At 44.2% G+C, this 72089-nt stretch overlaps 3 protein-coding genes and 3 non-coding genes across 6 annotated transcripts in view; all 6 read left to right on the top strand.

Moving 5' to 3' along the window:
• Positions 1–4309, top strand: part of LOC142784594 (uncharacterized) — a 21561-nt gene extending 17252 nt beyond the window's left edge. Inside the window, exon 3 of the mRNA XM_075883016.1 lies at positions 4121–4309. Within this exon, the coding sequence (XP_075739131.1) occupies positions 4121–4213 (93 nt within the window). The 3' untranslated portion in view covers positions 4214–4309. The remainder of the gene's footprint in view (positions 1–4120) is intronic.
• Positions 4310–22536: 18227 nt separating this feature from the next.
• Positions 22537–31696, top strand: LOC142784742 (uncharacterized). The gene is made up of 2 exons (XM_075883241.1): positions 22537–23123; positions 31693–31696. The coding sequence occupies exons 1-2, from the start codon at positions 22537–22539 to the stop codon at positions 31694–31696; spliced, it is 591 nt and encodes a 196-aa protein (XP_075739356.1).
• Positions 31697–37891: 6195 nt separating this feature from the next.
• LOC119182147 (uncharacterized) lies at positions 37892–57869 on the top strand. Its single transcript, XM_075883015.1, has 5 exons — positions 37892–38166; positions 38998–39137; positions 47255–47322; positions 49713–49793; positions 57665–57869. The coding sequence occupies exons 1-5, from the start codon at positions 38047–38049 to the stop codon at positions 57799–57801; spliced, it is 546 nt and encodes a 181-aa protein (XP_075739130.1). The 5' UTR covers positions 37892–38046; the 3' UTR covers positions 57802–57869.
• Positions 57870–62580: 4711 nt separating this feature from the next.
• Positions 62581–62653, top strand: TRNAT-CGU (transfer RNA threonine (anticodon CGU)). The gene has a single exon. It is a non-coding gene; the product is annotated as a tRNA-Thr (tRNA).
• A 382-nt stretch (positions 62654–63035) lies between these two features.
• Positions 63036–63108, top strand: TRNAT-CGU (transfer RNA threonine (anticodon CGU)). Its single transcript has one exon. It is a non-coding gene; the product is annotated as a tRNA-Thr (tRNA).
• Positions 63109–63490: 382 nt separating this feature from the next.
• On the top strand, positions 63491–63563 carry TRNAT-CGU (transfer RNA threonine (anticodon CGU)). Its single transcript has one exon. It is a non-coding gene; the product is annotated as a tRNA-Thr (tRNA).
• The last annotated feature ends 8526 nt before the right edge of the window (positions 63564–72089 follow it).

Below are 72089 nucleotides of genomic sequence, written 5' to 3'. Positions count from 1 at the left end.
TTAGAGGAACAAGTACAGGCAGTGCAAAGGGCCCGCGAAGTGGCTGAAAGGCTATGTATGGTTTTTCGGCCCCAACGTGGGAGCGGCCCGCTTCGGGCTAGGACACAAGCACTGCCTATTGAACCTTAATTAGGCTCTTTCATCTATGCATATCCAACGTACCTTAGGAATCAGCGCCATGCGAAGTATACGTATTGAAAGTGACTGTGTTGTAATTTTTTAATCGAGCGAAGTGTTATAAAATCACGCTAAATATTTGTACAAATAATGTACGTGCAGACATATGTTAAATAGTCGCATTTTCGCGGTTGCGTAGTGATACTATTAGCAACATGGGTATTCGCAACACCAAAAGCAGTTAGCTGATATGTAGGGGCTGTGCCAGTCAGGACGGTGGCTCTGGACACTGCCAGATAAATGAGCTTCAGTGGACAGCGCTTCACTACAATTGTCGTTAACTAAACATGACGGCTGTATAACATGAGCTCGTATGCACTGCTTAAAAGATTGGATAGCCAGAACTTCAACCACAATTAAGGTTTCACGAACAATATGGTGCACTTGAAAAGCAGTTCACACGCGTGGCTTGGCTCTGCGGTACTATACTTGATTGCCGCGCCGCGCCTAATGTTGGGGTTTGGTTCTGATGAGACCATGATATTTATTTTACGCGTTCGTTGGGTCAACGCTGCTAATGCCAGCTTTTAGAGGCAGAGCGCCTTAGTGCCGACCGTGGCGTCAATCACGGCCTACAAAACCAAACCAAAACTGACCGCTTGTTTCACAAAGAACAAAAGCATACTAGTAAACAATCGAGTTTATGTGTAATTGTATCAACTATACAGCAATAAAGTACACGATCACCACCGTCATCTGTATGTCGGCCATCCATGCGTCCATCCGTCCGCCAGTGCGTGTTGCCGTGCATGCATCCGTGTATTTGTCTACTTGTCCATCCGTCCCTATGTCCGTCCTTTACATTCGTAGTTCTCTTCACCATAGGCATTACGGATCTTATGACTTATCGCTTCGCCCGCTCGTTGTCATACACTTCACGAAACTGCTCAGACTTTTCTTAATTCTGTCGAGTTAAAATTGCCATGTCGGTTAGCGCCATTTTGGGTTGAAACAGACTACCAATCACCTTGAGTGCATTGCGCTTAACTACAGTTGCGCTATAACACGAATTATTACGGCTGTATCCTAAGAGTACAAATATTTAGTACTTTGTAAAATAAGATAGCCATCACTACATTTTTGATTCACGCTTCACGAACATTAGAGTCTACTCCAAAGCAGTTGCGAAATTTGGAGTGGTTCTGTGTAAGAATACTTGGTTGCCAGGCAGGATGCTGGGGTTTGAATACTGCTGGGACCATGGCATTTATTATCTGGATTCGTCGGTTCAATGCTGCTGATGTCAGCTTTTTTTCACCACTCACGCGTGAAAATTGCGCCTGTCTGTTCTCGGCTTTCCTGAGTTGATATGAACTGTCAACTACTTGAGAACCAGACCCACAAAAAAGTGGTACATACCCACCGCGGGTAAGGGCCACTGTTTGGCGGAAAGTGTTCGACAACGTACACGACGAGATTGTCATATAATTCTTGTCATGACTAGGAGGTCATATTAGTCAAAACATCTTACCCTCGCTTAATAGTAGGGTTTATCCCAATTTAAGGGGATGATCACGAGAGCACCCAGATGTAGGCTGCCAGATAGATAGATAGATAGATAGATAGATAGATAGATAGATAGATAGATAGATAGATAGATAGATAGATAGATAGATAGATAGATAGATAGACGCCAAAAGTGCTTGTAGTGCGGAACAAAATGCGCATAGTAATATTACTTATACCTAGGATCTAAGTCACAAAACCACGATATCACTACGGTGGATGCTGTAGACGTTCAGTATGGCGTAAAGGTAGCGCAAATTAAGATGAGGACAACAAAGTGAACTCCACAAGCGCTTCTCCACAAGCGCTTCTCAGGGAGCGTTCGTGATCATTTTTGACCTTATTGAAAAAGTAAGTGATGCCACCTAAGCAAAGAGCGTAGCCTGTTGTGTGGAGGGGGAGACTGCAAGAGGTGTGTGTTTTGGTTTTTGCCTCCCCCACGATGCACACGCGTAGGTTTGGTCGAGTGTGAAACTTAGATGATGTATAGTTTCTGTTCAAGCAATAAAGCTTTAAGTTCTGAGTAAGCGCTTGTGGTGTTCCGTTTCTTGTCCTCGTCTTTTTCAACGCTACTTTTACGCCGTAAGGCCCTAACCACATGCACGTGATTTCCTCACGACCGCGACAAACAACAGCGACGTGCGACAAGATTTGCTGTCACGGAGACACATTTGTTACCGCTGCTTGTCGCATCGAGCGCTTTACTAGTAAAGATAGATGGTCGGCCGGAAGCCAGCATGGTGATTTCCGGGCACAGGGTGGTGACCCTGGACCTCGCATTGGTTGTGATTTGCTCTCGATGCTTGTTATCCGCTAGTAGTTCAAGTGATGCAAGCTGTCGATTACCTTTTTAACATTCTCAGCTCGCTCGGAGAATGAGAGAGCGGCCATATTTTGTAATGAATTTTGTTATCGAAGGTGTTATTTTATCTCTTGATGGCAGCTTTTGACAATTTTATCACTTGCTACAATGCGAAATCTTCGTGTAAATTGCGTCGTAGCCATCCTAGCATACGCTTCTGGGCCGCCTACTGTGATTAAATAAAAAATTGCTAATAAAGAAGGTCATGAAAAGGTTTTTGTGGCTTTGTTATGTCACAGAAGACAGTAATAAACTAGCATGTTGTCATCAAGCAACATTTAAACTTGTAATTTGCAAGTTTGCCTTGCACAATTGTGATTGCAACCATAAATTTGCAATTTATGAGTAATCACGTCATAGTTTTCATTCAAGCAACAATAACACTTTGTCGGGACATGCGGTTGCAGTCATTGAGATGTGACGGACGGTGCGATGGTGCAAGTTTGCCGCTGGCGCTTCTCGCCGCCCTTTGTCGCTGTCGCTATAAAAACGATTGCATGCGGTTAGGGCCCAATGAAGCAGTACCAACTCACTCGCCTGTCCGTTTTGGTGCACAGACAACCAGAAATTTTCACCATCTGGTGTTTCTGAACGTGCACTGGCATCGCGGAGTGCATGGGCCTCTACCGGTTTGCCTCGATAAAACTCCAACCCCCGGAGCCCATTTTCAACGCATAATCTTTGGGTCAGCAGCGGAATACCATAACCGCTACCTTACCTCGGTGCACTATAAATTATTAGTGTCGCTACAGGAAAGGGAACATCAGTCTAAACGCCATACAATGGTCTCCGTGGTACAGGGTGGCTGTTGAATCTGGCAAGGTGGGCATTAGAAACAAAAACTTTCCAGTCAAATCACTTTTTAGGATACCACCAGAGAGGCCTCCAAAACTCTGAGTTCGTATTACTGAAAAAAAAAGAAACAGGACATTCTGGTTGAGCATAGCAGAAATCTACACTTAACTCCCCCGTATAATATAGCTTAGTTGTTATAGTATGACTTCGCTATGTTAATCACATTAACGCATGATAAATCTCTTATGACGATGTCCACAGATTTATGGGGGTGGAATATGTGTTCCCGTGTATATCTTCAAATAGCCTCAGGAGACTAAATCAATCATCAGTCCACTCGCATTGGAAAGTCAGAATATTACTGCAGGATTTGGTATGCAGTACCTCATATATTTTTGCAATGGTTGTATATTTATTATTTTACCATCTTTCACATTTGACGTTTTAGATATGAATAATTGAAGTTATAATGCTAACAGATAATGTTATTGAATACATTCAATGTAAAAATCACTATCTAGATATCTTGAAGTCAATTACACGGTCAGGGTATATGGGAGGTCATTTCTGGAGGCGTGGTCCTGTATTGTACATCGAACATGGTGTCACTGTTGAAGTCAATTGGTAAAAAGATGGCTTTGAAGCCACGCTACAAAAGTGCAAGTCCACACAAAAAAGAACACAATCTCAAACCTACTCATATTGCTTTGAGCTCTGGTCGCATTCATAATATACATTCATTTGCAGCCTCAGTAACTTTGCGACTTTCTTCTTTTACAGACGGCGCCTACGACAATCACTATTGAGCTTCAAATACGGAACGGTGGAGTGACGGTTGGGTGTCAGTCATTTAAAGTGAATGTGGCCGCTTGATTTTGCCAAGACGAGAAACGCTATAAGGAGAAGCAGCTTCATTGAAACCGATTAGGCAGCTGATTGATCTCTTTTGAATAAAACTGAACAAATAACTGTCCAAGTGTTTGTCACATTATTACAAATGACTGTGTAGGATCCATTAAGGATTAGCAATAGGCTGCAGTTACTACCTGTCGCAATATATATATATATATATACATATGTTATCATGAATACGAGTTAGAGAACTCGTGCCTAACAAAATCTGAGCTGATGCCCCGCCGCGGTGGTCTAGTGGCTAAGGCACTCGGCTGCTGACCCGCAGGGCGCGGGTTCGAATTCCGGCTGCGGCGGCTGCATTTCCGATGGAGGCGGAATTGTTGTAGGCCCGTGTGCTCAGATTTGGGTGCACGTTAAAGAACCCCAGGTGGTCTACATTTCCGGAGCCCTCCACTACGGCGTCTCTCATAATCATAGAGTGGTTTTGGGACGTTAAATCCCACATATCAATCAATCAATCAATCAAAATCCGAGCTGACAGCTAAGATAGATCAGACATTTGATTTCTTAACACTATTGATTATGTTACGTGATTTTTACTTAGCTTACTATACAATGCGAGGGTGCTCAAACTAATGGGTATGCAGAATGTTTGTGAATTTTTTAATTCTTCATATTCAAGCTGATTAATAAGGCGAGAAATCTCAGGTAGCACTTCATACAGTTGCCTAGAACAAGGCAATGTGCAATATAAAAAGCCGAGTTCCTCAAAAGCATGCTTTTACCAGTATAATTTAATGAAAGACATCAGCAGTCATGCATTTTACCATAAAGCTATAGCTAGGTATTCAAAGCTTTTTGAAAGAGGTTCTAACAGTCGCCGCGAGAGAAAAACGGTTATAATAACCTGTTTTTCTTGCACAAACGATTCTCCGTAGCTCAAGAGATCCGATATTACCTGATCCGCATCAGAAGCTTTGCCTCTGCATTCCCTATAAGGCTTTTGTGACTTTCTCTATCATTACTGGTGGCATGTAATCTGGAGTACTGCTAGCTCTTACATAAGGTCGTGGTTGTTCCGGCTACTGCACAGAAGCTGTAAAATTCTTCTGTTACTTTACCTATACCATCCATATCGGCCTTAATGTTGCCTTCCTTGTTCCTTTGTGCATATATGAGCTTGTTTTGTTTTGTCGCTTAGAAGATCTTGGCTCATACCCACAAAGAGGATTGACCACACTGTACCTTATAATGTTTATGGTAATACAATGCTTGTTTAAGATAGCGCAATCAGATAAGAGCAAGATGAATAATCACCTTCATAAATCGATAGTGAAAAGAGCAAAAAGATTTCACAAACCAGAACATAAAAAATTGAAAAAAAGAAGAGGGACAAAGAATTGGATTCATCTGGGCAGTAACAGTAGAAGAGTATCCTTTCAGTTGCCTGAATGAATCTATGTAGCGCTGAGAGAATAGCACTGCAGCCCACACCCAACTGACTGGCTCCAAACGATAAAATGGCGGATGTATTAACTGCCAATCCAAGAATATGAGTCGGCCTCGCAAGAATTATTCAGTAAAGTAGAACAAAAGAGCGGCACGTGAGAAGGAATTGATATGTTGTTTCTGGTTGATTGCAAACTGCACATTGGTTAGTTATTGAAAACCCAGGTTTGTGAAAATAATAATTTCACTGAGAAATTCTATAGCGAAAGCTTGTGAGGGTGACGTCACATTGATGTTAACTGCAAATGCCGAAACTTTTCATACATCTGCTTTTTGCCTATTCAAGTTTCCTCATACCACTTTAACGCCCCCTTTGTTCTTTAGAGCATGTTCAATTATCTTCATGTTATACCTTGTTACATCAAATTTGTTAGAAAAACTTTCCACCCTGTTTACGAAGTGTCTCCTAATGGTGAGGGTAGCACAATCTTGGAAGAATGCTAACTTCCTCTTCATTCCCAGGAAAGGGAATGACAAGGACTGAATAACAACAGGCCGATCAGCTTGCTGTCCATCTTGTACAAACTGCTTACAAAGATAATTGGTAACAAAATTAAGACAATAATACAATTCAATCAACCAAAGGATCAAGCAAGATTTTCATGAGGCCACTTAACACTCAACAACATTTATACCGTCAATCAAGTGATAGAGAAATAGTAAAAATATATCCAACTACTATATATGCCTTCATACATTAGGAGAAGGCATTTGATTCAGTAGCGATATCAGAAGTCATAGAGACACTGTGGAATAAGGGCGTCGACACAGCATATATAAACATTGTGGGAAAAATTTACAGTGGGTCAACTGCCACCAGAGTGTTTCATAAAGAAAGCGACAGAATACCAAGAAAAGAAGCTGTAAGACAAGGGGATACGATGTCCAAAATGCTATTTACAGCGTGCTTACAGGAGATATTCAAAGCCTTAAATGGGAAGAGTTAAGGATAAGAAATAATGAAGAGTACCGCAGCAACCTGCGCCTCGCCGATGACATCCCGATGGAACGGATTGCAATTCATGATTACTGAATTAGAGAAGGGGAGAAGAAAGGTAAGTCACAAAATAATCTGCAGAAAAGGAGAGTGATGTACAGCAACCTCGGAAGGGAACACAGCCTCTAGAGAGGTAGCAGCGCCCCGCTGTGGTGGTCTAGGAGCTAAAGTACTGTGCTGACCCACAGGTCATGGGATTGAATCCCTGCTGCTGTGGCTGGATTTTTGTTGGAGGTGAAATGCTCTAGACCTGTGTGCTCAGATTTCGGTGCACGTTAAAGAACCCCTAGTAGTGAAAATTTCGGAGCCCTTCACTATGGCATCGCTGATAGTGGTTTTGGGACGTTAAACACTGCATGTCAATGGTGATAGGTAGCAGTGCACTTGAAGTTGTAAAAGGGTATGTCTACTTCGGACAAGAAATAACCCCGGTGCTGAAACTCGAGATTAAAGTAGCTAGAAAAATGACAATACGGTGGAGCACATTCGGCAAGCATTCTCAAACCATGAATGATAGATTTTCACTGTCCCTCTAGAGGAAGGTATAAAATACCCGCCGCTTATCAGTGCTTACCTACAGAGCGGAAACGTGGAGGATTACTAGAAGCGTTCAACTTCAGTTAAGGACAACGCAGCGAGCAATGGAAAGAGAAAGGACAGGTGTGACCATAATGGACAGAAAGAGAGCAGACTGGGTCAGGGAACGAACGGTTGTTTAGTACATTATTATCGACATCAACAGGAAGAAATGGTCAAGGGCAGAGAACGTAGCACAAAATCAAGGTAACAGGTGGACATTAGGGATCACAGAATGAATTCTAAGAGAAGACAAGCGGGTGAGGGGGAGACAGAAGGATAGGTCGGCAGATGAGGTTAGGAAGTTTGCGGGTATAAAGTGACAGCAGCGAGCACAAAACCGAGTTGACGGGCATAACATGTGAGAGATGTTTGGCCTGCAGTGGGCGTAGTGAGGCTGCTGCTGCTACTGACCATGATTCGGCGAAAAGGCTTAAATTATTCAAGTTGCAAATGACAACGCATTTTAAAGAAACAAAAAAACATGTAATAGTGCCTACCAACTCATTAAAAAGTTTGGCTTGAATTCTATGCTGTCGTTATTACAGTGATCAGCAGCCGCAGCATCAAAAACAACAGTGGCCTAAATGCAGCCTACGGAAGAAAAACTAACAATACCTCTCGAGCTGTGATGACAATTATGACTCATGGTGATGACGACGATAGCGAACTTTTTCTTGCAATGGTGCTGATGCTGTTCACAAAGCACCATGTTCAAGTTTTCTGACACCTCGCGATAAATGCCAGGTTATCCAGTAAAAATATTGGTTATGTCTGGTACTTTGAAGATTGAATGTGTTGGATACTTTGGAAATTATATGAATGCTTGTGCTATAGCACTTGTGAATTAGTAGTAACGTTTGTACCCAAGAAGCTATCTACAAAGGGTGCTGAGTGTGACCTTAAATTACTGGGCTCAAATGCAGACCACTAAGAAAATCACGACAACCAATGACCGTGTCAGTCTGTCAATATGCTAGCTCAAAGCCCTCAGTATGACAGGATCTAAAGAAAAGCGCCAAAACAATACTGGCCACAGTGTTTAGTTCAGATTTTGAGACGTGTGGCACCCTTACAGATGCACTATTTGACCATTCAAGCAGTACACTATTGTGGTCGCTTCACAAATCTGATAAACGCTTCAGAATCTAATCTCAAAAATACTTCAAGGAATATAGGATAAACCAAAATGATCCCGAACTTGAGTGGTTGCCGCACCAAGTTACACACAAAAAACGACGGGTAAAATCCGGGCAATAGGCGCATGCTGCCGCTGCTCATAACAAGTGATGCGAACACGAAAAATATCTATGCGATACAGCGTGAACGGAGGCCATGTTCTCGTAGGGCGCTAATTACAATGCACTGTATACCGATGTGTCGAATTCACATATAGCGCGGCTCCAAGGCACTAAATACTATATTGACGAAGGTAAAGGAAGTGATGTTTTGTTGTGCCTGAACTTTAGCAATTATTCGTAATTTGTAGGCCATTGAATATTTCATTATCTTGCAGAAAGCCATGTTAAGTTTTGTCATGAAAAGAATGAAAGCATATGCTCCTGGTTAGTGCGCAGCTAGTCGTTTGTTGCATTATTTCCGTAAAAAAACTGAGACTTTTGACGTTATTTCTGGAACTCGGCATGTCGAACGACCCATCAAGCTTCGCAGTGTCTTCACGGAAGTAATCGGTCACGGTCATACTCAGCAGATTAAGGTTTCATCAAAGCAGATTAGCTATACAGAAGGTTCAGTTCGTGTACTGAGCAAAATGTTTTGTTTTCTGTTTAGCTGTGTAAATTTATTATTTGTGTCAGTATATTAGCTGTGTTAATACTTTAGCTGTGTGTATTTTAGCTGTGTGTTTAGCTGTGTCAATATTTTGTTCTTTACAGCTGTGTCAATTCGCGGCCAATGTTGCGTGCGCAAACGTAACCACTGCCGTCAGAGGCTTCTTTACGAACATGAAAGATTTGTCTTGACTGTGGCTTTGAGGCTATTCGTGCTTTTTTAGGGAAGGAAACTCATTGCCTGTCGCATCAAACTTAGTTTTTCTTCCTGGCTTTTGCCACCAGAAGTGATGTAAGGCAAGCCTTCACTGTCATTTAGGCGAGTCTATAAAAGCAACCGTCTCTTATAGCTTAAAAGACAGCGTCAAGTATCGACGATTTACGATACATCACTAGGAGCGACAGCATTGTGAGAACAAATAAGCGTGGGTAATGGCGGGAGCAAATGATTGTACAAAATGTGGCAAGCTATCACTATAACTGCTAGTGATCTAAACATGGTTCTCTAAAATATCCTCCCGGTACGAGCCAAGATAATGTCTCTACTAAAGAATTGGGCCTTTAACCTCAGCCAAATTTTCAGCTAGTGAAAGAATGTGCCATTACACTAGTGTGACGCGTTTGCGAAAGTGATATGTGACTCAAGGTATGCCCTTCTTACACGGCCACTGCAAGATGCACTGGTTGCAATTACAGTCACCTCGAATGCGCGCCAATAGCGCTGACGGCGCCAAGCGGTGTGTGTGTCCGTGTTTGATGTCTTCTCTTGCAACACCTTTTCTACCTCGTGGCGTGAAGCACAATTTGTGTGGACTTACCGTGCTTGACGAAACCAGGGCTGCGCTCGTGATAAATTCGCAGTATATGGGTTAAGTGCAGCCTACTCCGCAATAGACCATATCCATACTGTGAATAAGTTGACAAAGAAATGGGCCGAATACAACTGAGCCATATACAGAGATACAGTAGGATTGGGCGTGTTGGTATAACATGATAAAGAGTGCTTACCAGCGCGAACGACAAGGCAGTTTCGTTTTCACAGACCAGTATGACTTTAATAACAAAATGGATTTATGAAATCGGTAAATAAACTTTTTCTTGTTCACCACTTCATCATCAAAAATGAGTACGCACCAAAAAATTGTGTGAATCCCATGACTAAGAATTAGTTCATTAATATAAATAAGGCAATTTAGCTCAACAAACGAGCTTGTGCCACAAAACTTTGTGCAGCCTTTCAGAAAACAATCAGCTTCATAAACAAATATGTGTATTCATTGAAAAAATACTTAAGAGCATCGTGCTACCTACTTGAAAGTACGAACCAATGGCATATGTGCGTTATGCATTGTCGCACTACCGTAACGTGATACTTGGTGGTTATAAAAGCTAGTGTATAGCTCAGACCTGAAAATGCCCAGCCTTGGGGTACCCAAAGAAATCACATTTTCGAGGCAGAAGCCAGGTTATGTGAAACAATGCTTGCTGCTGCATGAGATTGGTATTTACAGCATCGATTGAGTATGCCAAGTTGAAACCAAGTTCCAGCAAAAGTTCAACAATGCTACAGCAAAGGTAAGGGAAGCTCAAGCAAAATTTCAATTTTTTAAAAGCCAAGTTCGAGCAACAGTTTATTATTGTTACAGCTAGCCAATTCAAGCCAAGTTCAAGCTTAAGGTCAACATGCTATTATGCAGGCTAGATAATGCTATGGCTGAGTTCAAACCAAGGCAAGCATAAGGCCAGTCTAGATACAGCCGTAAATGGGAGTATGATTTCTCACAGGAAGGAGGCAAAAATTTGTCGCAGTGCTGCGCCTCTTTATTAAGTCAGTGTATGGGGTAGACTTTGCTCCCCCCTCTTTTAGGTGACTAGGGGGTGTGCGCCCCTCCACCCTGCCCACTCTCTCGTGCTCATGCCTGTGAATACGGCAATAAATAAACATCAGAACAATCAGTCTGGCTGTGTATCATTTATTGATGGCTCAGTGCAACGTTCCATTTTTTTGTAATTCACTTTTTTTCGAAAATGATCTTCTTTCCTTCACTGAGAAAGTTCACCTATTTACAGATTGACTTCTCGATGACTGACTATTTTTTTGATGAGCAAAAAGAGTTTGATGAACTATGTCACAAACTGCGTCTCTTTGAACGAAGGAAAATAAATATGGACCCTCGTCTTCTCACCTGGCTTACTCAGTCTGTTGCACACAATGGCATGACATCTAGCAAACTTATTTATTTCTCTTTACTAAAGAGATATGTTCTAGAACGTTCCTTTCTCCTACTATACAATAATGACTTTCTAAAATATCTTCTAATATTGACGTCACTGCTGATGATTGGCATTTTGTTAATGGCCCACCATAAGGACATTACGACCGTCCAAATGATCTGGTTTTCTTAACCGTAGTAACATAGCACTCATAGAGCTAAATCATTTAAAATGCGAAGCACTCCGCTAAACTCGAAGTGCCTTTTTTGTGATCTTTTAAATTGTACGTCATTTGAGCCTGTCTTTTTATTCAGCTATCTCGGCAATCAAACTAACTAATATGTTTAGCAATGCCGATCACATGCTAGCTGACCATCGCCATAACATCTCTTTCGCATGAACTTCTCTAAAGTTCAATCTTTTACAAAGCTTGTCAGTAGAAAACTTGGATATGTGACCACTGTGTGAGCATCCTTATATGTAGTAGCAAACTACTTAATTTATTTCAACTTTCTCAAAATATCATCGCCAAACTAATCACTAACAACATTTATAGTGCAGCAAGTGTCACGCCCATCACAATTGTTCTAAAATTACCATCACATCACCATGATTACCTCACACCACTATAGGTCTCTCCTGCTCATTGATACTTCAGAGCTCAAAGAATTGGAACCACCTTCCTAAGTCAAATGTGTCTATGTAAGACATTGCTAGTTTTGTCAATCATCCTACAGGTAACAATGTGCAGCAAAAAACCAGAACCGTTGCGCTTTGGTTAACTTTAATGCACTTATATTGATGTCACATTTCCTACACTATGGTTTAAGACAACAAATATAATCCCTGTGTTTTCCTTTGATTGCCTGTTGGTTTCATGTGGTTGTGTCTAAAGAAAAGCTATCCTCCTTCTTCTTGGGGACTTTCGCTTGATTTTCAACCACTACTTGGTGTAATACCTTATGGGTTTGAGGGTATGAATAAATGCATATTAGATGTAATTGGAGCACAAAGGATGGTACTGCCTTGAAGATTGTACAATATGTGAAAGTGCAGTTAAGTAATTGATATGAAAGTTGGCATTCTGCTATGAATATTCTTGTTATAACATCAAGAATCAATTATCCTGTAAAATGCGATAAGTCCCAACTAGATATTTCTCACAGCTGTACATACGCAAAAATATCCAGCTGAGGTGGCTGCCCAAGAAGGCAATTGAATTTATGCATTCAGGACTCAACTCATCAAGAGAATCCTATACAGAAATTGAACAAACGTGATCCATTTATTTAAGGACTAGTTGTTATACGTATAATAATATTTATGAAAGTAAGTGCTATATTTGTACTGCTATCTTCTTTATGTAATATGCAAACATTAATTATATTGAGTCAGAAGTTAAGCCAAGGGCAGGTGCTCATATCTCACAGCTTAATACAACATTGCATTCAAATTCTACACTATTACTCAAACGCTTTCACTTCCAAAAGGGGAAAAAGTTTTATTAAGTTATTTATAACTAAAAATATGATTTATCAAATAGCCTTTACTTAGGTACAAATCCAGACACTCGAGGAAAGTTGGTGGTTGCTTGCCTGGTGTTAAATAATGAGGAGGAAACAATTTTGGCATTTCAAAGCAGCAAACTAAGCCAAATCCACATGCTTCTGAAAATGAATAGAAACAATATTGCAAGTGCTGACCAGAACATTTGTTTATACGATCTGAACTATACATGTCCGCACACAGCAAATATACAACTGAAAACCATGGTCTTCGACTGACAGTGCTTACTCACTGCGAAAAATAAAAGCCCTGCCGCCTGCAGATAAGTGCCAATAACCTCAAGATGTGCACGTATACAGTCGAACTACTTTATAAGAGGCACTGATATAAGAGACGAATGGGTATAAAAAACACCAGCGTACCCACAGTAAAATACGGGTTGAAAAGGAAATGCATGGGAGTTACCCTACTGATAAAAGACATCTTGTATAAAAGAGAAGAATTGCTGCCCAGAGCAAGCCCCTTACAACTGGGTTTAACGGTAGTTCTTAACAGAGAGAAATGAGCTCACATTTAAAGATGACCTAGTATTCAAGAGATCATGCCCAATTGCCCCAATGTCACTGGAGGAGGAATTTATTTGAACCAGCACTCATTGCAATTTGAGAGCTATTGTTAGCTGCAACATGCGAAATATGCCACAGCACCACTGCTGCTACAATTAGAGGGGGAAAATGATGACTCAAAGCCCAATGTTTTACCTTGATCAATAAGAAAATGATATGCTGAGCCCAAGAGAAGACCACGAAATGCTGAATTCAATCATCAAAACGAAAAGTATGGGTCAGATGCACCATAAAAGAATTGATGAGAGATTGTATGAAGCTTAAACAGGAAAAAGCCTCCTGTCTTAACAGTGAAGTAAATGCACAAGAAGTCATCCAAACCAAACTGATACGTCAGATTTTGAAAACGATAGATTCCAACGATGCTTGATATTTTCACTGTCAATTCAAGGTTTATCTAAAAATGAAGAATTTTGCAAGGTGCAACCGACCTTTGCATGGTTTTCTTTTAAATCACCTGCCTCTCGCACTCTTGCCCGACACATCTATTTCTTTGTGAATTTAATTGAATAAATTAAGATAGGTCATATCTAGCTTTTACTGGCTTATCGGACTCCCACAATTCTTAACACGCTACATCCTACTTTCATATGGCACACTTTTCTATTTAATAACTAACGAGATCAGCTTAGCTAGTCCATTAGTGAGATTGAAGAGTTTATTACTGACTAAATTCAACAACAAAGTAGTTACCAAGTTTTCAGGATCAGCAGTCTTATTCAATTAAGGCAAATTAGCAAATTCTTTTTCAGTTCTGCTGTGGGTGAACATGAAGAGTCACCAGCAGGTCGCAATAATTCAAGTGCCCCTGACTGCAACTTACCCATGGTGAGAATTCATGATGTTACCTCCTCCCACGTGCCCTTACTTAAAGCTTCTCTGTATCATGTTGTTTTATATGGTCTAGTTTGCCATTTTTTCTTGTCGGAAGTGTGCTGATGTATTTCATTCAGATAACCAAGGTCAGAATGTGCATGCCTGTCTTTGGCAGTGTACGAAACAGGCCACACAACTAGGGGCAGTGAAGGAAAAATCCTCAACTGTTTGCTTTTTTGAAAATGTGCACAAACTTGCACAACCACCAATTTTATTCAGTTTACAATTCTTTATGAGGGTGTGCAGATAAACACAGAGTCCTTGCTATTCTAACCAATAACTTGATGATAGCTGTGCTTTTTCTATATACTTCAAAGTTTTTCTTGGAGGAATAGAGCTTGTTTGGATGGAAGCTCCTGCTCACCTATGTCATTCTTTGTCATTCATTGAACTATTGCTTTGTACATCCCCAAATACGCTTCACTTACTCGTCCTACTAGCCACCATGCCTGGCATGAATGTAGTAACAAAGCTGCTTGTCAGCATCAAACAACATATATGCGTGCATACCTGCCACTTAGAAAATGGTCACATATCTATTTGAAGCCTGCGCATTTGAAACCTGAGAAATCATACAGACCAATTCACTTAGAATGAATGTTGCGCATTACTACATCTGTGAAATTTTGAAATGATATGTCCCAAAACAGCGTGCAACTTAATAAAAAACACAGTGACCGTTCTACACTACCTAATGTAAGCTGCACTGATAGAAGAAATATTGTAATCCTGAATAAAGAATAAAATGTCTGGTAAAAATGTAACATTCACATTTTGGAGCCTATTACAATTATCTTTTTTTCTTTCCAAGTAACACAGCGGAAAAAACAAATTTGCCTTATAAAACGTGAAAGAAAGACATTGTGCAGGAAAGAATAAGTTTTTAATATATAGAGCAAATTTAGGTTGCTTCATTAGTACTAAGCAATAACCTAGGCTTCTCAAACTTTTCTATAAGGGGCATATTGTATGTGAAAGCAACACGAACATCTTAAACCACATTTAGACGTTCATTTAAAACAGCCGATTTCCTTTGATGATGCAACAACAAAACTCCTCTGGTATATTGTTCAGGGTATTGTTCAGGTATATTGTTCTGGTCAGACATATCGTTTAGGTCGCGGGATCTAATCCCGGCTGCGGCGGCTGCATTTCCGATGGAGACGGAAATGTTGTAGGCCCGTGTGCTCAGATTTGGGTGCACGTTAAAGAACCCCAGGTGGTCGAAATTTTCGGAGCTTTCCACTACGGCGTCTCTCATAATCATATAGTGGATTTGGGACGTTAAACCCTACATATCAATCATCATCATGAATGCTAGCATGGTGTAAAAATCACTTTTTAAGGGCGCGCATAGAAGGCAAATGTTCATGGGTAAGCGCAAACAACGCAGAACGGGGAGACAGAAAAGACCACCTAACATAGACGCTGTGATTTCTTCTGTTTCCTGTGTCGGCGCTATTTGGAATAACTATTATTACATACCAACAAGCTAGCTTAACCACAATATTGAAGGTGTGTTAGTGAGCCTCGCTAAGAAACAGCGGAAGGCTGGCACAATGGTAGATTTATTCGCTACTAATGAATAATAGACTTGGAAACCTACTCTAGATCGAAGGAGAGGGTGGGTAGGCTGATGAGTTTACTTCTGGGCACTATTCAATCCCGTAGGAATCCAGGATAGCAATTCTTGTGTCAGAATTTTTTTCAATGGTGGGTGCGGTCTGCGTAGTCAACCTGGGTGCGTAACAACAAGCAAATTTGGTAATTTTCTTGCAGTGAATACTCAACTATTCATCGTGGTGGTCGAACGCTTTTGAATAGGGGTAATATTGCCGGAAAAGACGCACAGGATTTCAAGTTACGTGAACACGAAATCACGACGCGAGAAAGGAAAACGGCCGTTCCTATTAACCTCGGTACACTGAGGCATCAACGAGCACTCCTCAGGCGTGGTATCATTGGAGAGGCTGGGCACAACAAAACACAATGACCCCACACCACCTTGCTCCTCTATCAGAAGAAGAAGTGGCACCGTGATTTAAGTAAAGGTGGAATGTCCACGAATTGTTCTTGCCCGCTTCGTGATCGCATACCATATAGCAATGAACCAAGTGCACTATGGGACACCACGTTGTAAACAGTATTGTACCGAGGTATGCTCCAGGGTGCACAATTCACCGCTATTCAAGTTTGAAGTGGAATTTTACCACAACGTTAGCTTATGGCATCATTCGCCCGAATACATTTCGTTTTTTTTTCATCCCGCAACAGTATTGAACCGTGACACAAAAAGAGGTTGAAACCTAGGCTGAAGTAGGTGCGAAAATTCACAAGGATTATCGAGATGAAAATGTGGTGAAACGGGTCGGCGCCACTTCTGCGCCTGCGCGTCACGGCGATGCCTCCAAACACGGGCGCCGGCGATAAGAACACTGTCGCCCGAAAGAAGCAAAAAAACTGTGTGTGTGCCCCGATTCAGCGGCAGTCGTTGTAGAACCTTCAGTGCATAACAATAAAGTTATGTTATCCCACATCTGGTGACCCGGAAAACGAACGTACCGCACCGCCATGGCCGACGAGGAAACCCTTGCTGCCCTTCAACAACAAGTACAGCAATTGCAACAACAACTGCAGGCCCAGCAGCAAGTGATCCAGAACCAAGAGCACCAGCTCCGGGAACTGCAGCAGCGCAATGAAAATGAAGCACTCTCGTCCGAAGACCGTGCACCACCCCACTTGGGTCACGCCCCCCAAAACTTCGCTCCAGCGGTCCCTGCCACCTCGGACGCCTCCATTACTGCGGCCGCCACCAACACGGACGTATGTCGCATCGCCATCAAACTTCCGCAATTTCGGGCAGAGGCGCCTGGCGTGTGGTTCGCTCAAGTCGAGACACAGTTTTCCATGACATGCATCACCCAGGACCGGACGCGCTATGACTACGTCGTCGCCCATCTAGACTCTCGCTATGCGGCTGAGGCTCGCGATATACTCGCGAATCCCCCGGCTGATGACCGTTACCGACACCTGTAGAGGAAACTGATCCGCCGGCTCTCACCTTCACAAGACGAGAAGGTGCATCACCTACTCCAGCACGAAGAACTCGGTGACCGCAAGCCATCGCAGCTCCTGCGTTACATGCGTGACCTCTTGGACAGCACCCCGGTCGACGACTCCCTTCTCCGTATCATCTGGCTTCAGCGTCTACCCTCATATGCGCAGGCCACTTACAGACGCAGCCGAATCTGCCGCTGGACCAGCTCTTTCACGTCGCTGATCAAGTCGTCGAGATTTCGTTGCCAGCATCGCCTCTCACCGTCAACGCCGTCGACAACCGACAGTCCAGCAGCGAGGTCGCACGCCATGTCGACGAAATCACCCGTCAACTGGACTCAATTCAAAGGCTCCTGGATCAAAGTCCGAAGTTGCGTTTACAAAAACGCTCCCAAAGCCAAGACACTAACACCGCTTCATCGCACGGAAACAGTGACGGCCCCTGCTACTACCATCGCCGCTTTGGGGACAAAGCCCGGAAATGTCAACCACCTTACTTAGCTGGACGTCAGGGAAACTTCAACGGCAGCCCACAGAGACGGCCACGAGCTGCCAACTTAGAGGCCGTCGCATATTCGTCACCGACCAAGTCACAAAGTGGCGGTTCCTCGTCGACTGTGGCTCCGGCATCTGTTGCTTTCCCCGAACCTTCCTGCGTGACAAGCGTCCTTGCCCGTCCTTTGAGCTCAACGCGGCGAACCATTTATTTTATTTTTTTTTATTTATTCAATACTGCAGACCAAGAAATGGTCCAAGCAGGACAGGTACAAGAAGCAGGATATAAACAAAAACACATGTGATAACAAGAATATATCACGAGAAATGGAATCGAAACACCTACTAACAGAGCGCATAAAAGATAACATGGCAAAATATTACATTTAATGGATACATAACACAAGTTAACAGTGCATATTTTAGTTCTAAGCAACAGAAAATTGGCTAAGATCAGTTAGACAGTTCCACTCTGATACAGTACGCGGAAAAAAGGAAAACTGAAACGCGTTGGTTTTAGCAAAATACGGGGTTAAAGAATGGGTGTGATGATGACGTGTATGCCTAGTGGACAGAGGAGATACATATGCACGCGGGTCAAGGGCTAACTTATGATTGACAAGAAGATACAGAAGGTTAAGGCGGTTCCTTTTTCGCCGTAATTCAAGTGTTTCAATGTTGTTAGCAGTCATAAGTTCAGTCGGCGAGTCCGTAATTTTAAACTTTGAATAAGCAAACCTAACAGCTTTTCTTTGCACTGCTTCCAGTTTTTTAATGTTAGATTTAGTAAAGGGGTCCCATACAACGCAAGAGTATTCTAGTTTTGGTCTTATGTACGTAAAGTAACTAAGTAGTTTTATGTTAGAAGGAGAATTTCTAAGTTTATGTTTTAGGAAGCACAGTTTACGGAAGGCAGCAGAACATACGTTGTCTATGTGTAAGTTCCAAGAGAGGTCATTAGTTATTGTTACGCCTAGATATTTGTAGTTGTTAACCTGTTGTAGTGATGATGAGCCGAGATTATAAGTAAATTGAAGAGGTGTTTTTGAACGAGTTACACAAAGATAAACAGTTTTTTGTGCGTTGAGTGCCATACCATTGTCATTACACCAGTTTAGTATGTTATTAAGACTTAAGTTCAAGTTCTGTTGATCATTAGAACAGGTAATTTGACGAAATAGCACACAATCATCCGCGAACAGTCTGATTTGAGTTCCTGGTAGTACTGTGTTTACAATGTCATTTACATAAATTAAAAATAATAGCGGCCCCAGAACACTCCCCTGTGGCACGCCTGATGTTACAGGAAGAGAGCTCGAATTGATCCCATCTACTGAAACAAACTGTGAACGTTCTGTTAAATAGTGTTGGATCCAGGCAATGAATATGTCGGGTAGATTGATGTCCCTGAGTTTTGCAAGCAGTTTGTGATGAATAACTTTATCAAATGCCTTACTAAAATCAAGGAATATGACGTCCATTTGACCATTTTTATCCAGAGTTTCTGCAAATGAATGAACCACTGAGACTAACTGAGTTACGGTTGAATAACCTTTTCTAAAGCCATGCTGAAAATTAGTTAATATAGAGTTTTGTTCGAGGAATTCCACAACGCGTTTGGATATTACATGTTCAAGCATTTTACATATTGGTGATGTTAACGAGATGGGACGGTAGTTCTCTACGAGTAAATGGTTGCCTTTCTTAAACACAGGAACAACACGAGCCCTCTTCCAGTCACTGGGTAGTTTTGCACTCGACAGCGAACATCGAAAAAGCACAGTGACAAAATGAGCAATACTTTCTGCATAACGGCGAAGAAAAACATTAGGGATATTGTCTGGACCACAAGATGATTTAGTGTTCAACTTCAAGATCATTGCAAAAACACCAGAATATGAGATAAAGTCCACTTCATTAGGCTGAAACACTCTTTTCTGAGGCGTATTAAGACTCGCCTTAGCAAACACGCTATGAAAAAAATTGTTAAAATGCTCTGCAATGAGCTTCAGATCTGTAACTGTATTTCCATCGACTAATATATGTGATACCTGCTTCTTACTATCGCTCAGGAAGTTCCAAAACTTCGTAGGATCATTTTTTAAAAAGTTTGGCAGTGTTGTTTTAAAGTAAAAATCCTTTGACTCGCGCAAAGCACGTGCCAAATTTATTTTAAGTTCATGAATAACAGCTGACTGGGGATTACTCTTTTTCAGCCGTTTTAATTTGCGTTTTAGATGAATGATTTTACGCGTAATCCATGGGGTGCTTTTAGCAATCTTTTTAGATTTGGTTGGTACGAATGAGCTTATACAGTGATGGCACATTCTAGTAAAATGGTTCCATAGGGCGTCAACATCACCCTCATTTTCAATAAAGTCATCATAACAACTTCTCATGTACTGCATAATAGACGCGTCATCGGATCTTGCATAATCCTTGAAGCTTCGAGTGGCTGTGCGTTTGTGACCGACTGAGCTTAATAAAGGAATGGTGACACTTACAAGATGATGGTCAGACAGACCACTTTCAATTAGAACTGTATATTCATAAAAATCGCGGCTTAGGAACGCTAAGTCCAGTATTGCACTAGACGAACCTTGTTCTCGAGTAGGCTGCCTAACCACTTGAACTAGGTCGTGAGTAAGCATGATGTCAAAGACTATGTTAGCATTCTTGTTCGATTTGCGGCTTGCCTGAAGGAGTTCCCAATCAACATTCGGTAAGTTGAAATCCCCGATAACAAAAATTCTTTTACTGCGAAATTGGGTCATATGTTCTTGCAATTTCAGCAAATATTCAGGAGCAGCGTCTGGTGGTCTGTAACACGCGTATAGCACAAAGCATTGATTCCAAAAAGTTATTTTGATACACAAGCACTCGAGGTCAGTGACATCCGCTAAAACAATCGCTTGTATTGAAGGCTTGACAAGGATAGCAACACCTCCGCCCTTATTCGTCCGGTCCTTACGAAAGACACTGTAACTCGGAGGAAAAATTAAGTCATCACTTATTTCATTTCGTAACCAGGTTTCGGTGAATACAGTAATGTGTGGGTCGTATTCGAGTAGTGTGGCCTCAATAGAATCTTTTTTGTTTACAATGCTTCGTGCGTTTATATTTAGGATTCGCAAGTTCTTTTCCTTCGGTTTCGTAGATTTGCGGGTATTCTGATCTACTTGACGAGATAAATGAACGCGTTTAACGGATGTTGAAGGGCCCTCGTGATCACCCCTCACTCTCAATTCTTGTTTTGCTTCTGCGTGTAGCCTCTGGTATTCGGGCGGTTCATGCCCGCATTGCCGTTTTTTCCCAACGGAACTTTATCATTCAAATCATGATCCCAGACGTAAGGCACGTTGTTTATGTACAGTTTATCGAACGCTAGTGAAACCTTCTCTCTTTTGTCACGGTTATGCTTTGCACTAGCCCACAATTTCCTTCGGATGTCGCGAATTCTTTGGGAAAAATCTTCACCAATGGAATAGTCCGTGCCCTTGAGTTTAAAGCCTTTTTTTAGTATTGCATATTTACTTCTTGAATCTAACAGTTTAAGAATGACAGGTCTGGTCGAGTCATCTCGTTGTTTGCCTAGTCTGTGTATACGCTCGATTTGTACGCTCTCAATTTCAAGAATATCCTGAAAAATGCCTTTATTTACGGCAGTTTCAAGTGCGGTGTTAGTTTCATCTTCTTTTTCTGGAAGTCCATAAACGATCAAGTTAGAGCGTCTGCTATAGTTTTCCATGTCGTCTATTTTTGATTCAAGTACTTTTATAGTGTTTTGCATGCAGTTAATTTGCTCTTGAAACAATGCTACCCTTTGTTCGAGAGCGGAAATTGAATCTAATTTTCTTTCAATGTCTCGAAGACGAGATTCCTTGATTTCTTTAATGTCCGAAGCAATTTCCTTAAGCTGTTTAGCAATTTGCGCTGTGTCTGGGCCCGGATTTTCTTCTATGTCGCCTCCAAGCAACAGCAATTTCCTGGCCGAGTAAGTGAGTACGTTTAACATATCACACAGCCGGGGGCACGGCAGCATCAAAAGAAAACGGTTATCGGAGCGAAAGCATTTACCATAATGCCCTCTTACCTGCGCAATCAAGACAAGCGGGTTTTGAGTGATCCGCATGTTTTCGATGCCGCCGTGCCCTGTGGCCGTGAAGTAAGCTGGCAGCCCTTTTATAGCCGGCCAGCACAGTGTCGCCGCCTGTGGTGGTGCTGCGCAGCGCTCCCGGCATCCGAGCTTCTACACGCCTCGTGACTGACCGGTACGCGTGGCCCTCAATGCAACGGGACTGCCGCACCTGGGCACGCACATGCATTCAATGCCAGCGCGCCAAAATCACCCGGCACGTCACGTAGCCACTCGGAGAATTCCCCCTCCCGACGTAACGATTCCAGCACGTCCACATCGACATCATTGGCCTACTCCCACCAGCCGGCCCTTACCGCTATTGCCTCACCGCCATCGATCGTTACACTCGTTGGCCCGAGGGGTTGCCGCTCGAAAGGATCACCGCAGAAGACGTCGCATCAGCCTTCTTCTCTGGCTGGGTTTCGCGCTTCGGCACTCCTCGTCCAGTCACCACCAATCAAGGAAGGCAATTCGAATCTCAACTCTTCAGGCTCCTCGTGCTCTCCACCGGGTTCGAGCGTTCACGGACAACTAGCTACCACCCTTGCACCAACGGGATGATTGAACGGTTTCACCAGCAGTTCAAGGCAGCCATCATGTGCCACCCTCACTCAACCTGGCTCGAAGCCCTCCCCGCCGTCGCTCTCGGCCTGCGCGCAACTTTCAAGCCAGACATTCAAGCCACGCCCACGGAACTAGTCTACGGGGAGCCGCTTCGCCTACCTAGAGATTTCCTCTTCGCTCCGACCTCTGATGTAACCAGCTCGGACCCTGCATACTTTGGCGCTCGACTCCGTCGCACAATGGCCGCGCTGCGCCCTTCACCAGTGGCTCGCCACACCAAGCCGACATCGTTCGTGTTTAAGGACCTGGCAACATGCTCGCATGCCTTCCTCCGCGACGACATCGTACGCGCACCTTTCCAGCAGCCTTACTCCGGACCTTACAAAGTCATCTGTCGTGACGACAAAACATTCACCCTGCAAACCAGTGGAAAAGATGTACGCGTTTCCATCGACTGCCCAAAGCCATCATACATCCTTTTCCAAGAGCCTATCAACCCCCGCAAGCCTCCCGTAATTCACCGACAACAGTCCGCAACGCCTATAGGCTCGCACCCTACACCACCCGCCTTGGATGTCAGGTACGGGTCCCCAAACGTCTTCAACCCTGACGGCTCCTATCTGCGTGGGGGGGAGGTGGGGTGTGGCGAAACGGGTTGGCGCTGCTTCTGCGCATGCGCGTCGCGGCGATGCTTTCAAATACCGGCGCCGGCGATAAGAACACTCTCGCCCGAAAGAAGCAAGAAAACTGCGTGTGTGCCTCGATTCAGCGGCAGTCGTTGTAGAACCTCCAGTGCGGAAACAAAGTTAGGATATCCCACAAATATATTCAATTCGTCCGTGCATTGAAAGAGGTCAGTGAGTTGCGTAATTTGGTTCTTCTTAGCATAGCATTGGGAAAATGCTACGCTAAACCTGGTGGTAATCGCCTCTTAAAATATATTTTAACATATACTAACATGCCTACCATGAAATTTATAAAAAAAATAGCTGAAGCCTATATGTTTTATGCACAACCGATCTGCTCGTTTTAGTCTTCTAGTTTTTCGAGCATTGAAATATACGACGCTAGTGAGACGCATATTTAGCACGCTGAAGACGCTAACAACAGAGTTTCAATGTGGGCTTGTTAGTGATGAATTAGCTAGAAGCTTGTAGTGCGAGGTGAAATACGGAAACGGGAAGGAATAGACTGCGTGGACAGAGAGCTCTATCCTCTCTGTCTATCCCTTCCTCCTTCCGAATATCGCCTCGGGCTACAAATATTCCTGCTAATATCAGTATATTTCTGTGCAACAAAAAGCGGGAAGTATCTCACAGAAGAAAAAAGCAAGACACCCGTTATTTTGTTTTTATAAATAAGTATTGTAGATTTATTTGTCGGGATTCATTAGCCGGCTCACTACAGCTTTCGCTGATGTCACAGTTCATTGCTCCTTCAAATTCTGTATGCTTTTGTTTTCCGAGAGACTATGTAGGCATACATAATGCCAACCATGTAAATATTGGTGCATTGATGCTAACCAACTTCAACTCTGCCCTCTGCCACGTCTACAAGGTGGCACCTAGACAAGGTGTCAGATGCATCAGCTTTGTGTGGCCAGGTCATCGGCAAGGTCCTTCCTCGAGTACTTGTCACTACCATACCGGAAGCCCATTTCGAGGCTTATGGAGCCGTCCGGAATGATATGCACAAGAAAGTGAATTTTATGCAGCGGCTGGACTGGTATTCAAACCAGACAAAATGTCTCCCTTCGAGTCGATGACAGAAGTTTTGCCGGTGCATAGTATTTCAACAAAGACACGGGGTGGATCCGCTCACTAATTCTACTCAATACCAAGCACCAGCGACTGTTTTAAATATCACGTTAACGTGGCTCCCTGTGTTGCTGATGAGCACAATAATTTTCAAGCTGCGAAACTGTATTGATGCGTTCTACCCGGTGTACAAATGTTTTGAACTAAAACTGTTGTAAAGAAGCTTCCGAACACTGAAATTGGTGGAACTTTCAGGTGCCTTCTAGTGGGTCTACCCAAAAGGGATGCCGCTCGCGCTGAGAGCCCGTGCTTGGCGGTTACTGTCGCCATTGTGCTTTGTGCTTGCTCACTGTGGACCGGCTAATAAACGCCTTAACATTTTGGTGGAGAGTGCTGTGCCCTTCAAACATCATCGGTTCACATTCGATGCCCTTGGAGCTTAGATCCCGTACCGTGCCTTCAACCATGCAACAAGACGCCGCCCAGCAAACGCTTCCTCCTGCACCGACGCCATGTTCCGGTGTCCCCCGCATCCGCGACCCACCTGTCTTCACCGGCGCGGATGGCACCGACGTCGAGGACTGGCTCGCCATGTACGAACGCGTCAGCGTCCCCAATCATTGGGACGAGGCAGGTAAACTCGGCAACCTGGTTTTCTACCTCGCGGGTGTGGCCGGCATGTGGTATAACAACCACGCGTCTGATTTCGCAACCTGGTCCGATTTTAAGACCGCTATCACCAACGTTTTTGGCCGCCCTGCCGTTCGTAAGCTGCAAGCCGAGCAGCGCTTACGCGAACGCGCTCAGCAGGCTGGTGAATCATTCACCAGTTACATTGAGGACGTCCTGGACCTATGCAAGAAATCCAACGACAGCATGTCCGAATCAGACAAGATCCGGAACGTCATGAAGGGCATTGCCGATGATGCCTTCACGATGCTGCTTGCCAAAAACCCAGGCACAGTAGCTGAGGTCATCACGCTGTGCCAGAGCTACGAGGAGCTCCGCCAGCAGCGTTCGATGACCCGTCGCTCCACACCACGAGATGCAGGGCTTGCAGGCTTGGAGGCGAGCTGTGACCAGGTGGCACTGCTGGCAGACCTCAAGTCCTTCATACGTGAGGAAATCGCACGGCAGTTCTCTCTCCTGCCCTTGCCCACCCACCGGCTGCTCAACAATCGGCCACTACCAATTCCCCCCCCCATCCGCCGAGCGATTGAGCAGGAAATAGCGGAGGTCATGCCTGCGTACCACCCACAACAGATTCCGGCTCCTGTACCCCCAAGTTACGCCCAAGTGGTCGCCAGGCCACCTCCAGTCGTTCAAGCGCCCGCCCCAATGACTTACGCCGAAGCTGCTGCACGACCTACATCCTTTGCAGCGGGTATGCCGGCTACGTATGTTGACGTGACCTCTCAGACTCAGCTCCAGCACCCCCTGCAGCCTTTCCAGCCACCGTTCCGTCCATCGGCTCTTGCGTCAAGGACAAGACCTACCCCGGCAAACCGATGGCGCACATCTGACAACCGGCCCATTTGCTTTGCCTGCGGTTACGCCGGCCACGTAGCACGTTATTGCACTCGCGTACAGACGCCCCATATCTCGTCGCCTGTTGCTGGCCAGATCAGGCGTACCTATCACGAGGAAACGCCGTCTATGCCACCGCCAACTCGCCTAGCTTCATCTTCTCGTAGGTCACCGTCTCCACGACGTCGTTCCCCGTCCCCCATGCGACCACGTTCAGCTGCTCACGAGCGGGAAAACTAGCCGTCGCAGTCCCCGAGGCAAGGACTGCGATGCTGTCGCATTGTGAAAGCCCTCAGAGCCACCCATCTAATGTCATTGACGTGCTTGTGGACGGTGTTCACGCATCTGCTCTTATTGACACAGGAGCTGCAGTATCCGTTATGGACGAAAAATTTTGCCGCTTGCTTCGTAAAGTGACGACGCCAATTTCTGGATTGTCCCTTCGTACCGCCGGTTTGCAGCGTATCCATCCTACAGAAGAGTGCACAGCTCGCGTTGTCGTTCAGGACGTTCTGTATGTCGCCCAATTCATCATCATTCCCGCATGCTCTCATGACGTCATCCTGGGGTGGGATTTTCTCTCCCGCAACGACGCCGTCATCCATTGTGCCGCCGCCGAAATTGAACTCTCCCCCTTCTCGCATTTGACGCCGGAAGACAGTTCTTCGAAAGTGAGAAGATTCTCGTGAAAGACGATACCATAGTGCCTCCAAGCTCCACGATGGGTGTATCAGTCTACTGCGCTGGACTCTCCGACACAATTGCACTCGTTTCGCCATCCGACCGTGCTTGCCGAAGGAAAGGGTTGCTAGTACCTTTCGTGACCGTGCAAATCACCCAGGGCAACGCCTCTCTTTTCGTGACCAACCCATCCCCGTACACTGTTACCTTGGTTCCAGGGGAATGTCTCGGCAGAGTGGAACCAGTGGATAACGCACAAGTCCTGGACGTACCTGATGACTCGCGTTGTCCCAATTTGCGTACCATCAGTGCTGTTTTCACTTCTGATTCATCATCTCCTGATGTATTTGGCCCTTACATTGATGACAACCTCACATCAATACAGCGTTCCCAGATTCTGAACCTGTTGCGAGAATATCGTTCTTCTTTCGATGTCGGGCGAAGTTCTCTCGGTCGTGCGTCCGCTGTTACGCATCGTATCGACACTGGTGCCCATCCACCATTACGGCAACGTCCCTACCGCGTGTCGCCTGCTGAACGTCGGGAAATTAACGAGCAGGTTGATGATATGCTCAAACGCGACGTTATTCGGCCCTCGGACAGTCCATGGGCGTCTCCTGTTGTTCTTGTTGCGAAGAAAGATGGTTCTGCGCGGTTCTGTGTGGACTACAGACGGCTCAATAAGATCACTCGCAAGGATGTTTACCCACTGCCGCGCATTGATGACGCAATTGACAGCCTTCACGGAGCCGAATTTTTTTCTTCTCTCGATCTGCGCTCGGGGTACTGGCAAGTACCCATGGCTGATGACGCTCGACCGAAGACTGCGTTCATCACACCCGACGGCTTGTACGAATTCAACGTCATGCCGTTTGGTCTATGTAATGCACCTGCGACCTTTGAGCGCATGATGGACACCGTTCTCCGCAACTTGAAATGGCACACGTGCTTGTGTTACCTCGATGACGTTGTTGTGTTCGCTCCATATTTCTCCACGCACCTTCAACGTCTGAAAGAAGTTTTTGCACGTGTCAGCAATGCCGGCTTGCAACTAAATCTGAAGAAGTGCCGCTTTGCAGCACGGCAACTCACCATCCTTGGGTACGTCGTGTCCAAGGATGGCATTCTTCCTGACCCAGCCAAGCTTCGGGCCGTGGCCGAATTCCGCAAACCTGCGTCCGTCAAAGAACTGCGTAGTTTCGTGGGCCTGTGCTCATACTTCCGACGCTTCATACGAAACTTTGCCACGATCATATCACCGCTGACGAAGCTCCTTGGAAGTAACGGGTCCCTCAATTCGTGGTCGTCTGAGTGCGACGACGCGTTCGCGAAGCTCCGCCATGTGTTGACGTCTCCTCCCATTCTACGCCACTACGACCCTACGGCCCCGACGGAGGTGCACACAGACGCCAGCGGTGTAGGCCTCGGCGCTGTCCTGGCGCAGCGCAAACCCGGATTCCCTGACTATGTCGTAGCATATGCAAGCCGTACGCTCACGAGAGCTGAGACAAACTACACCGTCACGGAGAAAGAGTGCCTGGCGATCGTCTGGGCTCTTACAAAGTTTCGACCGTATTTGTATGGTCGCCCATTCGATGTAGTCACCGACCATTATGCACTATGCTGGCTTTCATCATTGAAGGATCCCTCAGGCCGTCTCGCCCGTTGGGCTCTTCGTTTACAAGACTACGACATCCGCGTGCTGTACCGCAACGGACGCCAGCATGCTGACGCCGACGCCCTCTCGCGCTCCCCTCTGCCTGAAGGTGATGTGCTCTGCTCAGTATCCTCGGCTGCTGTTTCTGCCATTAACGTTGACATAATCGCTACCGAACAGCAAAAGGATAATTGGATCGGCCCGCTGATCGATTTGCTCTCTGATCCATCCGCAACGCCATCCACGCGTGCCTTGCGTCGTCGAGCTCGCCATTTCACCATCCGTGACGGCCTTCTACACCGACGCAACTACGACACCGATGGCCGACAGTGGTTACTCGTGATACCCCGCAGTCTGCGGTCAGAGATATGTGAATCCTTTCATTCTGATCCGCAATGCGCGCACTCTGGGGTACTCAAAACCTACCATCGCATTCGGCAACGCTACTTCTGGCGCGGGATGTACCGCTACGTGCAGCAGTTCATTCGCTCCTGCCTCGCTTGCCAACGCCGCAAACCGTCAGCACACACGTCGCCAGCCAGTCTGCAACCGTTACCTTGCCCTGAGCGTCCGTTTGGGCGCATAGGTATCGATTTGTATGGACCACTTCCTCTGACGTCGGCTGGTAACCGCTGGGCCATCGTCGCCGTAGATCATTTAACGCGATACGCCGAAACCACCGCTATCCCTGCGGCTACTGCGCGTGATGTCGCATCCTTCCTACTGCATCGATTCATACTGCGCCACGGTCCACCTCAGGAGCTTCTCAGCGATCGAGGCCGTGTCTTCTTGTCAGAAGTCGTCGAAGCCATTCTCACAGAGTGCCATTCTGTCCACCGCAAAACTACTGCTTACCACCCGCAGACGAATGGTCTCACCGAACGCTTTAACCGCACCCTCGGCGACATGCTTTCGATGTACGTCGCCGCCAACCACACGAATTGGGATACTATACTGCCCTTCGTCACATACGCCTACAACACCGCCCCTCAGAGCACAACCGGGTTTTCACCTTTCTTCTTGCTGTACGGAAGGCATCCCTCACACACTATCGACACAATACTCCCGTACACGCCGGATCCATCTGAATGTGCACCTATTTCTGAGACAGCCAGGCTTGCTGAAGAGTGTCGAGAGCTTTCCAAGACATTTACGACGAATGAGCAAGAGCGGCAGAAGAGTATTCGTGATGGCTCCGCCACTTCTGAGCCCACGTTCCTTCCTGGCTCTCTCGTATGGCTCTCAATCCCGACCTCCGTAGCTGGCCTTTCTTCTAAACTACTCCCGAAATACGAAGGCCCCTACCGTGTCATCGAGCGCACATCTCCGGTCAACTATCTGATCGAACCAATTGAACAAACTTCGGACATGCGCCGTCGCGGGCGCGACATAGTCAACGTGGAGCGCCTGAAGGCTTACTATGACCCGCTCATAGTGACAAGCTGTTAGGTCGCCAAGCGGCTCCCTCTTCGACCCCGCGGTAATTGTAAAGAAGCTTCCGAACACTGAAATTGGTGGAACTTTCAGGTGCCTTCTAGTGGGTCTACCAAAAAGGGATGCCGCTCGCGCTGAGAGCCCGTGCTTGGCCGTTACTGTCGCAATTGTGCTTTGTGCTTGCTCACTGTGGACCGGCTAATAAACGCCTTAACACTGTGAATGATTTGTATCATGTTTAACGTGAAATAGAATAGCTCAAGATACGCTTTTGTCGTCTCAATAATAAATTGCAAGACGGACAACGTATAGACAAATTTTATCTATACTGGAAACTGAAAGTTATAGTCCAGAGGCTACGCTTACGTATGATGTTGTATTAGATGTAAAGTTTTTGTGCCTTTTCTTGCGCCTTTTATGTGGCGTAAAACTGACAGCGATACACATATGTGATATATGCATCGACCGGATGATGGTACTAATGTAGGAGTGAGAAGCAAGAATTGAATCACAACTCCGTACATGCATGGCTCTAAATATTTGACGTAGTAGTTGTGCTGGTAATGACAGATGAATTGACTATACATATTTCTAACCAGCTGGCGCATTATCTTCTAAGATTAGTAAACGCAGTAATTAGGCTCTGGTGAGTCACACGCACTGTCATTTCCGATTTTGCAAAGGAAACCTTCTGAATTTTGCACACCACTTTGGCAAAGGTCACCGGCTGAATATTAGGAGAAAACATGAATGTTTTTTAAGAGTATGCACGTTGTCAGCGCTGAACTTTAGTTTTCTTTATTTAGCGCTGTATAGCGATACGTATACTTTATTTCGTACATTCGGTAAATGTGTTATGACGGATGGTAAAAGTGTAATCCGCCAGTCTGTTGGCCAATTCGCCTGTGTGGGTATAGGTTTGAATATTCCAAGGAGCATCATCATAATCATTTACTTAATAGCGTTACCCTCCTTCCCCATAGTTTTTGGGTCATGCCTCATAGTGGATGTGCGACAAAGGAAAGCCTATCATCTCCAACTTGACATCCAACAATGAACGTGGTGGTCATCTTTTGTTTACTTTCTCGGCACAATTTAGGATTTTTAACAAGGTAAACTACACAGACATACACAAACCAGGTATAAAAGCAAAGCTTCTAATAACAGCTGTACTGCGAAAACACCCAGCTAACATATGCACTCCGTGATGCCGGCGCCATTAAAATATTAGACCAACGTACGCAACAGTTTTTACCTGACAGTTTAGCTCCCTACAAATAGCGTTTTTTTGAACAAGCTGTAGTGAGCGATACAATATAGTTTGAAGCCTGGCCATACGCTAAATGTTGTGACATGAGTCTGACTTGGGGTATTCGACATCTTATATCTGACTGAAGTCGACGGCACTTTTTTTGTACCTTTTTCTCGAACTCTGCGAACAGTGGTGAGCCCACAGCTATGCGCCATGGTGTATACTCTTGTGCAAATAAACTAGTGGCGAAACTTTCATTGAGAGCCCATTGCAAAGACGTGCAGGAGTTCTTCACTTCAGGGGACAAAGTTGCATCACAATGCCCCTTATTCTAACAATACTGATTGTTGGCCTAGCTGTTGTTTGTCTAATGACATGCTTTGGCCGAAAATAACACAAACAAAGTAAAGGAACACACACATACCTCTTGTGCTTGTCGTTGTGTGTTCATTTACTTTGTATTTGTGTTATTTGTGGCCAAATCGTCATTAGACCCCTTATTTTTCCTATTTATCAATGAAAAATATTTAGCAATGAGGAATAAATTCAGATGAATTGATGACGAGTTGCCGAACCAGCCTGTCATTGGTCCCTAGCATTTCGAGGCTAAATATGAGTAATAAGCTGTTTGCAGATTGCAACCTGAAGGTCCCCTTCCCGGCTGCGGTTATGATCAAGGTCTTGCATAGCACTGCACTTTGAACAAATATGTGTAATGATAAACTGTGGCAATGATGCTTTGGCTTTCGCGCTTGACCTGTGCGATCAGGAGGAGAATGAAGACAGAATAAGAACATCCGGCGCTAAGTAATGACACTGTCTCTTATTTCTTCCTTTACAGGTGATACAAGAAAAACAAAACCTTGCTAGCACTCTTAACGCAATGATTAGTTGATTGCTCCTCCCCTCTGCTTTATGTGCGCAAGTCTGGGTCCATGCGTAAAAAGTGATGGCTTGTTGCCACCGTCACCGTATGCGTATCATGTGGACAACATCAAGCAAAAATCGAAGGTTCAAGGACGTATCACGTGACAACCTGAAGCGATAGCGAAATCCCTAATTTGATTGATATGTGGGATTTAACGTCCCCAAACCACCATATGATTATGAGAGACGCCGTAGTACAGGGCTCCGGAAATTTAGACCAACTGGGGTTCTTTAACGCGCACCCAAACTTGAGCACACGGACCTACAGCGTGTTCGCCTCCATCGAAAATGCAGCAGCCACAGCCGAAATTTGATCCCGTGACCTACGGGTGAGGAGCCGACTAGCTTAACCACTAGACCACCGTGGCGGGGCCACTAATTTACATTACATGGCAAAAAATATATTCGTATCTTTTTAAAACTAGTCGTCTCGCTTGCTTTTGATAGCTGCGCACTTTTATTGCGTCTTTAGGGTACGGTATTGCGTCGTCAAGGCCGTATGTTTTACATGATGATTATTGATTCTCTAAGTTTACTGAGTAAGATTATTCTAATGCTTTTTTTTCATAAGCCGAACACAATTTTCATAAGCCCAACACTATACAGTACAAATCGAGACACTAGTGTCACTATGACATTGACAGATCGTGGTACGCTATTATGGAACAATAATTCAAAGCCTTTTATGAATACGGCGTCAACGGCATTGGTAAGACACTCTACTGTTGTCAGCACAGTCACTAGCGGGGGGGGGGGGGAACTTGCAAAGGATAGCCTAGGATACTGGGCATGTTTATGCTGTATATATTCCAAACAGGCAAAAATGGAAACAATGTTTGAAAGCAGACAATAATGAGGTCTTGGAAATAGAATAGGATATTTTGCATAGCGTAAACAAGAGCCACATAAATCAATAACTGTTTTAAGACAGCACCTGTTGAACGTATGAAGCAAAAACTTTTTCTCTAACATTCTCTATAACGACCCATGGGAACAAGTTTGCTAGCATTAAAGAAATGGTTCAAACCTCGGGTGATCAAACAGTTTCCAATATTTTTTTTTCTTGGGGCTGCTTGCTTGATAAATTACAGAACTGACGTACGTACAAAAGCTACCCAAGACATTATGCACGTACTGGCTTACGAATTTTTTTAAAATTACGTGCTCGAAAGCACGTGAGAACCACTTGTGCAAATAAGTTAGGCGGCCAGGGGGACAGAAGGTTAGGTGATAATTATCGCTGCCATTAGCCCAAATGACTGAAGTTAATAGTTTTTTTCCTGGCTGCAGTAAGATGGCATGTTTATATTCTGAAACTTAGCCTGTGGTGTTTGTACACTGTTTCAGTAGGAATATTTTTCTTGGAACGCCTGTGCTCCGAAATATCTGGCTCCGGTGCTTAATTGTCTTTCGCTTGATTACGCATGCAAGAGCGTGAGGGTCACCGCTATGCTCCTCCGTAAAGTGGCGCATCTGTTGCGTGCGCTGTTTAGTGTGTGAGGAAGGTGGAAGCGTAGGTATAGGTAATAACAGGTTTGCCTTCTCGGCTGTCGAAACCAAAAACCGAAAAACCCTTCAACCAGTGTCGTAACACGCAACTGCAAAGCCTCTAATGATAGTGGCAGAGGCCCCGCCGGGGTGGTCTATTGGCTGAGGTAATCGGCTGCTGACCCACAGGTCACGGGATCGAATCGCGGCTGCGGCAGCTGCACTTCCGATGGAGGCGGAAATGTTGTAGGCCCATGTGCTCAGATTTGGGTGCACATTAAAGAACGCCAGGAGGTCAAAATTTTCGGAGCCCTCCACTACAGCGTCTCTCATAATCATATGGTGATTTTAGGGCGTTAAACCCCATATATCAATCATTCATAGTGGCAGATAACATGCCGAGATAACAGGGCGAGCTGAGAATCTGGATGCCAGTGCGCGTGCGTAATAATTACTAGAGAAGTGTGTGTGGTATATAGTGGCCTGAGCTACGCGAATAGCGTGACTGATGTGCGACTACTGTCTCTTTTATTAAAATTAAGAGCAACGACTCCACCAATAATAACTGAAACAGATTTATCGCAGCTAACGCATATTTCCGGCTGCTACGTAAGCTTATTTCGGTCATGCACAAATCTAATGAACACTATACACTTCTCAAGACGTAAGTGCCCTGAAAAGCGTTCAAAATGCTTGCCTTCGGCAGCCACGCAAAGCATGAACCGCTCTCGCGTCGACTCGACGACGCGGCGCACTATTCTGCAGGAATACTCGCACAGGCAGATGTTACTCTGTCCTTCATGTCATTACCATCGCCGGGCTCTGTTACGCAAACTCTATCTTTAACGTAGCCCCAAAAGAAAAAGTCGCGCGGAGAAAGGTCAGAAGGTCTTGGTGGCCAAAACATCGCTCCTGCACGCCCAATTCACCGTTGTGGAAAGCGTCTCTCCAATCATTTCTTCGCCCTAGTATAAAAATGTTGTGGTGCTGCTTGGTGCAGGTCATTAAGGTAAAGACTGCAGACAAAGTCATCAATGACAACGCACAATATTTCTTCTGTGTAAATCTTTCTATTCAAGTTGTCCTAAAAAATCTAGGTCCGATGATCCTATCTCTGAGTATGCCTCACCACACATTCATGCTCCAGTGAATTAGACGGTTGTGCTGCTTCAGGCAGTGTGAATGTTCTTGTGCCCAATAGTAGGCGTTGTCAAGATTAACACTTCTATTCCGGCAAACCAAGCTTAGCTAGTTTAATTTATTCTGTTCAAAAGGTCATTTTCTTGATCAGTTTTGATGAGGCCCCAATTGCAGAAGTCAACTCGCCTTTCAGAGTCCGCCTCGTTTAGGATGAAGGTAAACGTAATATGAATGGAGCTTGTGTTTTCTTAGAAGATTTTTGGCTGTTCTGACGCTGCGACGACACTGATCGGCAACCTGTCGGATGCTGAGCTGTGACATCTAGGTTGCGCACGCGGCAACGACGATTTCAAAGTCTTGGTCGACGATTGCCTTCATGGTCCGTCTTGGAAGAGAGACAGAGCCTGTTGTGCAAAAGCTTCAAAATAGGTTCTTGAAAGTGGACCTTGTTCGATGAAGATAGTGTAGGTCACGAGATGCGTAAAGCCCATTTGCTAATGAAGCATTGTCATTCATTTCAGCCATTGCGAGCTCCACTTCTATTTTTTTGATAGAATACTTCACGCCAGAAGCAGCCATATTAACTCGAAAGAACTCCGCGTGGATTTCCTTCGTAGACCTTCAATGCATAAACGCTGTAGTGCCGGAGTCGCCCTGGTGCAGAATGGTTAAGTTAGCACGTTCATTTAGCACGTTCATTTTTGTGACGAAAAAACGTCATGGTTTTCTGTTAACGTGTTCATCAGGATCATGCGTAACGCTAATAGCGCACCGCGCTGTCACATGTTGATTTCGTCTGCTGAGAGGGCAAGAGTAATTGCTATGATGTATGCGTACGCTTCCACCATATTCACATACTGAACACCACACGCAACAGATTCGTCCTTTTTGGGAGGAGCTTTGCACGGACCCTAACTCCGTTGCATGCGTAATCATGTGAAATAGAATTATACTTTGGAACCGGGTGTGTCGGAGCACAGGCGAGCTAGAAATAATCTTTTACTTGAAACTGCACTAGCACCACTGCCTACCCTTGTTTAATATAAACATGCTAATTTATCGCAGCTGGATAAATGTCAATTCTTTAATTTTAGTTAATTTGGATGCGGGAAACGATAATTATTGTCTAACTTTCTGTTACACTGGCCGCTTAACTCATTTGCGCTAGTTGTTATCAAGTGCCTTCGAGCACCTAAGTTAAAAACAACTTAAAATTTAAGTTTGAACACCAGGTATATCATCAGCCGCAGTGACACCGGTCCCAACTGTGAAAACTTTGATGCGCCAGGAACACTTGAGGACATAGTTTGTGATTGCCCAGCATAGAAACGAACTTGTAGAATAAACTCTGATTTCTTCTACTGAATGATTTCGCAGAAATGTATTTACTGTTGAGACAGTGTAGTTCTTTAGGCCTGAACCCAACAGCATACTTGTGGTCATAAGATCAGTTATAGGCTTTTCTAAAAGCAAATAGATTGTATGCGCGGCTATAACGTTTTTCTCAGCTGGAAAGAATTGTATATACTCCCCTCTTTATCTCACCATCATCATTCATTATCATTTTTCTTCCACTTTCCCCTCCCCTGGTGTAGAGTAGCAGGCTAGAGCATGCTATTGCTGAGGTCGACTTCTCTGGCTTTCTGTACATAAGCTTGCTTCTCTCTCTCGTTTTTCTAAATTCTGATGAACCCACTAATCACTTATTCACACATTTTTTTGCTGTAAGAATTATGGCCTCAAAAGAAGTGGTTTGAAATCTTGGACCTCAGCAAACATTATTTCTAGATTCAGGTCTTTTTCTCACAGCCTTTTTTACTTGAGCTAATAGCGCCATCGCGCAATGCAATACCATCCCTCAGAACTATAATACAAAAGAAACCTTCATTTAAAAGAAAAAAAAAGACGCCAGGCTTGCGCGGAAGGCACACCGCAGTCACAGTGAAAGCTAGAAGAGTGGCCTTTCAGAACCTTTTCTGAACATAAATTGGGTAACTGCTGCAAGCACGCTTGCTTGATACCCAGTATGGCATTGATAATAAAAGTTTTTACGTAGTAAGCTAGTATTCGCTATGGTATGTTTCGTCATTCTTCTGAGAAGCGTGGTATCCGCTAAACACTTGCACGGAATTTGTGGCCATTGTTTATGCATCGGCTGACAACGATGAGGAATCATGCCTGAAGTGGGTATGCACCACAGTTATTTGGTGAACAAGAACAAGTTTTTTTAATTAGTTGGAGCATTGAACGACCCACTCGTTACACTATTCACATTGTGCGTTCACTGGTTCTTCTTTCGCTGTTGGAAAACGCTTTAAAGTCATATTTACGCGATTGCTTTTCCGACATCAAGCCTGTTTAAGGCAAGCCTGCCAACAAGTTCAAAGCACTGGCGTGGCTCTGAGGTAAAATAATGGGCTCGCACCCAGCAGACCCGGGTTCGACCCCACAGTGCTATTGGTACTAGGTTTTCTTTCAAATTTCGTGCAATGTGGCTACGGACACCGGTGGTGGTGGCGGTGGACAACTACGCCGCGGCACGTGACCCGAGTTTTGATGTCATTACAGCTTTCGCTATAATAAACAAGCATACGGGCTGTACATCGGTCCAGTGTAACGAAGTAATACTTCTGGAACAATAATGCCTTGAGATAACATGAAGTAACAGCAACTTACTTTTGAATAAACTCAAGGGAGCGTTGACCAACTTTGCTGTGTGCGCCGATCACCGATTTTCTCTGAGTTTAGAGCTTTGATATTTCTGTTCATAACAAATGTTCGTCTTCTACATCAACATCAGCTGCTACACTTGGGAACGAACAATGAATATTCGATTTTCAGGTTATATATAATTGATCGCACTCGATATCGACATGGTTCCCTCGTGTACTATAACGCAGGAGATATAGATCTGATCATTAGCATATCTATAGAGGGCTCTGAATGCTTGCACTTTCCTGGCACTGTAGCCAGGAACAAAAGAAACGAGTAATAACTCGATATTGACAATAGAAGTGGCATCTGTAATACCCGTAACCAACTTAATAATTGGAAACATTATGAAGCAGGTCTTTCAAGCTTTACAGGGACAAAATTGTATGCTTAGTTAAGTGAGTAAAGTCACAAACAACCCGGCTTTCGCAACAGATGCTTAAACAATGTCGAGAAATGCCAGCTAAAAAGGCCCGCAGTTCTGAACTAATGCCAGCAAAAATATTTCGTAATGAAATTGTAAATCAACCCTGTTTTTTCGTCCAAAGCAGTGGCAAAAAGTTTTTGACATCTGACAGGCATACCCCTTAGCATACTGTCTTATTTTTTGCTGATTAAATTATGTATTGTATTTACTTCCCCTTGCTATAGTCCTTTTTTGGGTATTCGTAGTACGAATAAAAACATCTGTCCTTGATCTTTCCTAGAAACGACAGGCTCGTTAACGTTTAGACAGACTAATACAGTCGTGAACGAAACGGCTCCTTCAAGCTTATTACGGTGTGGAAGATGCAAAGAGTCAGCTGTAGTACGTGCTACAATTAATAGAAACGATTTTTCAGTGTGGCGCATTCGAAGAGTGGCTTGGAACTGTCTTGTACATTTTGAAAGCATCCGCGAAGGGTAACTGTGTGCGCATATCTGTGCTATGAGGCGTGTCGCACTGCTTACTTGGCTTGCTGCGTTGGCCGTTACATTGGCGTTTGAAGCTCTGCACTCTCCAGGGGGACCCCAGAAACTTACAAGAATGACTACAGACACATACAAGGTGAGCACTCGCATGCATTGATAAATGTCCTGAGAAAAAAGAAAGTATTTTGACAGGTGAGATAATTTTATATTTTAGGATCCACCTAGGGTTTTTGGTAACTCAAGAAGCGGCAAATTAACAATTAGCTTGATTCGCGAAGCTGAAGCCCAACTTGATTTGAAACTTTCCTAATCGACCATCTTCTCAGTGTTATTCACTGCCTCCAGAACCTTCATAAGATTATGAAGCGTTCTGTAGTGCAGTGATTGGAAAACCCTAACCACGTGGTGTTCTTAACGTGCATCGAAATAAATCCAAGAACGCGAACCATTTATAATTTAATTTCGTTGAAGGCGACCACTGCTGCCAGGATTGAACCTGCCAATTCCATATCAACGGTCGAGCACAGTATCCTTTGTGCTATATACGATGACGCCCTCGTTTACCTCTTGAATAAACTTCTTCTTCAAAAAAAGTTCATTATTCATCAACTTTCCTATCTCTTGGCTCTCCACTGATTCAGGCTGACACAAAGGCTGAAATGAATTTGTCGTGCTGTCTTCCAAGGTGGCATAAGTCAGACACGTCGTGTTCATAACAATCTCCCAGTGCAAACAAGCTCCCGGTGCATAGCTTCTGTAAAAATGACAGGCTCTCTGCGCGCATTTTAAAAATTTTAAAGCCATTCTTTTTTGCAAAAATGTGATAATTGTACTTACGATACTAAGTCAATGCAAAGCAATATAACTAAATAATTATTAGTATTATCAGTCGTTACTACACAGCCTTCCACAAAAAACAGTTGTGATGATACCACTTGGTGTGTTATAATTTCTAAATCTACTGCAGGTGTTCGCTAGTTTTCCATACGCAGTAGGCATTTCCGGTGCACCAAACGCGACAAAGTTTTCTTGTCTCTCGGCTAAGCAACTTGAGATTGATTCCCAGGAGAAGACAACAACTTATCTCTGGAACTTTCCTTCGCTTGGGTAAGTAATTAATACACACTGTACGGTACAGAAACAAATGATTGTTTGTGGATACGAAAAATACTTGTGACACATGTAACAACAAAACGAATTATTGTAACCCCCCGTTTTCTCAAACCATCTTGTCCTCCTCGCCACGCAAGAAGCGCTAAACTAATGGAAGTTTGGAATCGGGGGATGCAAACTCATTTAACTTGACACGTCCGAATAGTTCGTGTAATATACGAGGTTAGTAGTAAGAACACAACAACTGCAATTGCTGCAGGTTATTAAGAAATTTTTCTCATGAAACTTTATTGAAGCGAATATAAAAAAAATTAATCGTGTTACTTGTGTTTTCCGTCACGTCATATTGAGGTTTGCCAATATGTGGCAAAAAACAACCCCCGCGCCTAAGTGTACCGGGTGCTCCAGCTGTATTTAGACCGGCTCGAAATGTATGCCGATGCATTATGAGAGGTTGCTACCAAATCTATGTTGATTACTATCGACAGAAGCTGGTCGACCTATACTTTTTTTCCGTTTGGCTACCTAATTAAGCATGATTATTTCAATAACCTAGGAGGAAACAAAGATAGGCATTATGTGATCAAGAAAATTGTACATATGTTGGAAAAGTGTCCACTGAGACAGTTTGTCACTTCATATTTATTATTAGTGTTCCCCTGCTTACTGCAGATGCCTGCAAAAAGTTCTCCGCCACATTCCATGTGGAGCAGGCCAAAACTTTAGCTATCGAGTGCAATGACCACTTTTTTAAATGCGAATTATTTCTTAGCGAACTTCGGTGAACTTCAGCGTATCTATCTATCTATCTATCTATCTATCTATCTATCTATCTATCTATCTATCTATCTATCTATGTATTCATCTTTCTATCCGCCTACGACTTTTAGCTCTCCCGACCGTTTCGATAATGGTATGGATACCAAACTTCGTATGACATAACATGACTACACCACGAACATATTTGTCTAGTCATAACATGGCAATCTTGACATGTACGTCATGAATGTCATAATTTACATTTCATGGTCCTGCAGCTCTTGCGGCGGTTTCATTCACATGGCATGTTGCAACACTGGTACGGTATGGTATGATTGCATGGCGAACACAAGTGCCAGACCCAACGTAAAAATCGTGTCATGCGTGTCATGTAACAACATGACTACATGCCATGCTTACTAAATTTGGTTTTACGAGACGTGAATGGATGACGAAGGTATGATACTAGCGATAACGTAATAAACATGAGATGCGTGTTATGTAACTACATGACTACATGCTACGCTCATGATGTAATCGCGGCCATTTCGCTAGCTTCACATCTCCCAAACTCGGTATAAAGCGACGCGAACGGACGACATAGGTAAATGACACATCTAAGCATGACGATTACGATATGCGTGTTATGTAACAACATGACTACATGCCACACTGATGGTGTACGCGCGGCCGCTTCGCTAGCTTCACATAGGCCAAATTTGGTATTACGTGACGCCAATGGATAACGAAGGTATGTGACAGGTGCAAACATGATAATCATGAGATGAGTGTCATGTGAGGACATGAGTACATGCCACAGTGAAGTCGGCAATACATTTCGACGTGACGCGGTGCGCGTGCTCGCCGGCATTCATTTCGTCGCATCATGCTGGCGTTGCCACGTCAGGCAACGGTGCTCAGTCAGTCTGTCAGTCAGTCAGTCAAGGAATTTTATTTGGGCCTGAGAAGACGAGAATGCCTCCATCAGGGGGTACCGTCTGGGGGCCCCGCCCACGATGGCACCGGGAGGTTAAAGCTCTCGGCGTTGGTGCTGTCTTATACTCGCAGGGACCCGCTGGGCTGCGTTGCTTTGATACATCAGCGCGTCCAGCATCCTTCCGCCACGAGAGCAGGGAGACGCAGTGTTGTGTGGGTAACGCATCGACGCGAAATGCAGCATGTCGCATTTCGCGCCGGTTGCCGTCGGGCCGCGCCGACGGACGCTGGTTGCGCCTGGCGTCAGACTATAGAGTGCTCGTGTTTTGCTACTGTAGCTTCGCTGTGTCCAGCGTTCGCTCTCGTCAACGCTACATTGGAGTATACTGGGCCCTTCATGATGCCCTCGCGGCACTTTTGCTAGCTCAACATATACCAAATTTGGTGCTGCGAGAGGTCAATGGATGGCGAAATATATGACCGGTGCAAACATGACAATTCTTACACGTGTGTCATGTAAGAACGTGACAACATACCACCTTCATAGCGGGTTCGTGGCTGTTTCGCTAGCTCCACATATACTAAATTTGGTATCACGTGACATGAATGGATGATGAAGGTAAAGGACAAACCCAAACTTGATAATTATGACCCGGAAGTCATGCATAGCATCATTTATCTTCATCTCATAACGGTTTGCTGATTTTAAAGTAATATATCAACATTTCTCATTCGCGCTTCGCATATCATCGATTCCCACTGTACTGCGCATGTGCTTTGTGGGCATGCACGTGTCCACACCGTTTTTGTAACTATATTCAGTCATATAAGAAGGTACTTAAATATCTTCCGCTCTTGCATAATGGTAAAGGACTTGGCCAACCGTAAAAACTTCACGCTCCTCTTACGACGTGTCATGACAGGCATAAAAAGACACAGCAATACTAACTCGTGCGACCTTTTGCAATACGTGCTTCACTGAGTCACCTCCTTCTTCGCCGCAATGCCGAGGCAGGCCACCCGGCCAAAAGATGTGGTCTTTCTAACATGGTATTCTAAGGCGTGGCATGATACGACATAGAAGTGGGCATGTCACGTGGTGTTTTAGATGCGAAACAGCTTTTTAACTAGCTTTTCTAACGGTGCCTTGCGTGCCCCCCCCCCACTGCTTATGCTCGCACCTCGCCTCCTGTGTCGCATGCTCGCGTCTCGTGCCAGCCCAGGAAAACATCCGCAAAACTGTCGCTCCCCTTCCCCTCTCTTGCCTCGCAAGGCCGACGCAGGCAGCTATCAGTGGTGCGCGCCTATATGCAGGAGGCCCTCCTGTGTGTGGCCACCTTTGTTAAAAGTATCGGCCTCACGATTTCGGCACCGAAAACCAAGGCCCTCGTCGTTCAGACTCGTGCTGAGGCCCGATGAAGTCTCCCGTGGCTTCAGCTAAATGGCGTGCCGATAGTTTGGCGCAGCAATGTCCGCTACCGCAGGTCACTATACCTCAGCCTCACATTAGACAATCGCCTCCGATGGTTTCCGGCGGTGCGGCGCGTACGCCAGACGATGCGTTGCGTGGTATCGGCTGTGCGCCGTCTACTCGCCCGTGGCAACGGCTGCCCTGCTGCCTTCGCCTGCACTACATACGAGGCGATGGCTCTATCTACAGTGCACTAAGCGCTGCCGATCTGCAAACTCTAAGCACCACAGCGGTGACTCATAAACCAAGACCGCCACCACATAATCCGCATGTGTCACGGAATGCCTCGTAGCTCTCGAGTGGCCGAGACACTCGCGGAAGCTCGCGCGTATCCTGCGTCACTCACGTCGAACATGCGCGCTCTGCGCCACTTGGAGCGTCTCAACCGGGCACCCGATGCTGGCCCCCTGCTTGCGCGGTTACGTGCTGTGCCAAATCCCCGTGTCGGCCGACTCCTGGACGTCTACGATGGCATTGTGGCCGACGATCCCGCGCGCCCTTCGCTCTGGCCGCCGCCTCAACAGCATGTGCTCTTCAAGTGAATCTGCACTTGTCGGGAGTCTGATCCAAGCGCCACACTCCGCTCCTTGCAATGACACAGGAGACTGTGGCGTGAATGTACAGGGACCTGGCCGGAAGAACGCAAATTTTAACTAATGGGTCCGTCCTGCGGGGTCGCTCTGCTGCAGCTGTCTGCATAGCCCTTCAGCTTGGCACTGAGCGAAAGTACCGCTTGCGGTATTGCGCATGTTTGACAACAGCTGAGGTAGCCAAGATTTCGTTGGCTGCCGACCTCCTACGTGAGTCGCCAGTCCTCAAGAGCGCATCAATATTCTGCGACTCAAAACCTGCCCTGAGTTAGCTCGCAAGAGAGGAACATGGCCAGCTTCTGGCTCAGCGCGTTGCACGCAGCCTACTGGCCCTTAAAGAGCGTGGCAGTGATCTTGTGCTCCAGTGGTTGCAATCACACGTCGGTATCGTGGGTAACGAGGCGAGACAAACTTGCTATAGACAAGCGTACTTCGATGAGACCCCACTAGCCTACTAGCAAGCTCCTTTGACTCGGCACGCAAGAACCTTCGCCGGTAGCTAACGCGCGAGCATTACGGTGCTGGGGTTGCCACCGGACGCTCCCCTCCTCCCATGTCAGCGACTGGTTTCACCCGCCGCGAGCAAGGACTCCTCCTAGCCCTGGGAACCGGCTTCGTGTGGCCGGCTGAATGGAGGTATCGTCTGCGCGGCGCGAGGTCTCCGATCTGCGCACACTGCGGCACGGTGGAAACACTGTCCCACCTCTTGTGCGAGTGTCGTGATCTCGGTGAAGCGCGCAAGCGGCTCGTGAAGAGATACCGTCTCGTCGTACTATCATGTGCGACCCTGCAGGACCTCCTACACTTCTTCCCCCAACCGGCTACGAGGACTATCGCTGCTCTGCCCTGGCGGCCTTACTAAAATTTCTTGAGGACAGCAGCTTGACCGAGTGACTTTTATAAGCTGCTCGCCACAGTGACGTGTGTCCTCCTCCCATCATTCCAGTTTCTTTTTTGTCTCCTCTTTAATTTCACTCCCACCCTACCTTTTTATCTTTTAGCCTGCATTCTTGTCTTCCCTCTAACTGTCTTTGCCCTTTCCTCCATGAGCGTATCGGTTGAGGTATCTTCACATGAGAGACAGTCATTGTGCACTCCACACCCTATTTCTTACCTTTCCGACTTTTCTTCCCTAAGAAATCACCCCCCCACCCAGCGTCTGCTATTGCAAAACCAACTGCTCGCGCTGCACAACCGTTCAATGGCCACACCGTAAGTGTAGGCACTAAATCGCGCATTCAAATTCAGTCTAGTGCGTGTTCACTTGCCCTTCGCTTGACGAATGTTAGCGTCAACGTCGCCACCAGTGTGAGTGTTAGCTCCCACTGCTTTGTATCTACACATGGTTGCTTTTAGCAGACGAAGAATAAAGTTTTTTTCTCGGCACGGGCATCTGTACTAACAAAAAATAGTTCTTAATCAATACGCAGTAAAAATCTGCCGATTGAGACACTTTGCCAAGTGAAGCACGACTTTCGCATTGTAAATTGTGGCCAGGTTTGTTACTTTAAATCTTATTCATTCAAGCCACCCAACCCAGTAAATTCACAAAAGTAGCCTGAGGCACTCCAGGTTCTAGTAAAGAACATGAATTGAGGCACATTGTGATGGAGTCCATCGGCATATTTTTAACCCCGGCGGTACATTGATGGCGGCATAGAACATCTGTTTCTCATAAAAAGTATATTTCTCAACCACGGCGCAAGATAGCTCTACCTTGTAGGGGTCATCACTAATGGCATATTGCATGAGTGGTCGATAGGATGTGAATGATTATAGTCAGCAGATATTTACTCGGGAGAAATGGGCACGCTCATTGCAACATTGCAGAGAATGTTGATAAATGCGAGTTTTAAATGCAAAGCAATTCTTAGCGAACTTCGGCGAGTTTGCTCTTATCTCTCTATCTAGCTGCCTACAACTTCTAGCTCTCCTGGTCGATTGAATAATAGGATCCACGCCAAATTCGGTATGACACAACATGACTGTATGGCAAGCATAATTGACTATTCATGCGATAAAAATTGTGACATGTATATTGTGAATGTCATAATTTACAAGTCATGGTCTTGCTGCTCCTGCGGTGGTTTCATTCACATGACATATCGCAAAGCAGGTATAGTACGACATGACTGCATAGCGAACGTGACAGGCCCTCCCGTGCAAAGCATCACATGCGTGTCATGTAACATCATGACTAGATGCCACGCTTATGATGCGCTCGTGCTCGTTTCGCTCGCTTCACATACACCAACTTTGGTATAACGTGACGTGAATGAATTATGAAGGTATAAGACTGGTGGGAAAATGATAATCATGACGTGCGTGTCATGTAAGAACGTGACTACATGCCACGCTCATGATGCGCTCGCGGTCATTTCGCTAGCTTCACATACACCAAATTTGGTATTACGTGACGTCAATGGATGATGACGTTATATGACTGGGTAAACATAATATTCATGACATGAGTGTCATGTAAGAACAAGACACATGCCATGCTCATGATGCACTTCCAATAATTTCACTGGGTTCACATACACCAACTTTGGTATAACGTGACGTGAATGGATGACGAAAGAATATGACTCGTGCAAACATGATAATCATGACAAGCATGTCATGTAAGAGCATGACTACATGCCATGCTTATGATGCGGTCACGGTCGTTTCTGGATTCACATACACCAAATTTTGTATTACGGGAAGTGAATGGATGTCAAATGTATAATATTGGTGCAGACATGATAACCATGACATGCGTGTCATTATAGAGCAAGTCTACATACCACGCTCATAATGCACTCGCGGCCGTTTCGCTAGCTTCACATACACGAAACTTGGTGTTACGTGGCGTGAATAGACAACGAAGGTAAATGGGACATCCAAAGATGATAATCAAGACATGCGTGTCATGTAAAAGATGAATACAAGCTATGCTCATGGTGCACTCGCGGCCGTCTCGCTAGCTTCACATATACTGAATTGGGTACTACGTGACGTGAATGGACAACGAAGGTAAACGGGAGTCCAAACATGATAATCATCACATGCGTGTCATGTGAAAACATGGATACATGCTAAGCTCGTAGCACGTTCGCGGCTGTTTCGCTGGCTTCATATATACCAAATTTGGTATTACGTGACGTGAATAAACGACGAAGGTAAATGGGACGTCCAAACATGATAATCATGAAATTCGTTTCGTGTAAAACATGAATACATGCTACAATAATAGCGCGCTCGCGGCCGTTTCGCTAGCTTCATATATACCAAGTTGGTACTACGTGACGTGAGTGGACGACGAATAAAAATGGCAGGTGCAAACATGAAAACCATGACGTGGAAGTCATGAACCGCATAATTTACGCCCACCTCGTAACGTTGGTTGATTTTAAAGTGACATTCCCATCTTCCTCGTTCGTGATTCGCATACCAGTGATTACCACGGTACGTGGGTTCGGCTATTTTTTTTACAATTCTCAATCCCGCACTTGCGCGCCATTCCACTCTTGTGGATACTGATGGTGATTACGACTATGGTCTTTATTGGCATCTTTTTTTAAACTCTATTTTATGAATTAGGCGCGTAACTTGTCGTAATGCAGGAGTGGTTTTCGCAATGATGCCCTCTAATACTGGCAATGCACTTGCCATACTTTTAGTCTAATACACGTCTACATATTTTACCCATGCCAGGCATAATACCTGCGCAAAGAGAAGGCGCGAAAAAGGTATACAGGCACACCTCGCGATAGTGCTGAGTTTGTAACGGAAGAACTGCGAATGATTGCGCCCATGCGAGTCTCTCAGTAGAGGGGCCTGCCTAGCTCGGGCATCACTGTCGTGCAGTAAACATGTGTTCGGTAAGCACGTACCTGCTGCTTTACCATCTATGACTCTAGGACCCAGGCAAACTGACAGCTAATACCATTAGTAAGAACAATGACCTGCGATCCAGACGGCATAGAACAATGGAGTGCTACAAGGGCGCCCTACAAAAAAAACTTTACTTCTGCAAAGCTGGAAGTGCACCTATATGTAATACCTTCATTTCCACTTGTTTAGCAGTTTCTGGCCGCTTATAAACATGGTAATGCGGTCGCTTGTCAAAGAAACAAAGTAGAGCAATAAAAAAATACAATCAACCGCACCCTACAGAGCTCTTAGAAATCTCACTCCCTAAGTGAGCACATAGTAATAAATACTCGCTTATCATGGTTGAACTCCCTGCTCTACATGTTAATCGATGTTCTGTTAGTAATAACCATATTGCGACTGAATGCTTATGCAATATTCGTAACGCGTTTTCACTATAGTGACACGCACTCACAGTATAACCTTTTTCCCAACAGCCTTGAGATTCCGTTCAAAGTTAAAGCAGCTGAAAAACCCGGAACAATGACGTTCACGGTAGGGGAAGGTAAGATGTTCAATTTTAAGTTCAAAAGCCAATGTGCACAGTAACGAAATATTTACCTCATGTTTAATGAAAAAATAAAGTAAAACAATGTAAATGCAACAAGGATAAACTAATACTTTCCGAATCCCATTGTTTCCTTGTTTTAATCTCACATATTCCTTATCTGAGACGAAACCGAAGCTGAATGTTTCATTTAGGATCATCGCGCCGAGATATGAGAACTTCGTTGTCATTGTAACATTGCTGCTTCTATTTTCGCACAGTTTGGTCATTGGGTCGTTTACTATGCTGCGGTTTTCCACGCCAAAGCACCACTTCTCACACAACAGAGTGCAGTTGATTTGTGCCAAGCAATATATGCGCCTGCCCTGGCATGCATTGTCTACGTATGTCAAATCATAATGAGCTCGTGCGGGAACCTAAAGGTGTATTTTCCACTCGTCCTCACGTAACAAGAGTAGCGATTTTTGTATCGTTATAATTGATTTCGTCAATAGGAGAAAAATATGATTTTCCCTCACTGTCGGTCCACGAAGCGACACAAAATCAACTGGCACAAGTAAACTAAGGAAACCAAACAATGCAAAACGACGGTACTTCGCCATATTTATTCGTCTATTTGTATCCCTTTCGAAATGATGAACCCTGCTTGTGTCCATACCTACGAGAAAGTTCTGATACATTGTGTTTCTTCGAAACACATCAGTTAGCGTTAAATTATAACATATAGGGGTTTAAACGAGTAGAAATGTGCTGTATTTGCTTTGCGAATGCCGTTTTTATAGCACTCACATAAAGCATTGCGTTATTGATGGTTACGTGATTGCTAAAAAAAATCATCAAATTGATAACATAGGTCGCATACAGAGTCCCGTTTATTTTTGCCTGCAACAACATTGAAAGACAACTTATTGACTTCGTAAAACAAAGGAAAAATAGGGGGTTTGAGAGGAAGTGCTTTATTACTGCTTTTAATATGTATAACAGTGATCAAGGTATATGGATCACTTTGAATACTTCTCGAACTTCCTAAACTTGTTTATACCTTTATGCAAATGTTTAGCTTTTACATTTTTCGTGTAATTGTAAGTGACGAAAACTGAGCCCCTTGAATATACCCTATTTGAAAAGCTTGTCGTAAAGTGAGAGTGGTTGCTGCATCCTAACCGTATAGTTTTAACGACATAACCCCCTACAATATTTTATTATAATCATTGAGTGATGCACCACCTTTATACGTTTTTCGTACTTTTTCAAGGCTCAACTTAGTGAGTTTGTAAAGTACAATAGGAGACAATCTTCCATGCATTCTATAAATAAAAACAAAATCATGATGGGAGACTTTTACCATATTATTATTCACCCTTAAAAACTTGGTTCACCATGCAAGAAACACAGGTCTGGTTTTTCAATCGCGGCACTGTCCAAGTGGGCATTGAGAAGTCACGCTTCCTGCTTTTCAAGGAAGCTCAAGTATTCATCTCTTAGTATGTGGAGTTTAAAGTCCCAAAACCACCATATGATTACGAGAGACGCCAAAATGGAGGGCTCCGGAGATTTTGACCAACTGGGGTTCTTTAACGCGCACCAAAACCTGCGCACACGGGCTTACAGTATTTTCGCTTCCATCGAAAATGCAGCAGCCACCGCCGAGATTCGATCCCGCGACCTGCGGGTCAGCAGCCGAGTACCTTATCCACTAGACCACTGCGGCGAGGCAAGGAAGCTCAATTAATCTTCCCGGTTTTTTTTCAGCAGCAGATCCGTTTCACGACCTTATTTTGACAGATAGAACCAAGTTCTTCATGCTGCCATGGCAATGAGACCTTTATCACTATAAAATCTCCCAGGGTTCCAAGTTCTCCCACCTAAGGGGTCTTGAAGGCGATGGTCATCTTGTTCTTGGTTAATGTATAAATTCTCGCCCACCCTCTTTCGAAATATTTCTGCACCTAACAAGGTTTCACTGGTGAGCGCCGACGGTCACTTATTGCATTTCGTGAGACATCTGAGGCATTCGCCTTAATAGGTCTATTAGTAGATATACTAGTAGCGAATTTGGAGAATATGGCACTTGAAAAACACAACTATATTTCTGTTGAGGAAGGTAAAACGTATTTTGCCTTGTTCTGCGTAATAATAGTTGTGCATTGCTGCGGCCAAACATTCTATCGATATTGCAACGTTGATTTTCTTAAGATGACCCTTGCAACTGAAGAAGCCTGTGTTTAAAGCGACTATATACCGCATTAACTTTGTTCCAAGTTAGTCGACTTCAACCAAGCTATCGCTGCTTTTGCGGGTCTCTCACAAAACTCTGTTTGATTTACTGACAGTCAGCTTATTTTGCAGAAGAGTTGGGTGTGAAATGAATATTTGGAACTTCACAGATTTGACGCAAAGAGAGGGTATCCTTCACTACACGGACTACAAGGACTGTGCTGTTGCGGATTTAGAGTACGATGGACATGGTAAGAACACTCATGAGGAACACTAGAACGTTTTGTGAACCCTGTATTGTTTGCCGTCCTACGTTCGGCCCAGGAAAATTGACATTATTATGGAGGGCACAAGATACTCAGTTAGGAGCACGAAACTGCTAGAGTAATTACCATGGTTGCGCCCAATTTTTATAAGACAGTGCTGCTGTCGCTCGAGCAAAAGTTGGGGGACACCTAAGCTTCGCCTTTAAGAGTTGAACGCGATAGCGAAATCCGGCCCACAGTGCATCCTTCAACCGCTAAGTGCATTCTTATTGATATGTTTTGTTACATGCACACGCACGCACACAAACACGCACAGAGTAGATTGGACCAGCGTGCATTGTTATCGCCGAATGGGCTCGTTTGCGTCATGACACCTGTCGAACAAAATTTAATAAAGGGCCCTGAAAGACTGTTTCAAGTAACCATCAAGTGAATTCACTAGAAAGCTTATTTACTCACGAATTCAACGCCGCAAAAAATTCAGGAATCCTTCCAGTGCGAGTGGAGTTACAAAGGCTTGTCGCATGCTGCAATCGCATATGCTCTTCTGTCGTCCCGACGAAAGCGCTGGAAGCTAAGCAGGCATAAGTGGCAGGGCCAAGAAACTAGCGCACCTCGTGACCTTGAGCACATTTTTTTTCTTCGATTGTGCGGCTTTTTCAGTGTGATCGCGTGTGCCCGCCTGGACAAGTAGCAGCCTCCCGCGGCAAATCGGTAACCTGATTTTTCAGTAACAGATACACAGACAATTTATTTTTCGCTCACAATCAACGGGGCCGACGCCAGCAGCGGGTTTTTCTGCGACACGAGCTCTTTAACGCTTTAACGCTATGGTTCCGCTACAAAGAACCATACGTTTATGTGAAGCAGTGGGCACTAACTTTTACACTGGCGGCGGCGTTGACGCAGGCTCTCATCCCGCCATTGCGCAGGAGCAAAGGCTGGGGAGGCTCAAAGCCCGCAGTAATGAACCGGTGTTTTTTTTTGGTAATTGCTAATCGCTGCTAGTGGGCAAAGAGAGACGGCAGACCTAAATTTGAAATAGAGACCTCCAGTTCACTTTGATTTAATGAGGGCGCAGCGTAGTTTTGTTATTCGACAACACACGGGAGAAATTTCCCACCAACACTAACTTGGATATCGAGATGTAGTGCCGATAGATAAAGGTTTGCCTGCGAACGGTTGTGCAGCGAGAGCAGTTTTTTTTTCAATCAAGAAACTATTCAGTAGAGGCTGTCTGCATCGGCATTTCGAGGCGAGCAGAAAGAGGGGAGGAGACTCACATGCGCAGTAAGGGTGGCGACCCGCACACCGAATTGAACTTGACCACAAAATTTCTCGCATCTAAAAGCAGTCGCGAAGTAGGTTACATAGTAGGCGTAGATGTTTGCCACGAGACCAACAGCGACTCCATTATTCATAGGAAGTTTATCTCTCTGCAGAATCATGCAAGAATTGAAATATGTGGTGGCCTTAGCAATTCTGATACACAATTACTTTTGATTGATTCATCTGTGGGGTTTAACGCCCAAATAATCCTATATAAATATGAGAGACGCTGTAGTGGAGGGCCCCGGAAATTTCTACCACCTGAGTTCTTTCACCTGCACCCAAATCTGAGCGCACGGGCCTACAACATTTCCGCCTTCATCGAAAATGCAGCCACTGCAGCCGGAATTTGATTGCGCAACCTGCGGTTCAGCAGCCGAGTACCTTAACCACTAAAACACCGTGGTAGGGTCACGATTACTTTTCGAAATTACTTATCCAGAGACGGAATAAACGGGAATTGGTATATGTCATAGGTGACATTGTATGTGTTTCAGTGGCGATACGCGCCATATACGCTATCATCTACGCTGTGCTGCCCAATGCATATATATATGTGAAGCACTGCCTCCGAGAATTCGCAACATAGATGTGTGCAAGATTTGGGTTGTAGTGGCATGTTTTTTTTTAAATGCTTCATAATATCCTCAGCCACAAACAAGAGTCGCTGGCAATTTTTTTTTACATTACCTGCGTGGAGGCCTTGTAAAATTATGGAAAGTCTTTCCAATGCATGCCGGTATTTAGCGTTATTGAGTTATTCGGAAACCCATCCTCCAAACTGCAAGCCAGTTGTTAGGGATTTGGGCAGGGCTGCCTACCAAAGCGGGATCACGCGGACAAGTGTGTAAGTGTGGCTATCCTGCGTAGATGTTCACGGTTAGATGCAATAAGGGAACTGTTAAATTATGCCTCAACACGGCACACCATTGATCCGCTTTCTTCTGCACAACGCGCTAGAAATACCATAACCAACAAGAATTAGTTCTATAATAATGACAAAAATTTTGCTCACTCATATGTATGATACGGACATAATTAGCACAAATCCGCACTTCTTTTACCGCAGCCAAAATAAACGTGAATTTTGCTTGCTTGCTTGCTTGTTCCTATATGTTTGACTCGTACCCATTATATAAGGGATCAGCCATTAAACTGGTGATTATTGTGAAGTTTATTGCGTATATTTATCTTGTGTTTTGTGATAAAAACTGAGCTGATACTTTTTTTCAAAAGGCTGCTTTATTAGAACTGAGTGGTGGGCGAGTTTGCACATATATAAAATACAATATTTCAAATAAATTTTTAGCAGTTAGACCAGCGTTTGCTCTACTTCCTTCTTTTGTGTTTTCAATGTGTACTCTATCGAACGCAGAATGGATGTACTTTCTTTTCAGGTAGTAGATAGGCAATATATATTCCGCCCAATATTTGGCATTTGAAGAAAGACGTCAGCAGAAACCACAATCTTCATAATAACTGCTGCACCTTCCTTTCCGCCCACCAACACAAAAGATATTATAAAACCGTCCAGAATCTTGTGCATACGGTCGCGATGCAAGTTTTGGCGTTATGTAGTATAGTACGACTGTCTTTTGCGGAGGAATCCTATGTCACCTTTTTACTTCACACTGATATATCTCCGAAGGAATGGCTTCTAACTCCTGATAGTCTTGCACATGATCACCGCCCATTTATGAACATGCTGTGAAGGTTGCGTGGCAGCAGGAGCATTGTTTCATTTCACTTTACAAGATGGCCCTCATTTTCCCAATAGTAGTCTTCTTAACCTACTATTAACAAAATTTTTTTCGAGGGAGACTACGCTGCTTAGCAGAGATACAGACTGGCAAGTATAGGTCCCTCATGAAGCCGACGCAGCCACCAGAGACCAATATTTTCTGGGTGCATGATCAGAGTTGCATCACCCGCCAATCGACTTTTGTGTCTTCTGTGATCCTCGTTTCTTAGGACGGAAAATACTTTGTATATGTCAAGAAATACGCCAACTAGCCCATCAAAGGATTGCGCCTATTTCTTGGTGCTCTCGTAGTCACTTCCTTGGCATATAGCACAAGAGGGTTTTCACTGTATGATAAGCACGAATCCCAGCTCATGGCAAAAATAACATCAATGTATTGTTGCGTACGGAATAAAATTCTTTACACAGGCCACGTGTGGTACATACCCATAAATGGCAGCCTCTGGTAAGAGGAGTGGTGCCACAAGCGATCGGCTTTGACTCGGGCATTCAATCCGACCGTCACGTCATTTTTGTTGTGTCCAAATTACGTGACATCACGTAACGATTTGTGACCTCACTACAACAACGTGACGTCGTCCAAAAACAAGTCACGTGGCTTAAATCAAGTAGCATCATACAACTTGGCACGTGAGATGTTTCCACCAAAAAAAATATTGACTAGTCATGTTTCCCCCAGCACCACGGGACTCGTGCGTAGTTCAAGAAACCGATCGCAACCGGAGAAGAACACTCAAGTCTTGCCATATACTGCACTACTGGCAGAAACTTGACATCACTGCTCAAAGTTAGCTTGGCCTAACCCCGTTTGCGTTGTTGCTTCCAGCCGTGCACCAGTAGTCGAAGCTACACGTAGTCTTTCAAATTCTTTTGACTGAACCTAAGGACATTCTCTATGACTCTTCGTACAAAAAATATGACCTGATTGTAACTTTTAACTAGTGCTTTCTCGCACAACATGCCCAATGCACCCTAAAAGCACGATGCGTTGCAAATTAGCGAAACATGTGTTCAAATATTTTACGTGACGTAACTGCGAAGCCGCTGTTCCAAAACCTCAAAGGTGCAGTAAGGTTTGTGTTTTGATGAGCCGCTGGCAAGCTTGAGTCGGCTTACCATGGCGTCAGCCACTCGATGCAGCAGGCTTTCTCCGCGTACCTACAGCGGCGGACCATCGTATTCCTTTGCCTTGAATTTAATATTTGAATTCAGATTTTATAGCATTCATTTCAAAAGCGTTGTACACAGAAAACGTAGGCTTCCCGGTCATACGAAACCCTTTGAAACAATAGAACCGACCAATTTGAGGGCGCCATTGACACAATGCGATTGAACAAATGATCGTGGTTTGGATGCGGCAGCTGTTTGCACTGCTACGCATCCTCCTGTCGAGAACTCATAGCAGAGCAGGGGTAAAAAACTCACCTGAGCTAGTGGGATGATGTCACGGAGTTCTGTCGCCACGTAGGTCGACACAGTGGAAAAAGTGGCAGCTGGGGAGGGAGGAAGTGGAAAGAAATAGTTTCAACATGTCACATAACGCTTCTATTGAAAAGAACACTTTTCCGATATTCGATATACGCGTCATTTCTTCGTGTTATAAGACGCCAGGTTTCTAAAAAAATATCGCTGCTGATTTCCGGAAAGACGAAAATCTGGCGGTTAATGCTGAAATTTGAAGCACTCGTACTTCGCACGTCATTCTGTACCTCACTTAAAAAACCATGGAAGTGAAAATAAAACACTTACGGTAAAATTTACAAAGTGATTGATGTTTTTAATAATAAATGTTGGGGTTTATTGTTCCAAAGCGACCCTATGATTATGAGGGACGCTGTAGTGGAGTGCTGCAGTGATTTCGACCACCTCGGGTCCTTCAACGTGCGCCTATATCTAAGCACAAGAGCATCAATATATTGAATGGTGTTCGAGTAGCTTGCTCGGAGTTGATCGGGTAACCCAGAAATCAGCCGTAAACATTTATATCATCATATATGGACGTGGAAACGTTGTTATATATCACGGGGTCTTGACGGCAAGACCCCGCGTCGGCGTTAAGAGCCCGCTGTGCTGCTCCCTTGGCTTCTCTGAAGTACATGCTGCCGAGCGGTAACAAAGAGGGTTCATTGCGTGATCTCCTGGGGAAGAGATAGGGATGTATGGAAACAACTTTATTAGAGTACGTGCCGAGAGTGGTATGCGCTGCTTTGAGCGGCGGCGCGCCACCTCATGAGCATTCTTCAAATCACCGGAAAGCCGACTCTTTCACCGACGGCATGCGACCTGGTGAGCATTGTTGGAGTCACCATAGAGCCAATGCCTTGAGTGGTGGCGCGTCATTTAGTGAACATTTTTGAAATCACCGGAAAATGCACACGTCATCACCGCCGCCAGACAAGGCGCGAGCATAAAAAGCTTGCCAAACAAGCTCCTGAAACTGATTGTTGACATAAGAAAGGTAGCCAAAGCCACGCTGGAACTACCACCTATAGCTTCTACTTCGCGTCTTCGAAGAGTGGCGTCAGAAACACGTGGCAAAATGGTCTCTCAAGGAAATCTAGCTGAAAGGACTCAAGCTTACACCCACTGAGAGGTCGGTATTTCGGTACTTGAAGCACAGTGAGACGTAGATTGCGCATGCAGTCAAGAAAAAGTGTATCCAGGGGGATGTCAGAGCTGAATATACGAACAGAGCAATTTAGACGTAGATATGGCGTAGCTATGGAAGCAATAAACAACGACAGAAAGAGCGCTAACTTCACACCATTATTTATTAGCTGAGTGGTGAACATATATATGATAGAAACAGAATGGGCTTGCGTATATGGGTGCAGTTAACAACCACTGCGGTACAATGTCAACAAAACTCTTGTAACTTATTGATTGAGTTGCAAACAGGTACGAAGCTATAGAATCATCCAAACAGGAAATATCTTTTTGCAATAGCGCGACTGATGAAGAGCTTACTCATGTACCGTCCATGGAACTTATGTGATAGGCCTCAGTTACCTCACGCGTGGCCTGCGAGTGGTGCTTGTCTATTTGAAAAAAATTTATGTAGCGTGAGGCGAAAAAAACAGACACAGGAAGGAATAGACTGAGAGGACAGAGCGCTACTAGCAACAACATGTTTATTTTCGACCTCCAAGCCGCTTTTAAGCCATAATCGTCAGGCGAGCAAGCAGATAAGCACGTGTATTAAGATAAATGCACGACAATATCATCTACCTACAAGTAAAAACTATAAATAGGACAACAAAAAACATCATAGGTAAAATCACGTATCACTGCGTACGCAAAAACACCAGTTCCTTGGGTGACAAAGCAATAGAAGGCTTGCTGATGCATACATCTCCAAGAGCAAAAATAAGTTCGGCGTCTATGATCAACCGAGTCATTTGATCCTTATGCCGACCAACAATGATTGTACTCTGGAACAAAATGGAGGCGGAAATGTTGTAGGCCCGTGTGCTCAGATTTGGGTGCACGTTAAAGAACCCCAGGTGGTCTAAATTTCCGGAGCCCTCCACTACGGCGTCTCTTATAATCATGTGGTAGTTTTGGGACGTTAAACCCCACAAATCAATCAATCTGGAACAAAGGCCGGCACCCACATGCATAACTGTGAAGAGCTAGAAAACCTTCTGGTGGCAGTTTATCCGCCTTGTAATTGTGTTCTCTCAATCCCTCATTCACACACCCACTGGTTTGGACGACATATTTTTTACCACATGTGAATAGAATACGATAAATGACGAACGAAATGCACTCCTCAAATTTGTGTGTATGCCTTTTTGTGCATAATACCCTTTCCCCACGTGACAGATTCATCAGCACACACAATTTCCCAAGTTTATCACGTACTGAAAATTGCACCCTAATATTGTCCCGAAGTGCCACTTTCTTTAGGTTATGTGACAGCTGGTGAACATATGGAATTATGGCCGTGCGTCTTGATTTATGGAGTGCATTTCGCTTGTAATTTATCTTATTCTATTCACATGTGGGCAAAAATATGTCGGCCAAATCAGTAGGTGTGTAAATGAGCGATTGAGAGAACACAATTACAAGGCGGATAAACTGCCGTCAGAAGGTTTTCTCGCTCTTCACATTCACGCGTGTGGGTGCCGGCCTTTGTTCCAGAGTACAATCATTTTTGGTCGGCATAAGGATGAGAGGACTCGGTTGATCATAGAAGCCGAACTTATTGATGCTCTTGGAGATGTATGCATCAGCAAGCCTTCAATTGCTTTGTCACCCAAGGAACTGGTGTTCCTGCGTACGCAGTGATACGTGATTTTATCTGTGGTGTTTTTTGTTGCCCTATTTGTAGTTTTTTCTTGTAGGTAGATGACATTGTCGTGCATTTATCTGAATACATGTGCTTATCTGCTTGCTCGCCTGACGATCATGGCTTAAAATCGGCTTGGAGTTCGAAAATAAACATGTTGTTGGTAGCGCTCTGTCCTCTCAGTCTATTCCTTCCTGTGTCCGTTTTTTTCGGCTCGCGCTACATAATATTCTTTCAAATGTATCACCAACAAGCCCACATCGTCACTATTGCCTATTACTTTTCAATGCTGTAACAGAGGCAGGCAGCCGTAATAAAGACTGTATGGATTCCTAAGTGCCCTCTAACCACATTACACTAAATAATATTATGCTGTGTTAAACGGTAAATAAAGCATCTTCAGGTTTAATGAATGATCGTTTAAGATAGAACAATTTTTGCACGACTGATGATCGCATGTTTACCTTCTTCTAGTGTGCCTACTCTGGGCAAGAAGAGAAGTGAAGGATTCAGTTCCTCAGCGCTGCATCGACTATTATGAAGACACGTGTGGTGTGACGGTTCAGCAGCACAGCAGAGACCTTTGCTGGGATGGAGAAGGTGATTATTAGGTGACATAAAATTCTTTTCAACGGGTGATGCAATGAATAAATAAACGAATAAAACTTAACGCATTTCATTATGCCTACTTGTGAGACTCTAAAGACACATATAACTTTCAGCTAGCTGAAGAAACGCTGAAAATGCCGCATTGTTTTTCTGTCATGGTTCGTCTCACAGAAGAGTGTTCACTAAAGATGATGAAAGAGGTTCTGATAGTAAGCAAATTTATTTCAATAATATACAATCCCTCAGATTTCACACACTGTCGGAATGAATGTTATGCGAACATTTTAGTAGTAGTAGTAGTAGTAGTAGTAGTATTTTTATTTACAGTAAGCCGGATACAGAGCTCACTGCAGGGGCATATATATATATATATATATATATATATATATATATATATCATCATCATCAGCCTGTCTACGTTCACTGCAGGACAAAGGCCTCTCCCATGTTCCGCCAGTTAACCCGGTCCTGTGCTTGCTGTTGCCAATTTATACCCGCAAACTTCTTAATCTCATCTGCCCACCTAACCTTCTGTCTCCCCCTACCCCGCTTCCCTTCTCTGGGAATCTAGTTGGTGACCCTTAATGACCAGCGGTTATCCTGTCTACGTGCTACATGCCCGGCCCATGTCCATTTCCTCTTCTTTATTGCAGCTATGATATCCTTAACTCCCGTTTGTCCCCTAATCCACTCTGCTCTCTTCTTGTCTCTTAAGGTTACACCTACCATTTTTCTTTCCATTGCTCGCTGCGTCGTCCTCAATTTAAGTTGAACCCTCTTTGTGAGTCTCCAGGTTTCTGCTCCGTAGCTAAGTACCGGCAAGATACAGCTGTTATATACCTTCCTCTTGAGGGACAGTGGCAATCTACTTGTCATAATTTGAGAGTGCCTGCCGAATGTGCTCCACCCCATTCTTATTCTTCTAGTTACTTCAATCTCGTGGTTAGGCTCTGCGGTTATTACCTGCCCTAAGTAGACATAGTCTTTTACAACTTCAAGTGCTCTAGTACCTATCGCAAAGCGCTGCTCCTTTCCGAGGTTGTTGTACATTACTTTCGTTTTCTGCAGATTAATTTTAAGACCCACCTTTCTGCTCTCCTTGTCTAACTCCGTAATCATGAGTTGCAATTCGTCCCCTGAGTTACTCAGCAATGCAATGTCATCGGCGAAGCGCAGGCTACTGAGGTACTCTCCATTAACTCTTATCCCTAACTGTTCCCATTCTAGGCTTCTGAAAACGTCCTGTAAGCACGCAGTGAATAGCATTGGGGAGATTGTGTCCCCCTGCCTTACACCCTTCTTTATTGGTATTCTGTTGCTTTCTTTATGAAGCACTATGGTAGCAGTTGATCCCCTGTAGATTTCTTCCAGAATGTTTATATATATTTCATCTGCGCCCTGATTCCGCAGTGTCTGCATGACTTCTGATATTTCTACTGAATCAAAAGCCTTCTCGTAATCTATGAAGGCTATGTATAGTGGTTGATTATACTCTGAGCATTTCTCTATTACCTGATTGATAGTATGAATGTGGTCAATTGTTGAGTAGCATGTTCTAAATCCTGCTTGTTCCTTTGGTTGATTGAATTCTAATGTTTTCTTTACTCTGCTAGCAATTACCTTTGTAAATAGCTTGTATACTACAGAGAGCAAGCTGATCGGCCTGTAATTCTTCAAGTCCTTGTCATCTCCTTTCTTATGTATTAAGATGATGTTAGCGTTCTTCCAAGACTCTGGTACTTTTCCCGTCAGGAGACACCTCGTAAATAGAGTGGCTAGTTTTTCTAACACAATCTGTCCTCCATCTTTCAGCAGATCTGATGTTACCCGATCCTCACCAGCAGCTTTGCCTCTGTGCATGCTCTCCAAAGCTTTTCTGACTTCTTTTATTATTACTGGTGGGGTGTCATCTGGGTTACTGCTAGTTCTCATAGTATTAAAGTCGTGGTTGTCTCGGCTACTGTATAGATCTCTGTAAAACTCCTCCGCTATTTTACCTATCTTATCTATACTGGTAGTTATTTTGCCTTCTTTGTCCCTTAGTGCATACATCCGCCTTTTGCCTATCCCAAGCTTCCTCTTCACTGTTTTGACGCTTCCTCCGTTTTTCAGAGTGCGCTCAATTCTCTCCATGATATACCATCTTACATCGCATACTTTACGTCTATTAATCAACTTCGAAAGCTCGGCCAGTTCTATTTTGTCTGTTGTACTTGACACTTTCATAATTTGACGCTTCTTAATTAGGTTCTTCGTTTCTAGGGAAAGCTTGCCGGTGTCCTGTCTAGCTACCCTGCCTCCAACTTCCTCTGCACACTCCGTGATGATACTCGTCAGATTATCATTCATTGTATCTACGCTAAGGTTGGTTTCCTCGCTAAGAGCAGAGTACCTGTTCTGCAGTGACACTCTGAATTCCTGTACTTTCCCTCTCAGTGCTAGCTCATTGATTGGCTTCTTGTGTATCAGTTTCTGTCGTTCCTTCTTCAAGTCTAGGCGGATTCGAGCCCGTACCATTCTATGGTCACTGCATCTTACCTTGCCAACCACTTCCACATCCTGCACGACTCCTGGGTGTGCAGTCATTATAAAGTCTATTTCGTTCTTATTTACGCCATTAGGGCTCCTCCATGTCCACTTGCGATTTTCTCGTTTTCGGTAGAAGGTATTCAAAATACGCAGATTATTGCGTTCTGCGAATTCTACTAGTAGCTCTCCTCTGGCGTTTCTAGTGCCGATGCCATAATCTCCTACTGCCTGGTCTCCAGCCTGCTTCTTCCCTACCTTTGCATTAAAGTCGCCCATTACTATAGTATACTGTGTTTTCACCTTACTCATTGCCGATTTCACGTCTTCATAGAAGCTTTCAACTGAAGCGTCATCATGGCAGGATGTAGGCGCTTAAGCCTGTACTACCTTCATTTTGTATCTTTTATTCAGTTTAATTACAATGCCTACCACCCTTTCATTAATGCTATAGTAATCCTCTATGTTGCCAGCTATGTTTCTGTGAATTAGGAACCCTACTCCCAGTTCTCTTCTGTCTGCCAAGCCCCGATAGCAAAGGACGTGCCCATTTTGTAGCAGAGTATAGGCCTCATCTGTTCTCCTAACCTCACTCAGCCCTATTATATCCCATTTATTGCCTTCTAGCTCCTCGAATAATACAGCTAGACTTCCCTCACTAGATAACGTCCTAACGTTAAACGTTGCTAAGTTCAAGTTCCAATGGTGGCCTGTCCGTATCCAGAGATTCCTAGCACCCTCTGCTGCTTTGCAGATCTGACCGCCGCCGTGGTCAGTTGCTCCGCAGCTGGTGGGGACTGAGGGCCGTGAGTTAATTGACGAATGCCTACGGGAGGGGGTGGCCAGATACTGCACCAGGGTGGCCAATCCTTGTCTGGTGAGATCACCTGTGCATACCGGCTTTAAGCCGGTACGATCAGACAGTAGTGGGAATGCTCCATGCATGTCTTCCTTATTGTTATTCAGCAGCGTTGGCGGCCACCCACCACGGAGCCCAACGAGGGGACGCTACAAATTTACAAATGCAGAAACCTGCAGACGCCAGCCGTACAACGCCACTATAACCCAATGCGCCTAGACCAAGGTAGGCTATTTGCACAGGGTTAACCCTAGCCGCCAGGAAGTTTGGAAGTAAGCGGAAGAGAGTAGAAGACAGGACAGATAAATAGTAAGAGATAAAGACGAAGATGTAGGGAGAGAGAGATAGGAAAAGGCGACTGCCGATTCCCCTGGGTGGGTCAGCTCAGGGGGGCCGTCTACGTGAAGCCGTAGCCAAAGGGGTGTGTTGCCTCTGCCGGGGGGCCTTAACGGTCCAATCACCCAGCGTCAGCTCAACCCCCAGAATCCCCTTTTCCTCGAACACGGCAAAGCCACGCACGGCTAGGCGTGGGAGGGAGTCGAAACTCCCCCGTTAGCTCGGGTTCGTGGTGTCGCTACACACCAAACGCCTACTTGCGCAGGCACCCCTGCGGTAAATGGTTAAATAAAAAACAAAAATTTATTCCTCCCTTTATTAGTGAAGTATTTCAAAATGAATGCAGTGAGAAGACTATATTCACTGAACGCGGGGTTTGTTAGGCCAGAGGGCCGGTATCGGGTGTCGTATAACAGCATTTTATCATCAGCGTTCAAAGAGCACATTTTCAGACAACGCGTGTCCCTAATATAGTTATGTCGCTATATGCCCCTCCCCTCCGAGATGTTTCGGAGCCCCTCATTTTTGAAGTCACGTAATGAAATCTCATTCTAGCTCATGCTCTCATTATGACAGGCAAATGATTTTCACAACAGCCCTGTGCATATTTTTCACGTAAAATTAGCACGGAGGCTGTTTCATATCAATGCTATCGGGAATTAGGCCTTCGGCACTGGATCGCAAGTTTCGCTGCAAACTTGAGTTTCAGCGTTAATCGAATGGCAAAGCAACAAAAACGCATTTTAAGAGACTCATATATATATATATATATATATATATATATATATATATATATATATATATATATATATATAGGTATACACTTCTTTCCCTTATTTCATTGAACGAGGGTCTCGTACTGGCAGACTTGGTGTGTTTAGGTTGTAAAAGAGGGACAATTACTCAGCTGCCCGCTCATAAAAGTTCACGTGCTACGTGACGCCAAACATGCGCAGCAGAGTGTTCTCACATTCGTTGTTTGGCTTATAGATGGCGCTGACTGTCACTCTTACGTCTAAAATTCACAGATAAACCCAAAAAAGTGGATGGAGGGAGGGCCGCTGTGATAGCTCAGTGGTTAGAGCATCGAACGCGTAATTCGAAGGTCGTAGGTTCGATTCCTGCTCACAGTTGGTAATTTTTTCATCCACTTTTCTTTCTTCTTATTTACATTCTATTGGTTTTAATAACTTCCCCTGTACATTCCTTGGCATTACTGTCTGTTAGATCTCATTAATATTGTGTTAAAACACGGAAAAACGAGCCCTTAGGTATACACTTCTTTCCCTTATTTCATTGAACGAGGGTCTCGTACTGGCAGACTTGGTGTGTTTAGGTTGTAAAAGAGGGACAATTACTCAGCTGCCCGCTCATAAAAGTTCACGTGCTACGTAACGCCAAACATGCGCAGCAGAGTGTTCTCACATTCGTTGTTTGGCTTATAGATGGCGCTGACTGTCACTCTTACGTCTAAAATTCACAGATAAACCCAAAAAAGTGGATGGAGGGAGGGCCGCTGTGATAGCTCAGTGGTTAGAGCATCGAACGCGTAATTCGAAGGTCGTAGGTTCGATTCCTGCTCACAGTTGGTAATTTTTTCATCCACTTTTCTTTCTTCTTATTTACATTCTATTGGTTTTAATAACTTCCCCTGTACATTCCTTGGCATTACTGTCTGTTAGATCTCATTATTATTGTGTTAAAACACGGAAAAACGAGCCCTTAGGTATACACTTCTTTCCCTTATTTCATTGAACGAGGGTCTCGTACTGGCAGACTTGGTGTGTTTAGGTTGTAAAAGAGGGACAATTACTCAGCTGCCCGCTCATAAAAGTTCACGTGCTACGTGACGCCAAACATGCGCAGCAGAGTGTTCTCACATTCGTTGTTTGGCCTATAGATGGCGCTGACTGTCACTCTTACGTCTAAAATTCACAGATAAACCCAAAAAAGTGGATGGAGGGAGGGCCGCTGTGATAGCTCAGTGGTTAGAGCATCGAACGCGTAATTCGAAGGTCGTAGGTTCGATTCCTGCTCACAGTTGATAATTTTTTCATCCACTTTTCTTTCTTCTTATTTACATTCTATTGGTTTTAATAACTTCCCCTGTACATTCCTTGGCATTACTGTCTGTTAGATCTCATTAATATTGTGTTAAAACACGGAAAAACGAGCCCTTAGGTATACACTTCTTTCCCTTATATATATATATATATATATATATATATATATATATATATACTATATATATATATAAATATATATAACTATATATATATATATATCCTTCTATTCGAATATTCTACAAGGACATCACTGCTCCTAAATATCACTCTCAAAACGGAAAAGGGCATAACGAATGTAAAAATTTGCTCTCTAAATAAATGTGAAACTTCTATTAAAAAAATGTCGTTGTAATAGCTGAAGGTATCACTCTTTCCGAATTCCTTGTGGTCAAAACAAGTTTGTGATGATGCATTGCTTTTATAGGCGCAACGGCCATGGTTTGGCCAAGGATCCCCAAAACTGTTGTGATCTTACTGCATGAATTTATAGTCCATGCAGTGGCTGTATAGAAGCCATAAAATCAAAGCTGTAATTGCCGTAACATAGGTAGACTTAAATATTTTGTCGGCTGCTGTAGTGGGGTGAATGCACGTAGGCGAATGCTATCAGCAGCGAATGTCGAATTCTAGAGAATAATGTCTTAATATATGAATTACGAAGAAACCCATGAGCCTCACAAAGACCTTGAGTACAAGGTCCAGGAGACATGTGCCATTACGAATGATAACATCGCAATAGTAACCTCTCGGAGGAGGCCGTGTTGTGATTACCAGGGCAGATAATATTCAGCGTGCGAACATTGCTCAAGAAAGCTAAAACGGATTTCGAGCTATATTGTGGTTCTCTGCCTAGGAACTGAGACGAGTTAAAGCATTGTTTATATGCTGAAGAGAAGTGTCTCATAGTTTCAATTTCTGTTTCATTACATTCCAAAAGGACACGCTGAACAGTAAGCCTTTTGCCACACTTAGAACACAGAGGATGTTCCTTACCAGTGAGTAAATAATAATGCGTACTATAAGTGTGCCCTATTATGAGGTGACAAAATAGGACAGCACTTCATCTTAACTTGGTTAACCATGGCCAATGTCCAAATTGAGGCTTACCTATGTGAAGTTTGTTGAAAGATTGAGAGTCCAGTCATGTTGCCAGTGAGTTCATAGCTGTTTTTTTTCTTTTTGTCACAGGTATGGTTTCAGATCTTGTGCAGGGACAGCGATAGTTGTTTTGTTTGCGTTTGCATAGAATGAATTTGTGATTCGGTGTGCCAGTAGATTTTTTTAGATAGCTCTGTGCACAAGCACCCAGCACACTGTTATATGTTGGCCAGAGGTGTAGACAGAAAATAGCAGTGAGTACGAGTCCGCGACTACTGGGTTTTTGAGTTTCCGGCAGGACATCAGGGCTTGAACCACGCTCAGTGAGTCTGTGTATATAACCGCCTTAGCCAGTTTAAGTTTGTTGATGTGTTTGAAAGCAGAAAGTAAGGCATATGGCTCCGCTGTAGAGATACTTGTATTGGGTTGTAGAACACCTGATTCACAAAATAATGGACGGATGGCTCCATGAGACACGCCGCTCTGAAACTTGGACGCATCCGTGTAATACATGAAACTGCAGCTCAAAGAAAAGCGTGTGGATATGGGCGTCTGGAGCATGCTTACTCACTTCCGTAAATGACGTCACGCAGTCAACAATGTTTCTCAACCATGGCAAGAACGGTTCAGATGAAACCATTAGGCCACACTCAAAAAGGGGAAGAAACATATCTTCGCACAGCCTCTAAGTGAAAAGGGCTGCTTTACTGTGGGCTGGTTGTGAAAAAGTAGTGAAGATGAGGTATCGCTGCTTATGCGAAAGCAGGGTACGTTCAGCAAATAATTAAAAGCACAGTATGAACGTTGTCGGTCAAGTGACCACTCATTTGACTCTACATATAGGCTTTCAATTGTGCTTCTTCTGAAAGCACCGGTGACGAGACGTATGCCTAAGTTATGGATAGAATCCAACATCTTCGAAGCACTCTGTGTAGCTGATTGATAAACTACAGCACCGTAGTCCTGCCGTGATCAAACAAGGTATCTGTAAAGCTTTACCACGCATTATCTGTCCCTACATCATGAGGTGTGACAAGATCTTTAAGATATTCATTGTTTACAGGTAACTAGCCTTAAGATGTTTTATGTGGGGAATAAAAATGTAGGTTAGATGCAAGCATAACACCTAGAAGGTTTTGCTCTGTATACAACGCCCTATGAAGTTCAATAGCTGGATTTTAGACCAGGCCTCTTTCCTAGTATTAGGGCAATGAATCTTTTCTGTGCATTATGTTTGAACCCATTATCATCAGGTCCTTTTGATTTTATGAGTAGGCTACCTTGCACGCGTCAGTCATAGATAGTTAGGTTACAAGATCTGGATCCTACTTGCACGTAATCGACACACACGGAGTAGAACATGTCTTTTAGAATTGAGGATCAAAAAGAAGTCATTTTACAATAAATAGAATACAGCTAATTAAGCTATCCCATACTACCCAAGTTTATTTAATTAGTGCTCTTGAAAGCAAGCTACCAATCCTGACATAGAACGTGCGGTTCGTTTAGTAACTCTCAAAAACTTTCAGCATGTTCCCGCCAACACCCATTGCGAACAGATCACGGAGAACTTCATAGCTCTACATCGTATCGTACGCTTTTTTGATGCCAAGAAACAACGGACAGGAAGTATTGTTTATGAACAAATGCATTACGAATGTAGGCCTCTACAAACACAAGGTGGTCAGTTGTTGCCCTGCATTCCCCCAAACCATACTCATGCTGCTCTAGAAGATTGTTAGAATGAAGATGACACAAAAGGCGGCTGTTTATAATTTATTTTTCATACACCTTGCAGAGGCAGCTAGTTAGTGCAATAGGGCGATAGCTTGTTACCAAGGGAGGTATTCGCGCTGCTTTAATATGGGAAGTACTATTGCTTCTTTCCACGTGACTGAAGTGTGGCTATCAGCCCGAATGGTATTATAAACTGCAAGAGCCATACTTTGTGTGTCGGAGTGCCGGTGCTAAATGATGGCATATACAGTTCTTTGATTGATATGTAGGGTTTAACGTCCCAAAACCACTATATGATTATGAGAGACGCCGTAGTAGAGGGCTCCAGAAATTACGACCACCTGGGGCTCTTTAATGTGCACCCAAATTTCAGCCCACGGGCCTACAATATTTCCGCCTCAATCGAAATTGCAGCCGCCGCAGCTGGGATTTGATCCCGCAACTTGCGAGTCAGCAGCCGAGTACGTGAGCCACTAGACCATTGGGGCGGGTATTGGATATACAATTCTGTCAGAACCAGAAGCAAAAATCTGACAGGAAAAAGGGGAACTATGAACTTTGAAATAAAAAAAGACGATTATAAGGTTCTTTTTGATGGCATTTATTATCTAGTGCTTTGCGTTCTTCTTTGTCTTTGTATATTTAGAATGACTGAATAGTTCATAGAGCTGGAGATACGTTCCAAATGCTCTCCCAGTACGTCTGCCTGATCTTTCAGGGTGTTTCTCTCACCATTCAGAAGAGGCAGTGGTTGGGCTTGTAGCCCCTTCAACCTTCTCAGGTTATTCAATACTGCAGCTTCTTGGGTGTGCTTCCCAGACAGCCCATAAAACAGTAACAAAAGTTGAAATTCCCCTTAAAGATATTTAGAGAACAATTCGCCTGGCTCTACTAGCAAAACGGCAACAGCAGTGGGACACCTGCACGAACAATAAGCTCCACCTGGTGAAACCCACACTCTGGGAATTGAAGACCTGCTGTCACCAGCAAGGTTTATTGAAGTTGTATTATGCCGACTTTGCATTGGACAAACACACTTGACACACAACTTCTTACTCGCAAAGGAAGAACAACCAACGTGTGAAAAATGCCAGGAAGTGTTAACACTTATGCACATCCTAATCAAATGTCCTACCATTGAAACACAGAGACAAAAACATTTCAGCAACCTATACAAACAACACGTACTTTTGCACCCCGCTTTGTTCCTAGGAGATGACCATCTAGTACTTCTGCCTGACTTGCTAAACTTTCTGAAAGAATGTAATCTGTTAAATAAGCTTTAAAATTTCATCTTTTCAGTGTCAATTCATGAAAGTCTTGTGTCTGGCGCAGCATAGCCTTAGCTGCTTTTGCGCCATAAAAACCAAATTAACCTAACCTAACCTAACCTAACAAACGCCATTTCTCCACACAAAAATGTTTTCTCTGAATGTACGATAATCTTTCACAGCGTAGCAAACAAACCCCACAATGTTTACATGGAAGCCCCGAATTATTTTGGACATACCTATGTATATGAGTGCGCTTACGTAGAAGACGCGACTTTTCCTGCACGTTGTGCTTAAGAAGCATTTATAGACGCATTGCACGAGCGAAACGACGCTATGGGATGGTTACATTTATCGACTCCTGCACGTCGTCGACTCGCGCCAATGTTGCGAAATGAATGAAGATAGATCGTATTCCACGTGCCTGCAGAGCGTGCTCGACTGCTCATTTAATATTTACACATTGAGCTTGGTTAAACGCTCAAGTTCAGAGGTTTCTCTTTATTTATGCCCGGAGCCTTAAGTACGTGGCTTCACATGGTATAAAGATTTGTGGCTCTTCGGACTAGTATACTTTTCTTATTATCTCGCCCATTATAATCAGCGCATTCTTCGAGAAGGCTGCACAGAAGAGACTAATCAGTGAATTCATCAGTCGTTCACTGAGAGCTCCTGAAGTGTTTAAGCCTCCGGGAGTCCACGCAGCCACTACCGCAACAGACGCTTGAGTCGGAGTGGCAACGAGGTGGCATTCAGCATATTTATCGGCCCTCAGGACACCCTTTGATTGAGGGTGGTGTTCTGAACTCCTGAGTGTTTCTTCCCAGCGAAGCCCTCTGGTGATAGGTCATTGAAGTAACCTGGGGCGTTGCCAGAGCATGTTCGAAAAGGAAACATTTGGTGAGTCTGCGCCAAGATCAGCAACTGCAAGGATCAGAAGATCACACGATTATTCATTAAATGCGAAGCGTTTCTTTGCGTACTGCATGCATGTTTGTCGTCTGTATACGTATAGATCTTTCTATCTAGCCAGCCGCCTACGTTTTGGAGCTCTCGTGATCACCATTTTACCTTGGGGTGAACAGAAAGTAGAATGAGAAGGTAAGATGATTCGACGAATATGACTCCCTGGTCATGAGATGAATATTGTCCCAATTCTGTCGCGTATGCCATCAAAAACACTCCGCGAGACAATAGCAAATACCTGCGGGGGTGTATGCGGGTATGTGCACATATAATTGACACTTCATATCTACGCAAGAGTGGTAAAAACGTACATGGGTAATTTCAAAGCGTGAGCGTTAGGAAGAAGCTGACATCGGCTGTGTGTAGACCCGACGAATGTAAAGAAACAATGTCGGGGTCACAGCAGCAATAGAACTTAAGCATTCTGCGTGGTGACCAAGTATTTTACCACAAAGCCATGGCAGGTCTCTCAACTGCTTTTAAAATAGACCGTAATCTTCGTGAAGTGTCTATTGGAGATGCAGTGATTGTTATCAAATTTTATAAACATTAAATATGTACACCTACGATACAGCTTTCAAGTCGAATTGAGATAACTGCACTTAAGCGCAATGCACAGAAAGTGATTGAGAGTTTATATAATCCAAGGAACGGCACGAGCAGACATTGATAATACTAGTGCAAGAGTGTGAAGAAAAAGATTAGTGCATCTCCACGAACTGAATGACAACGAGATGGTGGAGCTATAGGCCCTAAGGTCATAATGTCTACGTTGAAGTCGCCGATTAGTATAAAGGACCGATGTATGAACGAGCCCACGCACGGACGGACGGACCGGCGGATGTACGCACGGACTGATGGACAGGCGGACGTATGTACGAATGGTAGGAGGTATATGGGTGAACAGCTGGACAGATAGGCGAACTGACATATCGATTGGTGGTCGGACGGACAGACAGATGCCACAAGCGGTTATGTATAGTGCTGTTGCATAGCTGATTACACACAAAGTTGGTTGTTTACATGTGAGTTTGCGTTTTTCGTCGTGCAGATATTCAGTCAGTTACGGGTTGTGTTTTGTGGGGTGCGATCATCGCGAACTAGATCAGCCCAAAGTAACTTCGCCCCTAAAAGCTGACATCGGCAGCGTTGGCCCAACGAGCGCACGGAATAAATACTATGGTCCCAGCAGCAATTGACTCAACCATTCCGCGTGTCGATTAAGCATTCTAACACAGAGCCGCGCTATGTCTCGTAAATGAATTTCAAGTGGACCGTAATGTTCGTGAAACACCAGTTGGGTTGAAGCGCTGGCTATCAAATTTTATGAACAGCACATACGTAGTTCTATCACACAGCCGTCACGTAGGATTAAAACAGTTGTAGTCAAGCCCCATTCAATGAAGCTCATTTATCTAGCAGTACGTACACTCGAAGCCGAAAACAGCTGAAATGGGAGCAATGGCTGCTTTTAGTCTTTTTGCCCAACTGTTATTCCCCGAAAGAACCAAGGGAAACAAGATGGCCGACATGTTCGAAAAGGGGGAGCACTTCCCCGTTGGTCTTAAGTTTGTAAGGGAGCAGCAGAAAGAGGAAACACTGTAAATGCTCTCGTCACGCAACGGTTGCTCTCCTGAAGGACACCGCAAACAAATATGTATGCCACCCACATAGACATTCATGGGCCAGGTTATTATTTGTTGTGTGTGCCAAACTTCACTAAACCAAAACAGTGATTTATTTTAGTATCAGTAGATAATAAAATAGCAGCGCTGGCTGAACACAGAAGGCCTGAGAATACAGCTACCACAATTGCCTAACACACGCAGCAGCAACATGGAGTGTTGGCACATCAAAGCGGTCCAAACGCCAAAACACGTGCAAAAGGAGCCCCTTCCCCTTATATATATATATATATATATATATATATATATATATATATATATATATATGCATATGTATATATATATAATAAATATATATATATATATATTTTTTTAATATATATATATATATACATATATAGATCAGAGCAAAAAACCAAAAAAAGCAGAAGACCAGGACGCGCCTTTCATCAGCCGTAAAACGTGTAGTTTGAGGGCAGAAGGACAAATCTGTGCCATCTGCGCCCGCACGACAAGTGTGGCTCTAGTATAACAAGCTATGTAATTTACAAAGTGATCATTATTCAATGTTCATGTTTTCTAGCACTAAATAAAAATTGAACTCAACTTTTTATAAATTATACTTTGAGAACACACTGAAAGCATTGCACTGACGCCTGAGCTGCCACTGCTTGACGTTTTCTTGCGGCAAAACTAGTTTTGCGTTCGCACTACTCTTATCCATATGGTTTGTGGCCGGCGAGCACATGAACATGCAAGCTTGTGTGCTATGTTCTCATCGTACATGTGTGTCACAGATTTGCGTTTCTACTTATTCGTGATGAAGGTTAGTGTATATTGATCGTGAAAGAGCGCAATGTTGTGGATTTTGCTGCTGGATGGAACAAACACAACGTAAACACGTCTTCAGCTCTCTGCAAACCTGTTCGCTCGTTGGACAAAAGACTGGGCATGCATCAGCTTGCAGGTGATTGGCATTTCCAGCTACATTTAATGCGCTTACAGTGTGAGCAATTACAGTCTAACATCGGTTGGGGCGTTTTCAACCCCAACTTTAGGCTTGTTCACAGCTTGTGAAAATTGTTGAGTTCTCGAACAGCTGGATCATTGTTTTTCCTCCAAAGACATTGTTGAGTGGTTGCGCTATCAAAAGAGAAATGATTTGCTCTTGCTTATTTACCGTATTCATTGATAGCCGTATCGGACTAAATTACCTCTATTATTACCGCCTGCATACCCTCTTGCTGCCTCTGTCACCACTGCAGCGCCAGTGTGCTTTTGCTGTTAAACGTTCCTTTCCGCAACAATACCTAGTTCGAAAAACATTGGGGCGGAGTTGCAGCTGCCTTCATACAAGTACTTGTCTATCATTGGCTTTATGTAACGTTAACGGCTGGGTGTTAGGGCCTTCGGCCGCATTTTTTAGTGCTGTAAAGTGTATAGACCACTAAGTGAAGAAATCATTTTCGCATCACTTCACTTGCGTAGCCAGGCAGTGTCATACGGAATTTTTTTAGGCCGGGCATCGGGAGCCCAATATGATGACCATATTTGCTTGCCCGGCCTCAAATTGAAACAAGCGGACCCCCCCCCCCCCCCAACCCCTCTCCGCACACCTGAAAAAAAAATCTGCCTACATCACTGCGTCACTCGCTTCACCTCTAAGCTGAACGTATTATTTTATAAATGTGCCATCAAACGAGCACTTTGCATATGTGTGAATAAATAACATATATATATATATATATATATATATATATATATATATATATATATATATATGAGATCTAACAGACAGTAATGCCA

The sequence above is a fragment of the Rhipicephalus microplus genome, unplaced genomic scaffold, assembly GCF_043290135.1.
Source record: "Rhipicephalus microplus isolate Deutch F79 unplaced genomic scaffold, USDA_Rmic scaffold_15, whole genome shotgun sequence".
Lineage (NCBI taxonomy): Eukaryota > Metazoa > Arthropoda > Arachnida > Ixodida > Ixodidae > Rhipicephalus > Rhipicephalus microplus.
Note: the sequence above shows the minus strand (reverse complement) of the source record. Positions and strands in the feature narration are given on the sequence as shown.

Bases quoted from the DNA above. Each gene is read 5' to 3' on its own strand.
- LOC142784742 (XM_075883241.1), top strand. From the start codon at position 22,537: ATGATTGAACGGTTTCACCAGCAGTTCAAGGCAGCCATCATGTGCCAC.
- LOC119182147 (XM_075883015.1), top strand. From the start codon at position 38,047: ATGAGGCGTGTCGCACTGCTTACTTGGCTTGCTGCGTTGGCCGTTACA. The intron at 38,167-38,997 runs GTGAGCACTCGC...AATCTACTGCAG, and splicing joins TGACTACAGACACATACAAG to GTGTTCGCTAGTTTTCCATA. The intron at 49,794-57,664 runs GTAAGAACACTC...ACCTTCTTCTAG, and splicing joins TTTAGAGTACGATGGACATG to TGTGCCTACTCTGGGCAAGA.